At 38.4% G+C, this 72,089-nt stretch overlaps 4 protein-coding genes across 10 annotated transcripts; 2 read left to right on the top strand and 2 right to left on the bottom strand.

Annotated features, from left to right (window-relative positions):
- Positions 1-14,649: 14,649 nt before the first annotated feature.
- LOC103985115 (organelle RRM domain-containing protein 6, chloroplastic) lies at positions 14,650-30,281 on the top strand. 3 transcript variants are annotated; one of them, XM_065183229.1, is made up of 5 exons: positions 14,650-14,945; positions 15,885-15,953; positions 16,132-16,238; positions 29,059-29,117; positions 29,200-30,281. In XM_065183229.1, the coding sequence occupies exons 1-5, from the start codon at positions 14,702-14,704 to the stop codon at positions 29,315-29,317; spliced, it is 597 nt and encodes a 198-aa protein (XP_065039301.1). In that variant the 5' UTR covers positions 14,650-14,701; the 3' UTR covers positions 29,318-30,281. The 3 variants fall into 3 exon arrangements, with proteins under 3 accessions (XP_065039301.1, XP_009401002.2, XP_065039303.1); XM_065183231.1 differs by having other exon boundaries at positions 14,807-14,938; XM_009402727.3 differs by lacking the exons at positions 29,059-29,117; positions 29,200-30,281 and adding an exon at positions 17,879-18,208.
- On the bottom strand, positions 29,342-30,077 carry LOC135673904 (protein VACUOLELESS GAMETOPHYTES-like). Its single transcript, XM_065183304.1, has 2 exons — positions 29,439-30,077; positions 29,342-29,368 (listed from the first exon to the last, which is right to left on the bottom strand). Exons 1-2 carry the CDS (start codon positions 30,075-30,077, stop codon positions 29,342-29,344), a joined length of 666 nt encoding a protein of 221 aa, XP_065039376.1.
- A 24,481-nt stretch (positions 30,282-54,762) lies between the features above and the next one.
- Positions 54,763-61,882, top strand: LOC135673852 (monosaccharide-sensing protein 2-like). 5 transcript variants are annotated; one of them, XR_010513467.1, is made up of 7 exons: positions 54,763-55,698; positions 55,890-56,011; positions 56,389-56,955; positions 57,793-58,739; positions 60,537-60,724; positions 60,815-61,300; positions 61,634-61,882. XR_010513467.1 is itself a non-coding variant. In XM_065183227.1 (6 exons), exons 2-6 carry the CDS (start codon positions 55,933-55,935, stop codon positions 61,248-61,250), a joined length of 2,217 nt encoding a protein of 738 aa, XP_065039299.1. In that variant the 5' UTR covers positions 54,763-55,698; positions 55,890-55,932; the 3' UTR covers positions 61,251-61,882. The 5 variants fall into 5 exon arrangements, 1 of the variants encoding a protein (XP_065039299.1); XR_010513468.1 differs by having other exon boundaries at positions 61,579-61,882; XR_010513466.1 differs by having other exon boundaries at positions 60,815-61,490.
- Positions 61,883-62,226: 344 nt separating this feature from the next.
- On the bottom strand, positions 62,227-63,564 carry LOC135673853 (probable E3 ubiquitin-protein ligase ATL45). The gene is made up of 2 exons (XM_065183228.1): positions 62,908-63,564; positions 62,227-62,699 (listed from the first exon to the last, which is right to left on the bottom strand). Exon 1 carries the CDS (start codon positions 63,497-63,499, stop codon positions 62,984-62,986), a length of 516 nt encoding a protein of 171 aa, XP_065039300.1. The 5' UTR covers positions 63,500-63,564; the 3' UTR covers positions 62,227-62,699; positions 62,908-62,983.
- Between the last annotated feature and the right edge of the window lie 8,525 nt (positions 63,565-72,089).

The raw sequence follows: 72,089 nt of genomic DNA, 5'->3' as shown, positions 1-72,089 counted from the left end.
ATGGGGTTACTAGTAGCAATCTTCTTATTAGAAAAAAGCATGGAGGTGTTTTTTTTTTTTTTAATTTACCCTTTTAAATATAGAAGATAAATAGAGTAAATTCTTGAAAAAACTTATAATACTAAAAAATTTTCGTAGAGAGCTCTAACTTTTAGTGAAAGCATCATATTTTGATAAAATTAGAATAAATAAATAAAAAATAAATGAAATTTCATAGTGTTTATATGCTAAAAATATTAAAAATATGAAATAAATTCTTTAAAATAAAAAACAAATTAAAATTTTGTTCATCTAGGTCCAATGCAAAGATTTCTTGAAAAAAATCTCGGATTGTTTTTATAACACCCTACTCGTATTTCTTTCCAAACCCTATATGCCTCACAAAAGTAGGATGTCAAATTTTTATTTTTATTACAGTTATCAATACGATTATAGTAAAAAGTAGGTACTCTTAAAATTAAAATATACTAATTACTAAATAAAATAATATGATTTTGACGCTTGTACATACTTATACCATGTAACGAAAAGAAAACATAAACATAACAAATCCAAAATTTATACACATAAAATACCTACCGGTCATTATTCATATCTGCATTAGCATGGGCTTGCACATGCTTACTTCCTTACCCAATCACTTGTTAGGATCAATACGGCACTAAGAGTAAGGGGGTGAATTAGTGTATACATACAAATTACGTTGATTCTAAAATCTTCGAACGATTAAAATCGATATTCTAAAACATTTAACTCAAAAGATAAACAACAAAGATAAACAACAAAACATAAACGCAAACCGTTTGCAATAAAGATAAACAGTTTGCAATAAAGATAAACAACAAACATAAACGCAAACCGTTTTATAGTGGTTCGGTCGTCGTGACCTACATCCACTCCTGATTCCTCTTCACTCCAGGCCATTGGCTTCCATTACCTATCTTCCTTCAATGAGCGAAAATCAACTACTCTTTTACACTCTTTTCTTCTTTTCACAAGCTCAAGAGAGAACCTTTATACCTCTCTTTTAGACCTCACTCCTCCCTTCGAATTTTTCTAACTCTAGGAGGAAGAGACTCACTAACCTAGAGATATTACAATTTTTACTCAAGTATTATTTTCCCCTCTTTTGCTCAAATTCGTGTTGCTCCATGCAAGAAAAGCTAGGGTATTTATTTATAGACCCCAAATAGCTTAAAAAATGGAGCCAAAAAAAGTCTCATCCCAAGTTTCTTGGGTCCTAGTGGTCCCACCGCCTAGAGCACTAACAGTAGGCGGTACCACCACCCATTCTGGCGATACCACCGCTTGACACAGTTTGGAAGACTGTGTTTGGGCAGTACCACCGCTTGACAGCATGGAAAAGTGTGCTCTTGACTTTTCCAGTACATGGGTGGTTCCTCCTAAGTTTGGGTGACAGAATGGGCCTTCCACTTGGCCCAAAATAGTACCAACTCAGGCCTAATGGGCCCCTAATTGAGTTAGAATGGTTATACCAGAAATCGACTCAATTAAAACCTAAACTAACTTGATCTAGACAAATTATTACAAAGCACGAATCATTAGTTGTTCGACATGCCATTGGTTCTTCCGGCGCTTTGTTCGATCCTTCGATGCATCATCCTCTCCTTCAGCGTATTGCCTAATCGGCATGTTGACACCCGCAACTTCCGATCTCCTTAGCATAATATCCAATCCTTTGGCCCGATGCCCGAACTCTCGACATCAAGCCTTTTGCTGGTATGTCGACCAATCCTTCGGCCTAACGTCCAATCTCCTAACGTGTTCAACTCTGGACCAACATCTGATTCCTCCTACCTTAATCAATTTGTCTCTCATAGTCAAAGCTAGTCCTGCGTTACTCAAAATGCAGATTAGATCATAACATTATCAATTGGTTTCATCATCAAAATCCGAGATTCAACAATCTCCTCCTTTTTTATGATGATAACCAATTGATGACGGAGTTAACCTTAACTCTCCCTATCAATATGTCATATTGATAGAACTTTTGAATTCAAATTGAATTCAAGTCAAAGCAAATTTAATTATGAATATTTCATCATTGCATGCATCATTATCATAAGTTTGAAGTATTGCATGCATAATACCAAATCATCATGTATATTTTCAAAATATAAAATCATCATTACATGCATGATTACAAATCATCATACAAAATTTTAAATCATCATTTTATGCATGATCATCATCATAATTTCTCCCCTTTTGTCATCAACAAAAAGGAGAAGTGCAACTAGCAAGATTTTGAAATATAATTTCAAATCATTACATTATAAACATAACCTTAAGTCTTTGAGACAATATCATGCAAACTAGTAAGATAGCAAGTTTTGAACATGCAAGCTAGCAAGTTTTTCATATATGAAAGTTAGAAAAATTTTACATCTTTTGGAGATGTGCAAAATAGCCTATTTTTATATCTTCTTGAAATGTGTAAGTTAGTAAACATGGCTTCTCTTGATATTTGCAAGATTACTTCTTGCTTCTCATTTTAGATGAGCAAGCTAGCAAGATTTGCCTCTCTTTGCGATGTGCAAGTTTACAATTTTTGCTTTTCTTTTGAGTTGAGTAAGCTAGCAAGTTTTTTGCTCTCCCTTTGTCATTGTCAAAAAGAATGGACGGTTACAATAGTGCAAAACTTTGGTTCTCTTTTGAGATGTGCACACTAGCAATTCTTTCTCCCCGTTTGTCATCGGCAAAAAGAGGAGAATAACACAAATGTGTAATTCATTTCCCTTTACATCAGTTCTCTAAACATCACATAAGGTATACAACCATAAATACAAAAAATATATATATATTGAAAATCATGTCAAGAAAGATATAATATCAAAGATCATGTGAATACCAAAAGGCATGATTCATTTTGATCTCCCTTAAAAAAAAAAAAAAATCTTAGGAGATCAAATAGTGAGGGAAATCTTAAGTTATGAATTCCAAAAAACCATGTATTTTTTTTTTATAAAGTTCTTCTTTTCTAAATAGAATGAATGATAAGAAACGATCTTGATTTTAAAAAGAAAACTTAAGTCATAAAAATCAAGAAATCAAGTTCATGATAAAAAAATATATATATAAGAAAAATTTATGCATTTGGGAGATTTAAGTTTATCATTCAAGCTAGCACTTTTTGGTTCTCTTTTGCAATGTGCAAGCTAACAATTTCCTTCTTCTTTTACAACAATGATTCAATCATATCATGATATACACAAATCGTAAATACAAGGAAATTGTACATAATAAACTTCAAATTATAAACAACAAGAAGTCTAGTGATATATCGTGATTAATTTGAATGCATCCCTCATTTTTAGTGAATACCAAGAAGAATCGTAGGAATACAATTTTATGAAAAATCTTGATTCATAATAAAACTTTCAAGTTGTAATCAGAAGAATAATCATGATTCGTTTGAATGACTGTTCTCTTAAAAGAGTAAATCATATGAGAATCAAGAAAAATATTTCATATAAAATACATCTCAAGTCGCAAATATCAATAAATGATTTGATTGGATATATCATCTCATTATTAAAGCGAATCATACGAAAAGAAATCCAAAATCATCAACAAAATTACTTTTTAAAATATTTAATGAAAATAATATAGATAGATTCCTATAAGATTAAAAATAGCTCGAGTTCTTTTAGTTCCAAATTTTGTGATTGATTTCATGTGCGATGCATCATCATTTATAATCGAAAAGCAATATGAAAATCATAAAAATCATCAAGCTCAATAAATCATAAATTACCCAAAAGTCATCATTACTTCAAATCATCATATATAATTATAAAATCGTCAAGCACGATACCAAAACCTTTTAATATTTTCATTACATCATTACATTATTACATCATTATGCATCATTAAATCATCAAGCATGATTTCATTAAACATGAAGGAATTTTCAATCAAAATCATTTTGTTTGTTGTAGTAATGTATTTTTCTTTTTAAATAAATCAAACTTTTCATGCTTAGTGTTAGGAGTTAACATGCAATTATCACGCTTCAATTTTCAATTTTTCTTTTTCAAAATTACTAGAAAAAAATGTATACTTTTTTTTATATTTTTTTATTTCTAACAACTTATGAAAAGCATTAAATAATTTCATAGTAAGGTAAAGAGGTTTCGGGTGAGTCATTTACCTCATTGTGAAAGGCCACCTCGCCTTTGTTGGTTTGCTCCTCATTTTCGGATGTCCTCGATTCGTCCTTGAGTGCTTTCTTTTTCTTTAACAACTTCTTCAGTTTTATATACTCATCTTTGCAGTGCCCCGGATTCTTGTGTTCATAGTAAGTAGTTTTATTCTTTTTAAGTTTGTTTTTATTCTTTGATTCTTGTTTCATAAATTTTATAAATTTACTTGTGAGGAGTTCTATGTCATCATCACTTGAGCTTTCGCTCGACTGGTCTTCTTTTGTTCTAAGTGCCAAGTCCTTCCTATTCTTTGGAAGGTTATTCTAAAGTTCATCATGTTCATTATGTGCCTTGTATGTCATTTCATAGGTTATTAATGATCCAATAAGTTCTTCAGTCGAAAAATAGTTCAAATTCTTTGATTCTTGAATAGTCGTTACTTTATGATCCCAATTTTTAGGAAGAGATCGTAAAATTTTGTTCACAAGTTCAAGGTTAGAAAAATATTTACCAAGACTTTTTAAACTGTTAACGACATCCGTAAAACGGGTGTACATGTCAATAATAGTTTCATTTGGCTTCATTCGAAATACTTCAAAATCATATATCAAAAGATTCATCTTCGAATCTTTAACTCTAATAGTATCTTCGTGTGTAATTTCAAGAGTATGCCAAATCTCATAAATCGTTTTGTAAATGGAAACTCAATTGAATTCATTTTTATCTACGGCGCAAAATAAAGTATTCATAGCTTTGGCGTTCAAAGAGAAAGTCTTCTTCTCCAAATCATTCCAATCGTTCATTGGAAGAGAAGGCTTTTGAAATCTATTTTCAATGATATTCTATAAATTTAAATTTAAAGAAAGCAAGAAAACTCTCATTCGAGTTTTCCAATATTTGTAGTTCGTCCCATTAAACATAGGAGGACGAATGATAGAGGGACCCTCTTGAAATCCGAAAAGAGATATTTCTCTTGGGTGTTAAACCAAACGAAAAAGAATGTGACTCTGACACCAACTATTATGATCAATACCACTAAGAGTGGGGGGGTGAATTAGTGCATATGTAAAAATTACGTCGATTCTAAAATCTTTGTACGATTAAAATCAATATCCGAAAACATTTAACTTGAAAGCGTACGAAAGAGTGTGTAGCGAAAGTTATGAGGAAGTAAAGCAATTTGCAATAAAGATAAACAGCAAAACAGAAATGCAAATCATTTTATAGTGGTTCAATTATCGTGACCTATATCCACTCCTGATTCTACTTTACTCGAGACCACCGGCTTCCACTACCGATCTTCCTTCAATGGGCGAAGATCAACTACCCTTTTACACTCTTTTCTCCTTTTCATAAACTTAGGAGAGAACCTTTATACCTCTCTTTTAGACCTCACTCCTCCATCAGAATCCTTCTAACTCTATGAAGAAGAGACTCACTAATCTAGAGATATTACAATTTTTACTCAAGTATTCTTTCCCTCTCTTTTGTTCAAATTTGTGTTGCTCTATGCAGGAAAAGCTAGGGTATTTATAGATCCCAAATGACTTCAAAAATGGAGCCAAAAAAGGTCTCATCCTGGGTTTCCCGGGTCCTGACGGTACCACCACCTATGTTGGTCAGTACCATCGCCTGCAGCACTAACATTGGGTGGTACCATCGCCCAATCTGGTTGTACCACCACTTGACATAATCTGGAAGACTGTGTCTGAGCAGTACCATTACCCAGACTAGCGATACCACCTCCTGACACTAGGCGATACCACCGCCTGACAGCATGGAAAAGTATGCTCTTGACTTTTTCAACTCATATGTGGTTCCTCCTAAGTTTGGGTGACCAAATAAGCCTCCACTTGTCCCAAAATAATCCCAACTCAGGTCCAATGGCCCCTAATTGAGTTGGAACGATTACACCCGAAATCAACTCAATTACGACCTAAACTAACTTGGTCTAGATAAATTATTACAACGAATAAATCATTAGTTGTCCGGCATGCCATTGGTTCTTCCGGCGCTTCATCCGATCCTCCAGTGCTTCGTCCGATCTTTCGGCACATCGTCCTCTCCTTCGATATATTGCCCAATCTGCATGTTGACACTTGCAACTTCCGATCTCCTTGGCATAATGTCTGATCCTTCGGCCCGATGCTCGAACTCTCGGCACAAAGCCTTCTACTCCGACCCGATGTCCAATCTTCTGACATGTTTAACTCCAGCTTAACATTTGATTCTTCCTGCTTTAATCAATTTATCTCTCCTGATCGAAGCTAGTTTTACATCACTCAAAACGCAGGTTAGATCATAATATCATCAATTAGTTTCATCATCAAATCCAAGATTCAACATCACTAAAGTGAGATTATATTATCTTTGCCTATAAAATAGGGTCTAAAATAAGTAATCACTCGGTAAGTATAAGCCTTTATAATTTTATTTTAGGTGAGCATGTATCATGTCACATATACAATATTTCAAAACTATTCATATAAGACATTTAATGACAAACTTATCATCTTATGACTTCTTTAGCAAACATAATCATACAACATAGCATATGCAAAATAAAGAGATAAAATTTTACTTCAAAATTATTATGTGCATAGAAAACATAACAAATTCATGGACTTCTACTCTCCTATCATAATATATATGTGCACTCTCATATTATACGTCATTATAATATATACGTTTACTCCCACACTGCACGTCATAATATATACATGTACTCCTATGAATATGTCATAATATATATGTGTACTCCCACACATATATTATAATATATACGTGTACTCTCACGTCACACATCATAATACATACGTGCACTCTCATACCGCATGTCATAATATATACGTGCACTTTCACACTGCACATCATAATATATATGTATTCTCCCACACTATATGTTATAGTATATATATGCATTGCACGTCATAATATATTCATGCACTCCCACATTGCATATCATAGAAAACACATGCTCTCCTACACCGCATGTCATTATATGCATGCATACATGATATTTTTATCATAATTTATATATTTTTGTACTTACAAAAAATATATATTCACATTTAGCTCATGACTAGCTCATGATGAACATATCATCTAAAACATGTTTTTCAAAATATATTATGGTTATGATAATTTATACGACTACTATTTTGTAGTGAATTATCCTTATACTTATCTAATTAAATATTAAAATAAAGATGTCAAAGAACGATAATGTTCCTATTAGGATTGTGACGACACTAATAGGGGAGGAGGGAATTAGTGCTTACATAAAAATTTGTTAGTTTGGAAATTCTTGATCGATGAAAATGGAAAGATGTTAACTTAAAAATATGTTTGCAAGCATAGTGAAAGAAATTAGTTTGCAATGAAAATAAAAAGCTTAAAGTAAATGTAAACTAGATTTATAGTGGTTTGATCGTCATGACTTACATCTACTCTCGATTCTTCTTCACTCGAGGCTACCGACTTCTACTATCAATCTTCTTTCAACAAGCAAAGATCAACTACCCTTATAACTCTTTCTCCTTTTCATAAGCTTAGGAGAGAACCTTTACACCTCTCTTTTAGACCTCACTCCTCCCTTAAAAAACTTCTAACTTTAGGAGAAAGAGACTCGAAATCCTAAAAGAGTTTTTAATTTTTCTTAAGTATTTTTTCCCTCTTTTAACTTAATTTTATGTTTAGCCAAGCATAAATATATGGGGTATTTATAGATCTCAAATAGCTTCAAAAATGGAGCCAAAAAAGATGTTATCCCAGGTTTCCTAGGTCCTAGTAGTACCATCGCTTGTGTTGGGCGGTACTACTGCCTATAACACTAACACTAGGTGGTACCATCGTTCAGTTTAGCGATACCATCGCCTAACACAATCTGGGATACTGTGTCTGGGTGGTACCACCGCTAGATCCCTGCTATAGGATACTGAATGAGCCAAACAACAAACTCAATTCAACCTTGATTCATACCCAATTGGTCCATAATTAAGTTGACATTGTTTCACCCAAATACCAACACAATTAGACCTAAACTAACTCAATCTAAATAAATTATTACAAAGCATGAATCATATATTGTTCGGCAAGTCATTGGTTCTTCCAACGCTTTGTCCGATCCTTCGACGCATTGTCAGATCCTTCGACGCATTGTTATCTCCTTCGACGCATTGTCAGATCCTTCGACGCATTATCCAATCGGCATGTTGACTCCCATAACTTTTGATCTCCTTGCTGTAATGTTCAATCCTTCGGCCCGATGCTCGAACTCATGGCATGAAGTCCTTAAGCCAGGACGTCAACCAATCCTCTAGCCCAACGTCCAATCTCCTAACATGTTCAACTCCGACCCAATATATGATTCCTCCTACTTCAATCAACTTGTCTCTCCTTAATCAAAGATAGTCTTACATCACTCAAAATGCAGATTACATCACAAATTTATCAATTAATTTCATCATCAAAATTCTAGATTCAATAGTTCCTTAATAATCGAGTATGCTAGAGGGCACTACATCAATCAAATAAGAGCATAAGATACCTTAATTAAGAACCATATCTCTTGAATTATTAATTTATAATAATTAATTATAATAATCCATAGAAAAAAATTAACAAAATCTCTTATAAAATAAACTATATTTAACTGAAAAATTTATTTATAATCAAATTTTCTAATAATTCACTCTATAATCAAATGAACTAGCTAGTATCAATTAAACCATCATACTATTCTATGAATGTTTTATTATTCAAATTGACCAAATGATCTTGACATATTATGAAATTTTGTAGAAAACTAGAAATATATAAAACAGAGTGCACACCAAAATTTAACTTAAAACTAAATCATTTGGAGGCTAAACTACCCTCATAATTCAACTATCGACACCTATTCTATTATATTGAAATTGAGTTAGGACTATTTAAACTTATAAACCTCATACCTTGGTGTATAGAGGTGGCATTTCACTCAATTCTAAATCTCACATAACTCTAAAAAAATCTTTTAAAATATATCAAAAAGTTAGAGTTTAATTATATCTCTAAGGGGGCTAATTGAACTTAAACATAACCCCTTCTCAAAAAATAAAGGATTCCGAGTATTTCAGATTGGGATAGGAATAACTCTATACACCAATCTCATATTAAAGTTATACTAGAGGCCCTAGAACCTTAGAGAATAATATAAAATATATCTAAAAATTATAGATGAATTTAAAGTCTAGACTACTCAAAAATAACTAAAAAAGTCAACTTATAATTTATAAAACTGAAACTCTAGGTATAAGAAAGGAAAAATTGAGTTTTTCTTATCTCAATCTTCTTTAAATAATGGCTAAAGAATATGAAAAATGGTTATCTTGAGGCATAGAGGATGAGATCAAAATTAAAGTAGAAATGCTTAAGAGGTTGTCTTGAGGCATAGAGTTCAATCTCATTAGGACTTATTTTAAGTTTTTCATTCCTTTTCTTTTTTTTCTTTTTTTTATTAATATTATTTTAATATTATAGCAACTTTAATTGAGTTTAATTTAGTTTGATAAAAATGATATTTTTTTATTAAAACTCATCCTTCAATCTCACTTAGGTATCTCAACATTTAGTATAACACTCATCTTTGATTTGCATCCTCATTTAATTTTTCATTACTCCATCCATTTAGTATAACACTCAACTTTCTTACTTTAATCATTATCAAACTCATTCAAGTCTTCATATTCACTTAAGATTGATTAAAATTCAATCGTCATTTTTGTCATTATATGCATTCTTATTACTATAATTTAACTTCATATTCAAGTATGCCAACATACTTTGGTTTGTTGTGTTATGCTTAACAGAAACATTGATACTTATGCATACTCAGCTAATATTTTATAGAACACTGAAAATAATATTTTTAAAAAATATATACTTGACTCTTAAAAGTTAAAAATATGAGCATGTCATTTATCACATTTATGAAACATAGAAATCACAAATCATATTATAAAGTGAATATATATATATAAATATAAAATTTATTGACATGCTAGTTGTAATTCAATATGTATAAGACTTGTTTTATCCAAGATTTGACCCAATTATACTATTTTTTGAATTGACCTCAACAAGAGTATAAGTGGTTCAAGGCCTTGGTTTCTTGGGACTAGTTTTTTTAGAATAGGTTTCATACCTATTTATAAGCTCAAATGTCAAAAAATAATTCATGAAAGCATCATATTTTAATAAAATTATAAGGAATTAAAGAAAAATAGATAAATTTTAAAGTATTTAGATGCTAAACAATAAAAAATATATAATAAATATTCTAAAATAATTGTTTTTATTTTTTGTCCATATGTGCCCAATGTAAATTTTATTTTTACTAGGATTTGATCTAGTTATATTGTTTTTGAATTAGCCTAAAAAATGGTGTTAGTGGTTCAATGCCTTGGTTTATTGAGACCAAATTTCAGACTTGGTTTCTTACCACTTTAGAAGCTTAAATGTTAAAAAATATTTTATAGATGTATTATATTTTTATAAAATTAGAAGAAATTAAATATTTTAAATATTTTTTAAAATACATGAAATAAATTTCAAACAAGGTATAATTTTAAAGGACCATTAATTTCAATCAGATGGATATATATCATACCTTTTCTATTTTAGGGATTTTTCATATTAATTTTAATTTTCAACATCTATCACTTTGAACTTTCTACAAAATTTTTATTTTCTTCTAATTTTATCAAAATATGATACTTTTATAGAATAATTTTTAACATTTAAAATTTCAAATATGTTAAAAAGCTATTATAAAAATTTGATCCAAAAAACCCAATCCTTTGACTCACTTACAATATTTTTGGGGCCACCTTAAAAATGTTAGGATCGAGAGCACTAAGAGGGGGGGTGAATTAGTGCAGCGGAAATCTTTCAGCGATTTAAAAACGAAAGCTGCGTTCGTCCGATAAAAACGATTTCGATGTAAAAGCCGATTCTAAGATTACTTAAGATTAAGCGCAGTTTACGTCTAAGCACAGTTTACGTCTAAATTGAGTTTGCGTCTAAATACAGTTTGCGTCTAAATGCAGTTTTGCGTCTAAACACAGTTTTACGTCTAAACGCAATTTTGCGTCTAAACTCAGTTTACGTCTAAACGCAGTTTTACGTCTAAACGCAGTTTGCGTCTAAAAGTAGTTTTACGTTTAAAAGAAGTTTACGTCTAAAACATAGTTTTATGTTTAAACACAGTTTGCGCAGTTTACGTTTAAACGTAGTTTTATGTCTAAACGCAGTTTGCGTCTAAACGCAGTTTTACGTCCAAACGTAGTTTGCGTCTAAAATAGTTTCAAAGGGATCTAAACTTAGAAGCTAGTTCATAAAAGCGCAGAAGACAGTTTTGCAGAATCAAAACACAGACGTAAGTTGATCGTACGAAAAACACAGATTTACGTCTGAATGCAGATTCAAAAAGATCAGCACTTAGAACATATTCGTAAAGGCGCAGAGAGCAGTAGTTATGTAGGAGGTTTGCAGTAATGATAAGGTACTCGAAATAAAAGCAAACCAGAGATTTAGAGTGGTTCGATCAGTCTTGACCTACTCCACTTTTGGCTTCCTCCTCGACGAGGTCACCAACGTCAACTAGCTGCCTTCCTTCAATGGGCGAAGGCCAACTGCCCTTTTACAGTTTCACTCCTTTTGATGGGCTCAGGAGACAACCCTTACAGAACGTTTCTCTCCTCACTTTTACAATTCAGAAGCTTAAAGAACAGAAGGAGGAGACTTGAAGGCTTTACAACAATTTTGAGCTCAAGAATCACGGAGAAGATCAAGATTTCGGTGTAGGTCTCTTCTCTTTTTGTGCTGAATGGGTGGGGTATTTATAGGCCCCAACCCAGTTCAAATTTGGAGCTCAAAACGATCAAATCCCGGAATTCCGGGATCATGCGGTTGCATCGCCTGGCAGAGCTCGGAGACTGAGCCTAGGTGGTTGCACCTCTCTGTCAGGGGCGGTTGCACCGCCTGAGTCTGGCTCGGAGATTGAGCCCCAAGCGGTGCCACCTCTTGACTGAGGCGGTTGCACCTCTCTGCCAGAGCTCGAAGACCAAGCTCAGGCGGTGCTACCTCTTTGTCAGGGAGGTTGCACCGCCCAGTCTAGCTCGAAGACTGAGCTTAGGCGGTTGCACCTCCTGGCTGGGGCGGTTGCACCGCCTAGTCTCACTGGGAGACTTAGCCCAGGCGGTGCCACCTCCTGGCCTAGGCGGTTGCACCTCTTGGTGCAATCAGGGTCCGAATGGTTAGCTCCATTCGGCCCAATTTCAATCTTTTCAGGGGCCCAATTGCCCCAAGATTAAGCTAATGGGATCACCTCCCATTTTCCAACTTAATCAACGTGCTAACTACGATTAAATCTAAGACAATTTCTACAGCTTTGCTCCGATGCATCAATCGCTTCTTCCGGCGAGTTTCCGGCGAACTTCCGTCGATCATCCGATGAACCCTCGGTGATTCTTCTGTGGACTTTCGGCAAACTCCTGGACTTTGCGACGATCCACTTGGCGAGTTCCGACGAGCTTCGCTTGGCAAGCTTCTGGACTTCTCGGATCTGTTCTCGCAGAACCTCCGACGATCGTCCGAACTTCCGTCGAACTCTCGAACTCCCAACGTGATCATGATCTTGACTCCGGCGCAACTCCTGCTGCTTGTCTAACTTTCATCGTAGTTAATCCTGCACACTTAAAACAAAACTTCGATCGAGACAATTAATCCTAAGCAATTAACCAAGTTGTCCGACATGTTATTAGTCCCTCGACGCTTCGTCCGATTCTTCGGCGCATCGTCCTCTCCTGCAGCCTATTGCCCAATCGGCCAGTTGACTCCGCAACTCCGATATCTTTGGCACAATACCCGCTCTTCTTGGCCCGATGCCCGAGTCCACGGCCCGAAGCCTTTTGTCGATACGTCGACCGATCCACCGGCCCGACGTCCAATCTTCTAACATGTTCCTTCGGCACAACATGATTTTCCTGCTTTAATTGTCCTTCGGCACAACATGTTCCTTCTGACATGTTCCTTCGGCACAACATGTTCCTTCGAAGCATCCTGCGTTACTCAAACCGCAGATTAAATCATAAACATATATCAAGTAGTTTCATCATCAAAATACGAGATTAAACAAAAAATAGTGTAACAAGATCAAAACCTAGGCAAAATCTAATAAAATTATCATGACATCATTGAATTACATCTAGATCGACATATATAATACTTATTCTATTTAAATTTTCTTTTTGATATTTTTCTATTTTTCAAGTATCTAAATAGTTTAGAATTTTTTAATTTCTCTAAGTTTTACCAAAATATGATGTTATCAGTGGGATATTTTTTAATATTTGAGCTTCTAAATATGTAAAAAAATATCTTAAAAATTTAGTCTGAAAAATCCAAGCCCTTGACCCACTTATATTGTCACTTATATTGTTCTTGAGATGTAACTAAAAAACATTGTAACTGGGTCATAGGTAAAACTTTTAGAATATCATTGAATGGCACCCATATGGAGAGAGAGAGAGAGAGAGAGAGAGAGAGAGAGAGAGATATATATATATATATATATATATATATATATATATATATATATATATATATATATATATATATATATATATATTAGAAAAGCTATTTGATATTTCTTATAATTTTTTTAACATCTAAACACTATAAAATTCTATCCATTATGTTTAATTACTTTTTTTAATCAATACTTGATTCTTCTATAAATTTTTTGTTGACATTTGAGTTTCTAAATAGGTAGAAAATCTATTCTAAAAATTTGATCCAAAAAACCAATACCTTGAACCACTTGCACTATTTGAATCAAAAAATTGTGAAAATAAATAGTTATTTAACTTTGTCAAAATAAGTAGAAACTTTCTAAAAATATTTGTATTCGTCCTACATGGACAAAATATAATTTTCTGAAGGATTAAAATAAAATTTTATCGATATTTTTAGATAAATTTAATTTTTTAAGGTCAAAATTAATAAAAAAAATTATTGGAAAACTTAAAAATAAAAAATAATGATCATATAGACCTTTAAAATTTACTTTTTAAATATTTAAAAAAATATAATATTATTTATTTTACTTTATAGTTAGTTAATAAAATTATTTATAAAATTATTATTATTTATTGTATTTTATAATTTGTAATTTTTATATTTGTTTATATTGTTTTTAATAATATAAATTGATACATATAATTAAATTATTTAGTATATTATATTTTAAAAAGGTTCAAGTTATATGGTTCATCAAGAAGGAGATGAGAAAATGTAGTTTTTAAGGAAAAAAAATTATTTGAGGTTATTTTATCATTTTCAAAAATTTAGATGGAAGTTTTGGAAAGTTTTCGGGGCTTTTTTGCGAAAATTTACCTAAATAAATAAGGCTACCACAATAAATCAAGAGCTCGAACTCGAACTCGGATCGGTGGGTTATCCACTCGTCCACTTCCTCGTAGGGTGGAGATATGGCAACGGGCCTTCTCCCCGCTGCTTCGCTACCGCCGTCATCATCATCTCTCCGAGAAAGAAGACATCCCCCCGACATCACCTCCTCCACGTCGTCTTCCTCTTGGTTCCTCTCCCGATTTCCATCTATTCGGTCTTCTCGCTCCCCATGGCCCTCGGCCGCGACCTCGCGGCGGAGGAGCGGCGGCTTCTCGGTGTCCTGCTGCCTCCCTCCGACCCCCTCCACCAAGCTTTATGTTAGTGGTACCTTCTCTTTTTCCCTTCGCCCATGTCGTTTTCGTGATTCTTTCGGTCTAAATTGTATGTATTTCTCTCGTCAATTTGAATGGCGAATAGCTGCCATCGTTTAAGGAAGAAAGGAAAAAAAAATAATCTAAGTTTTTCGGTGGCAAAATGGTCAAGAATCCAGTTATGTTCGATGGAAAATAGGTAAAAATGGAACAAGCATATCCACTGATTGCAACTTATAGTTTGGGTCATCACCTTGACATCGATCCTATTGCTTATGACTTAGGTAGTCTATTTAAACCATCTTCATTCACTTTGAGCTCTGTTTCTCTCTACACCTTAACCCCTTAGTTAGATTTATTGTCTCTATTCCCAACCAGTGCTGTAACTCTAAGCGTGTGATTGATTACTAGAAAAAAAACAACTTGCAACTGGAATATATATAATTGCTTCCAGATGTATAAGCTTCAATCCAGGCGAGTAGCTCTACAACTCTGAACTTGATGTGCTTGAAATTTGCTCATTCGAGGCTTTTGCTGTGGTTTTACATTACTCCATTGGTTGTGTTTGGATCAATATCTGCTTGTTAATCTGTGCTTCCAGGAGCATGGTTTATGGATATCTTAGTTTTGTCAATCCTTTTTGGTTCTAGACGTGTGCAACCGAGTATTTGTCTAGTTGGTATAATTTTCACGTCATAATTGATTACGGTATTATCCAGTGCCTGTAGCGTTGCAGAATTTTATTGAGCCATGTTCTTTGTGGAGCTGTTCGGCCTTCTGTTGGTTGGATCTATATCTGTGTATATCATTACGCTCTCTCTTTTGTTTAATGCTCAGTCCTCTCTTGCTCATTGTTTAACAATATTGTGGCACAAATGCTTGCATGCAGTTAGAAAGTTTATTACTTTATAATTTTCAACAAATTCTTATTTTCCTGGGCTGCTTCTTACAGGTCTTTCATTTCGTACAACTGAGGAAAGTCTTAGAAATGCTTTCCAAAATTTTGGTCAGCTTGTAGAAGGTAACAATGTGCCACCGTTTTGTGTGCATGTAATATTGCTATGCCACCTTTTAGTTCATGAGATGTATTACTTTGAATATTTAGTCATTTTCTTTACGTGGATAGTTATGAAGTCTCTCTGTGATGTAAATCTATACTAGTTGTTGGCTTTGTTCACCTCTTTATGTTTATTCTGCAGTTAACCTGGTCATGGACAGAATAGCAAATAGGCCAAGAGGCTTTGCTTTTCTTCGTTATGCCACCGAAGAGGAATCCAAAAAGGCCATTGAGGGGATGCATGGAAAGGTAACTTTGCCAAGCCATATTAGATTTCTTCTTTTGGATTGTTTAAAGTCTAGGGGTTGACTTTATAGTAGAGGATGATAAATCTAACATGTTAAGTGTCAATAAGTTATATTATTACTATTTTAGTACCTTCATATATCTGTAGCATAATGAGTACAGTAAGATTATGTAATTTAAACAATAAGTTACAACTTTCTGTTGAAAGACAAGTTGTCCTTATCTTTAGCCACATTAGGCACTAGTTAAATATCCTTGTGACATCTAATCAGTGAAATATTATGATGTGTGCTAGCAAATACTGCAAATATGCATAATGCAGTAGCACTAAGATATTGACATGTCTTGCTGTTGCATTCAAACAAACGTTCATGAAATGCTGGAGATTCTGGATCCTGTATTGGGTAAAATTTTCTTTACCTAGCCTTGCAACACTAGTGGTTGCTTTAACATGGTCTTGTTGTTTCTTGAAGCAACAAATCGTGTATTATTAGGAAGTCGTCAATACGTTTTATTTGCTTAGCCTCACAAAAGCAGTTTTACATTAAAATAGATGGCCACTCAGGGTAGGAGCAATTTTTCGGATCAAAATATGAGAGGCTATGTAAAACTTAGGTCTACATATGTTCTAGAAGTGCAGAAGACCTAAATATCGTATAATTCATCTTTAGCACTCTTAACTCCTTTAAGTATCTGTTAAAGAAGTTAACGACATCAGGTACTCCTCATTAGTTTTGGATAAAAGATGGCTAAATTATCTTTTACTATTCTGCCACCTGTTTCATTCTATCCTCAGTATTTCCCATGTTCACTGGGTTTGAGTTCCTCATGCATTTCAGGCATTTTAACCTTGACAGAATTAATTATCTTGATGGATTTTAGTGTTTTATGAACTTATTTAGATATTTTCTTATGCCATTTGTATTTTCTTTTTTATCTTATTTCCTACGTGTCATTTTACAGTTTTATCTTTTGGCAATACCTTCTTCTTCTTCATCTGCACATTCATGACATATCCACAGTCATCTTGTATCTAATTAATCATCATAACATGCCATTTTTTTTGCCTTTCTTCATATCACTTCTTTGCGCCTTCATTTAATAACCTTCGTCTTCAGTGTGGTGAGAAGTTATTCCAGTTTAGCCCCCCGGTTGGAATCCTGAAATAACTAAGTTCCTTGTCATGGCACTACATTTAACTCAACTTTTTCTCTGGTTCTGATGCAAGATGAATCCCAATTGTTGTCTTAGTATATTTCTACTCATATTGTAAGATGTCTTATTCACGATTAGAAGTAACTCAGCTTGGATGTCAATATGGTTCATAGCATGTCAGTCCACATGGAGGGATTTGTCATTTACCACAAACCAAGTTACTTAATGTAATAATTTGTATGGAATGAGCCTGTCCATACCCAGAATTTTTAGCAAAAAAGTTGCTATTACCAAGGCACTCAGGTGTATGGTAGTCCATTAATCCATGAAACTATGGGGGCATAAACAGATTTGGTCATCTCTTTCTTCTCCAAAAATACTTTTTATGCATGGGCAAGTTGAAAATAACTAACAGAGTTGCAATTAAACTGGCCTGAACTTAAGTTAATTCTTACAGTGAGTTGATTTTGTCTTTTTAATTCTATTAGTTCCTGGATGGGAGAGTCATTTTTGTAGAAGTTGCAAAACCAAGGTCAGACGTGCGCCAGGCTTCAAGACAAACTCCGGAGCGGTACCGATCGTGATTTGCTACGTCCTGGCATCATATAGTTTGTACCTGAATCCAGCATGCAACATTTTCTCGGCTCTTTTGTGTGTCTGTTACTGCAAACTTGTTTTCTGGTTTAATTCCTGATTTGTCAAGCAGGACTTGTTTTCTTCCTACTAAATTTTTAATGAAGTTATTTGTGCAATTATGTTGATGTATATGTAGAGACTCTCATGTTTTTTTGTTATTAGTCGGCATTTTGTTATTAGAAGTTCAGGTGTACACTTTTGCTGTTTTTATTGAACATTGTTAATTGGATTGTTTTCTATCCATATCACAATCGTTTTTTTTATCATTATTACTCTTTTATTTATTTTTTATGATATTTTGTTTTTTTTTTCTCAAAAGATGTATTCCAAATAACTTTATTCCTTTTTACTATTCATAAGTATTTTGCTATGAATAATATTTTTATAAATTAATAAAGTATTATTTTATCATTTACAATCATAATAATATATTTTTTTATTTTTTATAACCTCTTATTTCATCTCGCTCCTCACCTCTTCATTGGTCGTCGACATCTCTCGTTGTCATCACCGACATCGTTTGTTTGTTCATGTCATTTTTTTTAAGAGAAAAAAGAAGAAAGAGGGAAGAAAAAAAAAAAAAAAAGAAGAAGAAATGGTTATTTACAATTATTTACAAAATCATAGTCTAAAAATTTCGTAAAACACAAAACTGCGTATAGAGATTGTGTTACCTAGGGAGATCATATATCCTTGTTTCCTTGTAGATCCTTAGGAGAAGGTGAGCGTCCTCCTCTCTAGCGGTGATCCACACAGCAGGGTTGCGACGACGCTCCTCAAAACTCCAGGCCTACTCTGAGGTGGAGAGGGAGAGAAGAATAGGAAAGGGCTCCTCAAAACTCCAGGCCTACTCTGAGGTGGAGAGGGAGAGGAGAATAGGAAAGGGCTCCTCAAAACTCCAGGCCTACTCTGAGGTGGAGAGGGAGAGGAGAATAGGAAATGCAAGCAAAGACTCTAGCCTATGAGGCTGTGAATCCCTCCTATTTATAGAGATCCTGTGTCAAACCCTAATGGGTCCTTCCCTAGTGGGTATTGAATCTGCATCCAATAAGACAAGGGCTCCGTCGGATATCTCATATCCGAACCTCTACTCATCGCAATGCCTACCATATGTACTCATCGCAATGCCTACCATATGTGTGTGACCCTCTAGGCCCAATATCGAGCTGGCCGTGAGTCATACCTGTCAGAACTCCTTCTAACTCAGTGAATTATTATCTCTGTAATAATTCACTCGACTCATCGACTACGGACGTACTAGGCCACTACGCCGTAGTCCCCAGACGATACAGGGGAATTCAATCCATTGGACATGTCTGTCCTCAGTTACCATGTACCTATAGTCCCTCATCCATCTAATATCCCAGAGACCGTATATCGAGCATAGTGCTGTCAGACCCATACGGTTTCTACTCAAGTCTCGCTCTAATCGGATTCTCCCGGAGAACTCTTTCTATCTCAACCCGAATGACCCTGGCTAGGGATTTGTAATATTTTTAAAGTGAGATTATAAATAAAAAAAGAGGAGGTTATGAATAGTAATATCTCATTTATGAAGAGCGTGTAATAATCCTATCCTTTTTCATCATATTTTGTCCATCCTTTCTCATTAATATTTTCATATTATTCATAATCCTTCTTTTTCATATTATTCATAATCCTCAAAACTCCAGGCCTACTTTGAGGTGGAGAGGGAGAGGAGAATAGGAAAGGGCTCCTCAAAACTCCAGGCCTACTCTAAGGTGGAGAGGGAGAGGAGAATAGGAAAGGCAAGCAAAGACTCTAGCCTATGAGGCTGTAAATCCCTCGTATTTATAGAGATCCTGTGTCAAACCCTAATGGGTCCTTCCCTAGTGGGTATTGAATCTGCATCCAATAAGACAAGGGCTCCGTTGGATATCTCATATCTGAACCTCTACTCATCGCAATGCCTACCATATGTGTGTGACCCTCTAGGCCCAATATCGAGCTGGCCGTGAGTCATACCTGTCAGAACTCCTTCTAACTCAGTGAATTATTATCTCTGTAATAATTCACTCGACTCATCGACTACGGACGTACTAGGCCACTACGCCGTAGTCCCCAGACGATACAGGGGAATTCAATCCATTGGACATGTCTGTCCTCAGTTACCATGTACCTATAGTCCCTCATCCATCTAATATCCCAGAGACCGTATATCGAGCATAGTGCTGTCAGACCCATACGGTTTCTACTCAAGTCTCGCTCTAATCGGATTCTCCCGGAGAACTCTTTCTCTCTCAACCCGAATGACCCTGGCCTGGGATTTGTAATATTTTTAAAGTGAGATTATAAATAAAAAAAGAGGAGGTTATGAATAGTAATATCTCATTTCTGAAGAGCGTGTAATAATCCTATCCTTTTTCATCATATTTTGTCCATCCTTTCTCATTAATATTTTCATATTATTCATAATCCTTCTTTTTCATATTATTCATAATCCTCAAAACTCCAGGCCTACTCTGAGGTGGAGAGGGAGAGGAGAATAGGAAAGGGCTCCTTAAAACTCCAGGCCTACTCTGAGGTGGAGAGGGAGAGGAGAATAGGAAAGGCAAGCAAAGACTCTAGCCTATGAGGCTGTGAATCCCTCCTATTTATAGAGATCCTGTGTCAAACCCTAATGGGTCCTTCCCTAGTGGGTATTGAATCTGCATCCAATAAGACAAGGGCTCCGTCGGATATCTCATATCTGAACCTCTACTCATCGCAATGCCTACCATATGTGTGTGACCCTCTAGGCCCAATATCGAGCTGGCCGTGAGTCATACCTGTCAGAACTCCTTCTAACTCAGTGAATTATTATCTCTGTAATAATTCACTCGACTCATCGACTACGGACGTACTAGGCCACTACGCCGTAGTCCCCAGACGATACAGGGGAATTCAATCCATTGGACATGTCTGTCCTCAGTTACCATGTACCTATAGTCCCTCATCCATCTAATATCCCAGAGACCGTATATCGAGCATAGTGCTGTCAGACCCATACGGTTTCTACTCAAGTCTCGCTCTAATCGGATTCTCCCGGAGAACTCTTTCTCTCTCAACCCGAATGACCTTGGCCAGGGATTTGTAATATTTTTAAAGTGAGATTATAAATAAAAAAAGAGGAGGTTATGAATAGTAATATCTCATTTCCGAAGAGCGTGTAATAATCCTATCCTTTTTCATCATATTTTGTCCATCCTTTCTCATTAATATTTTCATATTATTCATAATCCTTCTTTTTCATATTATTCATAATCCTCAAAACTCCAGGCCTACTCTGAGGTGGAGAGGGAGAGGAGAATAGGAAAGGGCTCCTCAAAACTCCAGGCCTACTCTGAGGTGGAGAGGGAGAGGAGAATAGGAAAGGCAAGCAAAGACTCTAGCCTATGAGGCTGTGAATCCCTCCTATTTATAGAGATCCTGTGTCAAACCCTAATGGGTCCTTCCCTAGTGGGTATTGAATCTGCATCCTATAAGACAAGGGCTCCGTCGGATATCTCATATCTGAACCTCTACTCATCGCAATGCCTACCATATGTGTGTGACCCTCTAGGCCCAATATCGAGCTGGCCGTGAGTCATACCTGTCAAAACTCCTTCTAACTCAGTGAATTATTATCTCTGTAATAATTCACTCGACTCATCGACTACGGACGTACTAGGCCACTACGCCGTAGTCCCCAGACGATACAGGGGAATTCAATCCATTGGACATGTCTGTCCTCAGTTACCATGTACCTATAGTCCCTCATCCATCTAATATCCCAGAGACCGTATATCGAGCATAGTGCTGTCAGACCCATACGGTTTCTACTCAAGTCTCGCTCTAATCGGATTCTCCCGGAGAACTCTTTCTCTCTCAACCCGAATGACCTTGGCCAGGGATTTGTAATATTTTTAAAGTGAGATTATAAATAAAAAAAGAGGAGGTTATGAATAGTAATATCTCATTTATGAAGAGCGTGTAATAATCCTATCCTTTTTCATCATATTTTGTCCATCCTTTCTCATTAATATTTTCATATTATTCATAATCCTTCTTTTTCATATTATTCATAATCCTCAAAACTCTAGGCCTACTCTGAGGTGGAGAGGGAGAGGAGAATAGGAAAGGGCTCCTCAAAACTCCAGGCCTACTCTGAGGTGGAGAGGGAGAGGAGAATAGGAAAGGCAAGCAAAGACTCTAGCCTATGAGGCTGTGAATCCCTCATATTTATAGAGATCCTGTGTCAAACCCTAATGGGTCCTTCCCTAGTGGGTATTGAATCTGCATCCAATAAGACAAGGGATCCGTCGGATATCTCATATCTGAACCTCTACTCATCGCAATGCCTACCATATGTGTGTGACCCTCTAGGCCCAATATCGAGCTGGCCGTGAGTCATACCTGTCAGAACTCCTTCTAACTCAGTGAATTATTATCTCTTTAATAATTCACTCGACTCATCGACTACGGACGTACTAGGCCACTACGCCGTAGTCCCCAGACGATACAGGGGAATTCAATCCATTGGACATGTCTGTCCTCAGTTACCATGTACCTATAGTCCCTCATCCATCTAATATCCCAGAGACCGTATATCGAGCATAGTGCTGTCAGACCCATACGGTTTCTACTCAAGTCTCGCTCTAATCGGATTCTCCTGGAGAATTCTTTCTCTCTCAACCCGAATGACCCTGGCCAGGGATTTGTAATATTTTTAAAGTGAGATTATAAATAAAAAAAGAGGAGGTTATGAATAGTAATATCTCTTTTCTGAAGAGCGTGTAATAATCCTATCCTTTTTCATCATATTTTGTCCATCCTTTCTCATTAATATTTTCATATTATTCATAATCCTTCTTTTTCATATTATTGATAATTCTCAAAACTTCATGCATACTCTGAGGTGGAGAGGGAGAGGAGAATAGGAAAGGGCTCCTCAAAACTCCAGGCCTACTCTGAGGTGGAGAGGGAGAGGAGAATAGGAAAGGGCTCCTCAAAACTCCAGGCCTACTCTGAGGTGGAGAGGGAGAGGAGAATAGGAAAGGCAAGCAAAGACTCTAGCCTATGAGGCTGTGAATCCCTCCTATTTATAGAGATCCTGTGTCAAACCCTAATGGGTCCTTCCCTAGTGGGTATTGAATCTGCATCCAATAAGACAAGGGCTCCGTCGGATATCTCATATCCGAACCTCTACTCATCGCAATGCCTACCATATGTGTGTCACCCTCTTGGCCCAATATCGAGCTAGCCGTGAGTCATACCTGTCAGAACTCCTTCTAACTCAGTGAATTATTATCTCTGTAATAATTCACTCGACTCATCGACTACGGACGTACTAGGCCACTACGCCGTAGTCCCCAGACGATACAGGGGAATTCAATCCATTGGACATGTCTGTCCTCAGTTACCATGTACCTATAGTCCCTCATCCATCTAATATCCCAGAGACCGTATATCGAGCATAGTGCTGTCAGACCCATACGGTTTTTACTCAAGTCTCGCTCTAATCGGATTCTCCCGGAGAACTCTTTCTCTCTCAACCCGAATGACCTTGGCCAGGGATTTGTAATATTTTTAAAGTGAGATTATAAATAAAAAAAGAGGAGGTTATGAATAGTAATATCTCATTTCTGAAGAGCGTGTAATAATCCTATCCTTTTTCATCATATTTTGTCCATCCTTTCTCATTAATATTTTCATATTATTCATAATCCTTCTTTTTCATATTATTCATAATCCTCAAAACTCCAGGCCTACTCTGAGGTGGAGAGGGAGAGGAGAATAGGAAAGGGCTCCTCAAAACTCCAGGCCTACTCTGAGGTGGAGAGGGAGAGGAGAATAGGAAAGGCAAGCAAAGACTCTAGCCTATGAGGCTGTGAATCCCTCCTATTTATAGAGATCCTGTGTCAAACCCTAATGGGTCCTTCCCTAGTGGGTATTGAATCTGCATCCAATAAGACAAGGGCTCCGTCGGATATCTCATATCTGAACCTCTACTCATCGCAATGCCTACCATATGTGTGTGACCCTCTAGGCCCAATATCGAGCTGGCCGTGAGTCATACCTGTCAGAACTCCTTCTAACTCAGTGAATTATTATCTCTGTAATAATTCACTCGACTCATCGACTACGGACGTACTAGGCCACTACGCCGTAGTCCCCAGACGATACAGGGGAATTCAATCCATTGGACATGTCTGTCCTCAGTTACCATGTACCTATAGTCCCTCATCCATCTAATATCCCAGAGACCGTATATCGAGCATAGTGCTGTCAGACCCATACGGTTTCTACTCAAGTCTCGCTCTAATCGGATTCTCCCGGAGAACTCTTTCTCTCTCAACCCGAATGACCTTGGCCAGGGATTTGTAATATTTTTAAAGTGAGATTATAAATAAAAAAAGAGGAGGTTATGAATAGTAATATCTCATTTCCGAAGAGCGTGTAATAATCCTATCCTTTTTCATCATATTTTGTCCATCCTTTCTCATTAATATTTTCATATTATTCATAATCCTTCTTTTTCATATTATTCATAATCCTCAAAACTCCAGGCCTACTCTGAGGTGGAGAGGGAGAGGAGAATAGGAAAGGGCTCCTCAAAACTCCAGGCCTACTCTGAGGTGGAGAGGGAGAGGAGAATAGGAAAGGCAAGCAAAGACTCTAGCCTACGAGGCTGTGAATCCCTCATATTTATAGAGATCCTGTGTCAAACCCTAATGGGTCCTTCCCTAGTGGGTATTGAATCTGCATCCAATAAGACAAGGGATCCGTCGGATATCTCATATCTGAACCTCTACTCATCGCAATGCCTACCATATGTGTGTGACCCTCTAGGCCCAATATCGAGCTGGCCGTGAGTCATACCTGTCAGAACTCCTTCTAACTCAGTGAATTATTATCTCTGTAATAATTCACTCGACTCATCGACTACGGACGTACTAGGCCACTACGCCGTAGTCCCCAGACGATACAGGGGAATTCAATCCATTGGACATGTCTGTCCTCAGTTACCATGTACCTATAGTCCCTCATCCATCTAATATCCCAGAGACCGTATATCGAGCATAGTGCTGTCAGACCCATACGGTTTCTACTCAAGTCTCGCTCTAATCGGATTCTCCCGGAGAACTCTTTCTCTCTCAACCCGAATGACCTTGGCCAGGGATTTGTAATATTTTTAAAGTGAGATTATAAATAAAAAAAGAGGAGGTTATGAATAGTAATATCTCATTTCTGAAGAGCGTGTAATAATCCTATCCTTTTTCATCATATTTTGTCCATCCTTTCTCATTAATATTTTCATATTATTCATAATTCTCAAAACTTCAGGCATACTCTGAGGTGGAGAAGGAGAGGAGAATAGGAAAGCGCTCCTCAAAACTCCAGGCCTACTCTGAGGTGGAGAGGGAGAGGAGAATAGGAAAGGGCTCCTCAAAACTCCAGGCCTACTCTGAGGTGGAGAGGGAGAGGAGAATAGGAAAGGCAAGCAAAGACTCTAGCCTATGAGGCTGTGAATCCCTCCTATTTATAGAGATCCTGTGTCAAACCCTAATGGGTCCTTCCCTAGTGGGTATTGAATCTGCATCCTATAAGACAAGGGCTCCGTCGGATATCTCATATCTGAACCTCTACTCATCGCAATGCCTACCATATGTGTGTGACCCTCTAGGCCCAATATCGAGCTGGCAGTGAGTCATACCTGTCAAAACTCCTTCTAACTCAGTGAATTATTATCTCTGTAATAATTCACTCGACTCATCGACTACGGACGTACTAGGCCACTACGCCGTAGTCCCCAGACGATACAGGGGAATTCAATCCATTGGACATGTCTGTCCTCAGTTACCATGTACCTATAGTCCCTCATCCATCTAATATCCCAGAGACCGTATATCGAGCATAGTGCTGTCAGACCCATACGGTTTCTACTCAAGTCTCGCTCTAATCGGATTCTCCCGAAGAACTCTTTCTCTCTCAACCCGAATGACCTTGGCCAGGGATTTGTAATATTTTTAAAGTGAGATTATAAATAAAAAAAGAGGAGGTTATGAATAGTAATATCTCATTTCTGAAGAGCGTGTAATAATCCTATCCTTTTTCATCATATTTTGTCCATCCTTTCTCATTAATATTTTCATATTATTCATAATTCTCAAAACTTCAGGCATACTCTGAGGTGGAGAAAGAGAGGAGAATAGGAAAGGGCTCCTCAAAACTCCAGGCCTACTCTGAGGTGGAGAGGGAGAGGAGAATAGGAAAGGGCTCCTCAAAACTCCAGGCCTACTCCGAGGTGGAGAGGGAGAGGAGAATAGGAAAGGCAAGCAAAGACTCTAGCCTATGAGGCTGTGAATCCCTCCTATTTATAGAGATCCTGTGTCAAACCCTAATGGGTCCTTCCCTAGTGGGTATTGAATCTGCATCCAATAAGACAAGGGCTCCGTCGGATATCTCATATCTGAACCTCTACTCATCGCAATGCCTACCATATGTGTGTGACCCTCTAGGCCCAATATCGAGCTGGCCGTGAGTCATACCTGTCAGAACTCCTTCTAACTCAGTGAATTATTATCTCTGTAATAATTCACTCGACTCATCGACTACGGACGTACTAGGCCACTACGCCGTAGTCCCCAGACGATACAGGGGAATTCAATCCATTGGACATGTCTGTCCTCAGTTACCATGTACCTATAGTCCCTCATCCATCTAATATCCCAGAGACCGTATATCGAGCATAGTGCTGTCAGACCCATACGGTTTCTACTCAAGTCTCGCTCTAATCGGATTCTCCCGGAGAACTCTTTCTCTCTCAACCCGAATGACCTTGGCTAGGGATTTGTAATATTTTTAAAGTGAGATTATAAATAAAAAAAGAGGAGGTTATGAATAGTAATATCTCATTTCTGAAGAGCGTGTAATAATCCTATCCTTTTTCATCATATTTTGTCCATCCTTTCTCATTAATATTTTCATATTATTCATAATCCTTCTTTTTCATATTATTCATAATTCTCAAAACTCCAGGCCTACTCTGAGGTGGAGAGGGAGAGGAGAATAGGAAAGGGCTCCTCAAAACTCCAGGCCTACTCTGAGGTGGAGAGGGAGAGGAGAATAGGAATGGCAAGCAAAGACTCTAGCCTATGAGGCTGTGAATCCCTCATATTTATAGAGATCCTGTGTCAAACCCTAATGGGTCCTTCCCTAGTGGGTATTGAATCTGCATCCAATAAGACAAGGGATCCGTCGGATATCTCATATCTGAACCTCTACTCATCGCAATGCCTACCATATGTGTGTGACCCTCTAGGCCCAATATCGAGCTGGCCGTGAGTCATACCTGTCAGAACTCCTTCTAACTCAGTGAATTATTATCTCTGTAATAATTCACTCGACTCATCGACTACGGACGTACTAGGCCACTACGCCGTAGTCCCCAGACGATACAGGGGAATTCAATCCATTGGACATGTCTGTCCTCAGTTACCATGTACCTATAGTCCCTCATCCATCTAATATCCCAGAGACCGTATATCGAGCATAGTGCTGTCAGACCCATACGGTTTCTACTCAAGTCTCGCTCTAATCGGATTCTCCCGGAGAACTCTTTCTCTCTCAACCCGATTGACCCTGGCCAGGGATTTGTAATATTTTTAAAGTGAGATTATAAATAAAAAAAGAGGAGGTTATGAATAGTAATATCTCTTTTCTGAAGAGCGTGTAATAATCCTATCCTTTTTCATCATATTTTGTCCATCCTTTCTCATTAATATTTTCATATTATTCATAATTCTCAAAACTTCAGGCATACTCTGAGGTGGAGAGGGAGAGGAGAATAGGAAAGGGCTCCTCAAAACTCCAGGCCTACTCTGAGGTGGAGAGGGAGAGGAGAATAGGAAAGGGCTCCTCAAAACTCCAGGCCTACTCTGAGGTGGAGAGGGAGAGGAGAATAGGAAAGGCAAGCAAAGACTCTAGCCTATGAGGCTGTGAATCCCTCCTATTTATAGAGATCCTGTGTCAAACCCTAATGGGTCCTTCCCTAGTGGGTATTGAATCTGCATCCAATAAGACAAGGGCTCCGTCGGATATCTCATATCCTAACCTCTACTCATCGCAATGCCTACCATATGTGTGTCACCCTCTTGGCCCAATATCGAGCTGGCCGTGAGTCATACCTGTCAGAACTCCTTCTAACTCAGTGAATTATTATCTCTGTAATAATTCACTCGACTCATCGACTACGGACGTACTAGGCCACTACGCCGTAGTCCCCAGACGATACAGGGGAATTCAATCCATTGGACATGTCTGTCCTCAGTTACCATGTACCTATAGTCCCTCATCCATCTAATATCCCAGAGACCGTATATCGAGCATAGTGCTGTCAGACCCATACGGTTTCTACTCAAGTCTCGCTCTAATCGGATTCTCCCGGAGAACTCTTTCTCTCTCAACCCGAATGACCCTGGCCAGGGATTTGTAATATTTTTAAAGTGAGATTATAAATAAAAAAAGAGGAGGTTATGAATAGTAATATCTCATTTCTGAAGAGCGTGTAATAATCCTATCCTTTTTCATCATATTTTGTCCATCCTTTCTCATTAATATTTTCATATTATTCATAATCCTTCTTTTTCATGAATATTTTTTATCATCTTACTTGATTTGTTTCTACATCATCAAATTCATCGAGAGGTTTGGAATCTTTATCTTTGGATGATCAATAAATATTCTTGAGTTCATTTTATAGTCAAAAGGGGCATTTGAGAATAATATTTTTGTTGTATAATCCTTTGATATATTGTATTATAAAAATAAAGTTTTACTTTTCAATGTATAATGTCTAAAGTATAGTTTATGTTTTAGATTTTCTTACATCGTCCGGTAGCGAATCAATGAGTCGGGGCTTGGTGTAGTGCATGATATGAACGCTCAAGATCTTGATCTGCAGCACACTATACAACTTTTTCACACTTGCAATGTTGGGATCGTTGACCCAAATCGAGAACAACATTTCATGATAGAACTTTTTTTACAGGTAAATCCAGGATCGAGAGGAGACCACGAAAGAGAGCTCAAAGTGGAGAAGAAAATGAGGTGCGAAAGAAGTCTCACGTTTCTGTAACAATTGGAAAGGATTGATTGATCATAAACAGCTTCTTCGGGTTACTCATCCCAGCCAGAGAACGAGTCATCGACTCCAGATCCTGCGTCCATTGCCGAACCTCCATCGCCGCCTCCGCCCTCGAATATATTTTGCATCAAGCTCTGCCCTATCTGCTGCGCCGCGCTGGTGACGAACCCTCGGACCACCTGGGTTATCAGACCACCGCTACCCCTTCCTCTCCCTGCATGGTTCATTCCCGGCATCCGCGGGTAGCCCACCGGAACACCACCTTGCCAAACTCCGTTGCTCACCCCCATGCCCACTCCCACCGAGTAAGGGGTCTGCTGCTGCGGTGTTCGCGGTCGTGGCACCGTGTGTCGCCGCGGCAGCGTTGGCGGCGGGCTTGGCTGAGCCTGCAACATCTTCGCCGTCGCACACCCAATGTGGGCATCAAACTCGCACAAGGCGCAGCGGTAGAGCCACTGGTTCGAGCCCATCCCCCCGCACAGGTCACACGAGAACCCATTATTCTCGTAAGGAACGGAGAAGACGAGGCTGAGGGGGTGCTCGTGGGCGCCATGGCTGACGGAGAGCGGCATGGAGGCGCACAAGCTGTGCAGGTCGACGCCGCATGGTTCGCAGTGGTACGAGAAGCCGGCGCCGTCGTGGCCGCACGCGTCACAGTTGAAGGAGCCCTCTTTGTAGGCGGGGACGGTGAGGAGGGTGAGGCTGTGTTGGGGGTCCGCCGGGTGGCGGATGCGCTGCGGCATCTCGGCGCAGGAGATGTGGAGGGTGTAGTTGCAGGCCTTGCACGAGTAAGCCCAGCTGGAGGCACGAAAGGTACAGCCGGCGCACGTCGGCGGGGTGAGCGACTGTTGCAGAGATGCGAGCTCCAAGGGGTGGGGGTGGCTGAAATGGTTGATCCGTGGTTCATAGCCCAATCTTCCCATGCTTCCTCCTGGCTTTCTCTGAAACAAGCAAGAGTTCTTTTGGCCTCTAAGAAGGAGAAAGAGAGAGACGGAGAAAGAGAGAGGGAGAGGAAGAGAAGACTTGCTCTGATGGAGGTGGTCAAGTCAACGAGGAGAATGGTGTGGTTGTTACTGTTGGAGATGTTGACTTTTGAGATAATAGATTACGGAGTCCAGTTAGATAGATGGGACCCGCGTTGACTATCAAATTCGTAGACTACTGATGGAGCATTTTTCGATGGAGAAGGCAACTAGAAATTTAAGCAACATGACATACTGAGTTGACTTGGTGAACGATTGCGCTGGTTTAAAAGATTGTTTCGCCATGTGACATAGAATCAAATAGAAAAGATGTGATGACATAAGAGTACAACGTTGAAAAATGAGATATGATTATGCATAAATAGAAATCAAATTATATCAGTTCTATTATTACTATTTGGATTGTTGATGAAGTGGATAGATATCCATCCCGGCCGGCTGATAAGGACTAAAACCGCAGATAGCTTGTCGCTGTGACCGTCTACGAATCTATACTGCATTCTTAGTGCACTGTTTTCCTTACGATAGATATACAGTTGTTCGTTGCTTTCTATTCCCAGTGCTCCAGGAAAAGATCCCTCAATTTTTAGTATCCAGGCAAAATAGTCACTGTGTATCGCTTGTTTGGATGCTAAGAGAATCGAGAATAGAATACTCTAGGTCAGGAGTAATACTAAGAAACATAGATATCAGATCGAATTAAACATTATGAATATTATTATAATATGATAAAAACAGAATAGACAAATTTAGTGGATGATATTATAATTAATTAATGTATTCACTAGATAGAGATTATCTATCCATGGTACTCTAAATAATGTACTTGATCAAATTCATTTGTCCAATTAATCACTCTCAATGCTACTATCGTAGCATGCAATTGAGAGATGCCGAACTGGATCCTATTATAGCAATACTTATCTCTTCACCGATAAGTGATGAAAATAATAAAAAATAAGAATAATTATTGAAGAAACTTTACATTAATATATTCCCTCAAAAGATTTACCTCAAAGAATAAAAAAAAATTTCTCAACAGAATAAAAGATTTTTTTCGACAGAATAAAGATTTTCGAAAAAATCTTATCCTCTGTCAATAAGAAAGCTGCGCTGTTAGCGGCCAGTACTCCATGGACGCAATCTACGGCGACACCTCCAAAGTCCTCGAGCGGCGACACCACCACTTCGGTCGGAACTCCGAAGGCTTCTAACCGACCTCCTCTGTTGCTCCAATGGCCAACACTACTGATCCGCACAAGCGGCTGCACCTCTTCTTCACTGACGAAAAGCCCTTTCTCCAGCAAATCTGCACTTTCTCCTCCGATTGCTACGATCCACTGGTCATAGACCTCTCTCTCTTTTCTTTTACTCATTGTCGTCGATCACTATCACACTACTGCTTTCCAAGAGACCATCCTCGTCAAGCGGTCATAACCCTTGTTTCGCTTTGCTCTTTCTCAACAGAAATCATTCGGTAGAGAACCGTTGCAGCTCTCTGATCTCTACCGCACTGCATATAGCTTTTTCTTAGAAGGAGAATAGATCGTTGCCTATATAACCTCTCTCCATAGCAGTCTCCACTTTATGCAGCTCTCTGATCTCTACCGCACTGCATATAGCTTCTTCATAGAAGGAGAATAGATCATTGCCTATATAACCTCTCTCCATGGCAATCTCCACTTTATGCAACTTTCACTCTCCCACTGATCGCTGGCCCACTTCGTCGGCCACATCGAGGATCACCTATGCAGAACCCCTCTATCAGATGTTGTAACTCCGGTTGCCTCCCTCCGTTACCTGATGTCCTCTAACCAGGCGATTGAGGGTGCAACAACCTACATCACCTCTCCGTCAAGCGTTCACTAGGCCCAGTACTAGCAGCATGGTCTCCAAAATCTTCATCAACTCTATTGTCATTCGATGAGGGATCTATGAAGTGGAACTTAGCCATCCCCACCGATTGACAGTGATAAGAGGTCCACACCATCATCTATCACATCATCCCTCTATCTTCTTTTTTTCCCGATGGTGTTATATCCCTCTTTCTTCTTTCTTCCTCGTTGACGATGCTCCCAAAGGAAGTGTAGGTGTTGTCACCTTTAGCCATCGTTGATCATATCACTGCTTTCCTCCTTGACGAACGATGCTCGTCTTGTCTCGCTGTCGCTCTACGCTAGTGTCCGCTCACTACAGCATGTGCCCTTTGTTAGCACAACACATGATCCCATCTACTATGATCCTCCCCGCTGTGATGCCTCTAGTGTTGCGTTCACTAGCATTGCTCCCCTTTCATTCATATCATCAATATTTCTATCAAAGTGGCAACTTCAATAACCATCAACCCTAGCATCATGACCACACGAGCCAATGAAAAGTCGTTTGTAGTTGTGTGATAAAATCAAACACTCCGTGAAAGGCTATCAGTCTCGACCCAGACTCCCTACTCCGGCACGGTGGCCTCAAACAAATCTCATGACTACTCCGGCTATTAGTCAATCTAGTTAGATTATGGACTCTAGCATCTATCATTACATCATCTCTGATCTTCAGAGCTTGTTCATTCATAATAATTATAGTGAAAATGAAGATATCATTATCGGTGACGGTAAATGAATTCCTATTACTCATATTGGTTCCACAATGCTTAATTTACATACCGTAACTTTTACACTCGATGATGTTCTGTGTGGACCTCACGTTAAACAAAACATCATCTTCGTTTCTCAATTCTGTAAATAAAATAATACTTCAATTAATTTTTTTCCTGACTCTTTTCTTGTCAAGGATTTGAATATAGAAGTATCCTTGGTCCAAGGTCAGAATAGAGATAACATTTACAAATGACCGTTAATTTCATAAATAACTCGGCCCACTCTTCATTATAAATCTAAAGTTTTCATGATCTTTACCAACTTTAGAAAGTTAGTCGAGAACTACTTTCAGTCTACAATCAAAATAGTTTACTTTGATAATGGAGGTGAATATCAAGCTTTAACATATTGTCTCTCAACTTGTAGTATACAACATCTCAATCCTATAACCTTTGGACATTCGATGACAATATGCTTCAAGAGTGACATTTTCAAGCTGTGTCAAGTCCTTAACCTATATGCTATCACAGACTACTCACTTGAGATCAATGAATCGACCATATTCATGTTGGGATCAAAAGCACTAGGGGAGGGGGGGGGGGTTGAATTAGTGGAGAGGAAAACTTTCGTTGGTTTAAAACGACGTTTGTACGATGAAAGCATTTTTGATGAAAACCATTTCAAAAAGTTCAAGTTCTTTAACTTAAGATCAAACAAAAGTATAGTTAAAATAAAGCAACGGAGGCAGTTTGCAGTTAAGATAGAGAGCATAATGTAAATGCAAATCGAGATTTAGAGTGGTTTGATCAATCTTGACCTACATCTATTTTTGGCTTTGAGGTCACCGATGTCCACTAGAGGCCTTCCTTCAATAGGTGAAGGTCAACCACCCTTTTACAACTTTACTCCTTTTGACGGGCTTAGGAGACAACCCTTACAGATTTTCACTCCTCTCTTGAATGATCAAAACTTAGAAGAAAAGAGGGAGAAGAACTTCTACCCTTTTACAACACTTTTAAGCTCTCAAATTCTCAAATAAATGCAAGCTTTCGATGCCCTTTCATATAGGAAAGGGTGGGGTTTATATAGGCCCCAACTGGTTTGAATTTGGAGCTTAAAAGTGTCATCTCCCGGATTTTCAGGGTCTTGGTCGTACCACCACCATAACTGGGTGGTACTACCGCTTGACATTGCTCGGAGACTAAGCTCAGGTGGTACCATCGCCTAATAGGGGCGGTACCACCACCTGACTTCGCTCGGAGACTGAGCTCATGTGGTACCACCGCCTGACTTCGCTTGGAGACCGAGCTCAGGTGGTACCACCGCCTGACTTCGCTCAGAGACTGAGCTTCTAGGCGGTGTCACCCCCGGCCAGGAAATCTAGGTCCGAATGGGCTGGTCCATTCGGCCCAATTGGCCCTAGATTAAATTAATGGGATCACCTCCCATTCCTAACTTAATCTTCATACTAACTATGACATTTAAGACATTAATATTGTAACTCGTGTTCCGATGCATCAATCGCTTCTTCCGACGAACTTTTGGTGAACATCCGATGAACCCTCGACGATGCTCCGTTGGACTTCCGGTAAACTCCTGGACTTGCGACGATCCTCTTGGCGAGTTTCGACGAGCTTCTTTGGCAAGCTCTTGGACTTCTCGGATTTGTTCTCGTAGAACCTCCGATGACCGTCCGGACTTCCGTCGAACTCTCAACGTATCTTGGTCTTGACTCCAGCGCAACACCTACTGCATGTCTTACTGCTATCATAGTTAATCCTATACATGTAAAACAAATTTTGATCTAGACAATTAATACTAAGCATTAATCAAGTTGTCCGGCATATCATTAGTCCCTCGATGCTTCATCTGATTCTTTAGTGCATCGTCCTCTCGTATGGCCTATTGCCCAATCGGCTAATTGACTCCGCAACTCCGATATCCTTGGCGCAATACTCGCTCTTCTTGGTCCGATGCCCAAATACACGGCCCAAAGCCTTCTGTCGATACGTCGACTGATCCACCAGCCCGACGTCCAATCTTCTAACATGTTCCTCCGGCCCAACATGATTTTTCCTGCTTTAATTATCTTATCCTGATCGAAGCATCCTGCATCACTTAAAACACAGATTAAAACATAAACACAATTATCAATTAGTTTTATCATCAAAATATGAGATTCAACAATCTTCCCATTTTTTATGATGACAATCAATTGATGACGGAGTTAAACTTAACTCCCGGAGTTTAAACAAACTCCCCCTATCAATATGCCATATTAATAGAAACTCTTGGATTCAAAAATCTAAGTAACATGTCATGATAAAATCAACATACTTCTTCTCCTTTGTCATCAACAAAAAGGAGAAGTACCACAATCAAGTGTTTGTGATATAAGTTCAACTCATTACATGAAAAACATAATATCCATTCTTACCATCATGCAAGTTTGCTATCATCAAAATACAAGCTAGCAAAAAAAAAAAATTTCAACACGGAAGCTAGCAATTTTGAGATGTTCAAGAAAGCAACTCTTGCTTCTTGAAATATAAGTTTTGCTAGATGTGCAAGTTAACTTTTGGCTTCTTGAGATAGGTAAGATAGCACTCCTTGGTGATGTTCAAGATAGCAAATTCTACATCATGCAAGCTAGTGAATCTTACAATATTTTAGAACATGCATAATCACTAAAGCATCATAAATTTTAATGATGTGCAAAATTATAAATTTTGCATGTTTGCATTTATGCATCTTTGTGATTTGCAAAATAGCACTTTCTTGGTGATGTTCAAGATAGCAATTTCTTCTCTTTTGAGAAGTGCAATTTTTGCTTTCTTCTTGAATTATACGAGCTAGTAAATTAGCTTTCTAGCATGTTTTGCTCCCTCATTGTCAAAAAGAAAGGAAGACCCTTTACGTTAATTTCTAAATTATGACAAAGGTAAATAGCATAGATGAAAATTCAAGTCATGAATATCAAAATAATTATTTTATCATGAATATTTCATCATTGCATACATCATTATCATAAGTTAAAGTATTGCATGCATAATTCCAAATCATCATTTATTTCACATCATGATGGTACCAATTTTGTCAAATTACATCCTACCATGCATGATCGAAACTTCTTATTTGTATACTTCAAAATAAATTAATGAATATTTTATGTATTCATATCATCACATAAGGAATATCAAGAAGAATTATTGGGTGATGAGATAAATATTTCATGAACGCAAGAAATTACATAAAAATCGTATCAGATAAAATCATGTGAATACCAAAAGACATGATTCATTTTGACACATCTTCTCTTTTAAAAAAATGAAAGGAATTCTTAGGAGATCATGATATAGATAAAATTCATTCAATATTGTAGGAGAACAAGATATTAATTCAAGCATATAAAATTTCTCAATTCATTATGAATCATAAAAAATTATGGTTCCGAAAAATCATGATTAATTTAGGAAAATTTTCTCTTTGGTACACGATAAGAAGAAATATAGTAATGATACCAATCATGATTCATTTGGATAGTAGATGGCAAAAAGAAACATTGAGGATAAAAAATCTCGATTTTTATAGAGTAAATCTCAAGTTATAAATCTCAAAAAATCAAGATAAAGCTTATTCAAATTCAAATCATCAAATCAAAATCATTTTCAAGAGATTCATAAAAAGATGATAAAATAGATTAATCAAAGTCAATAAGATAAAGAAAAAGAATTTTCAAGAAAAATAATTTTCTCTATTTAGTTGTTTCATACAAGCATGTCTTTGTCCTTTTTGTGCCAAAAAAAATATATAACATCAATCATTTAGGATCGAAAAATAAATTTCATCATAAAAACCATCGAGATCAATAAACTACAAAAATCATCATGTATAACTTTAAAATCTCATGCATAAAATTATCAAATCACGGTATCAAAATTTTAATATTTTCATTACAACTTTATGCATCATTAAGTATACAATCGTCATGACACTTACACTATTTCATATAAGTATGCCTATTTCATTTATGTCAAATCAAAACATGTATCATTTTTTCTAATCGAAAAAGTCACTTTTATTATCGTGAAAATCGATAATCCATAAATCATAAAAATTATTATGCATCATTTCGAAAGAAAACTCATTAAGTATGATCATTATGTATTACTTCAAATCAAACATGATTTCATTTATTTTCAAAATATTCATCATGATAGGACATACAAGGCAAAGAAATCATTAAACATAAAGCATATTCATCAATCATGGTTTCATTGAGCATAAGATATTTTCAACCAAAATCATTTTGTTATTTGTTATAGTCATGCATTTTTTTAGGTGAATCTATCTTTTCATGCTTAGTTTTCCATACAAAAGCCATGAATCATTATTAAGCATGATATTAAACTTCTTAATATTTTCATTAAAATATCAAGCATGGTTTCAATCAAAATCGAAAATCATCAATATACACATTTTTTCTTCTTAAGAAAACATATATATGATCATTAGATTTAAATCTAATATTTTATTTCATTAATATAAAACATGTAATTTTTATTATTATTTTCAAAATTATGAGCATGATCATATTCTTACATTTTTAATTTTTTAAACATGCAATTTTCAAGAAAAATAATTATTCAAAAAAAAAATATATTATGAAAAACATCAAGTAATTTTAAAATAAATTAAGGGGGTTTCGATTACCTATTGTTGAATGTCGTTAAGGCGTAGTTTGTCACCTCAGCTTTCTTGATTTTCTCCTCATCTTCGGAGGAGCTTGATTCATTATAATTTTTGTTCTTCTTCTTGCGTTCAAAGAAAGTTTCATTTTTTTTGTTCTTTAATTTTTGTTTCATTAACTTTTTAAATTTCTTAGTGTGTAGTTCTTGTTCACCATCACTTGAGCTTATGCTCGAGTAGTCTTCAAATGTTCTGTCCCAAATCCTTTCTGTTCTTTGGAAAGTGGTTTTGTTCATCATGTTCATAAAGTGCATTGTGCACCATTTCATATGTCATCAATGTACCAATAAGTTTTTTAAATAAAAAATATTTAAATCTTTTGTTTCTTGTGAAGCTGTTACTTTTGAATCCCACTTCTTAGAAAGAGAACGCAAAATCTTGTTCATGAGTTCAAAGTTCGAAAAACTTTTACCAAGTGCTTTTAGACTATTGACGACATTCATAAAACGAGTGTATATGTCTCTAATAGTCTCTCTTGGTTCTATATAAAACATCTCAAAATCGTATATTAAAAGATTTACTTTAGAATTTTTTATATTACTTGTGCCTTCTTGTGTGATTTCAAGAATGCGCCAAATATCGAAAGTCGTTTCACATAAAGAAACCCGATTAAATTCATTTTTGTCTAAGACACAAAATAAGGTTTTCATAGCCAGAAAACATCTTCTTCTCCAAATCATTCCAATGGTTCATTGGAAGAGAAGATGTTTCAAATCCGTTTTCAACTATGTGCCATAAATTCAAATCCAAAGAAAGTAAGAAAACTCTCATTCGAGTTTTCCAATAAGTATAGTCTGTCCCATTAAAAATGAGAGGACGAATGAGAGAGTAACTCTCTTAAAAATCGAAATGAGCCATTTCTTTTGGGTGTTAAACCAACTGAGAAATAACGAGGCTCTGATACCAATTGTTGAGATCAAAAGCACTAAGAAGGAGAGGGTGAATTAGTGAAGCAAAAAACTTTCGTTGATTTAAAACGACGTTTGTACGATGAAAACCGTTTCGGAAAGTTCTTTAACTTAAGATCAAACAAAAGTATAGTTGGAGTAAAGCAACGGAGGCAGTTTGTAGTTAAGATAGAGAGTAGAATGTAAATGCAAACCGAGATTTAGAGTGGTTCGGTCAATCTTGACCTACATCCACTTTTGGCTTCCTCCTCCGATGAGGTCACTGACGTCCACTAGAGGTCTTCCTTTAATAGGCGAAGGCCAACCACCCTTTTACAGTTTTACTCCTTTTAACAGGCTTAGGAGACAACCCTTGCAGATTTTCACTCCTCTTTTAAATGATCAAAACTTAGAAGAAAAGAGGGAGAAGAACTTCTAGCCTTTTATAACACTTTTAAGCTCTCAAATTCTCAGAATAAATGTAAGCTTTCGATGACCTTTCATGCAAGAAAGGGTGGGGTTTATATAGGCCCCAACTGGTTTGAATTTGGAGCTCAAAAGTATCATCTCCCAAATTTTCGAGGTCCTGGTGGTACCACTGCCAGAACTGGGCGGTCCTATCGCCTGACACTGCTAGGAGACCAAGCTCATGCGGTACCACCGCCTGATAGGGGGGGTACCACCGCTTGACTTCGCTCGGAGACCGAGCTCAGGCGGTACCACCGCCTGACTTCCCTCAGAGACTGAGGTTCTGGGCGATGCCATTGCCGGCCCTAGCGGTGCCACCGTCGGCCAAGAAATCTAGGTCCGAATGGGCTGATCCATTCGGCCCAATTTGGGTTTGTCAAGGGCCCAATTGGCCCTAGATTAAGTTAATGAGATCACCTCCCGTTCCTAACTTAGTCTTCATGCTAACTACGACATTTAAGACATTAATACTGCAACTCGTGTTCCGATGCATCAATCGCTTCTTCCGGTGAGCTTCCGGCAAACTTTCGGCGAACATCCAATGAACCCTCAGCGATGCTCCGACGGACTTCCGGCAAACTCCTAAACTTGCGACGTTCCTCTTGGCGAGTTCCGACGAGCTTCTTTGGCAAGCTCTTGGACTTCTCAGATTTATTCCCGTAGAACCTCTAATAACCGTACGAACTTTCGTCGAACTCTCAAACTCCCAACGTGATCTTGGTCTTGACTCTGGCGCAACACCTATTATATGTCTTACTGCCATTGTAGTTAATCCTGCACATGTAAAACAAACTTCGATCTAGACAAATAATACTAAGCATTAATCAAGTTGTCTGGCATGTCATTAGTCCCTCGACGCTTCGTCCGATTCTTCGACGCATCGTCCTCTCCTACGGCCTATTGCTTAATCGGTCAGTTGACTCCGCAACTCTAATATCCTTAGTGCAATACCCGCTCTTCTTGGCCCGATGCCCGAATCCATGGCCCGAAGCCTTCTATCTATACGTCGACCGATCCACCGGCCCGACGTCCAATATTCTGACATGTTCCTCCGGCCTAACATGATTTTTCCTGCTTTAATTGTTTCATCCTGATCGAAGCATCCTACATCACTCAAAACGTAGATTAAAACATAAACACATATCAATTGGTTTCATCTTCAAAATATGAGATTCAACACTCATTTGCGATCAATAAATTATCGTAATTCATGCATCGCCCATCTACTATGCATTGGTCTACAGTGAAATGAATCCTGCGATATCTTAACGGGACCCTCAATCATGACCTCTTTCTTTGCAAACACTCTCCACTTCATCTCAATACTTTTGCCAATGCTGATTGCATAGGAAGCTTTGATAAGAGAATATCCATGTCAAGATATATTTTCTTTCTTAGAGTTAATCCAATCAATTAGAGTTCTAAGAAGCAAAAGACAATCACACGGTCTATAATTGAAACTGAATATCATGTCATCGCTACTACTGTTGTAGAACTTAATTGAGTCACGAATCTGCTCAAAGAACTTAATATCGATTCCAATCTTACTTCTATAATATATTATGATAATGCCGGAGCTATCTACTTATACACCAATCTAGTGTTCCACTCCCGTATGAAACATATTACCATCGATTTTTACTTTTTGTAAGATCAAGTTGTCCGACATTAACTATATATTTCTCATGTATATACAGCTGATCAACTAGCAGACTCACTCATGAAGCCTTTAGCCTGTAAACTATTTTTATTACATCGATCCAAAATCGGCATCCTTGACAAAAGTACCATCTTGGCGGGGCATGATAGCATATAAGATTTTCCTAATTATATGAGAAAATCTTCCTGCTTTTTGTTAAGAAAAATTCTTCCTCCTCATCCGTATAAATAAGAAACATATTAATAAATGTTTCATCATCTTTTATATCATACGCTAATTTATCAATACCTAGATTTCTTCTAAGCTTGAGTCAGAAGATTTTCTACTAAAAGAGAAGAGCTTCGTGAGCGAGCTTGACGAGAAGAAAGATAGATCAAATAAAACAAAGGGTTCTCTCATGTTTGCTTTATATGACATCGGTTCCTATAGTGTTTTGAGAATAATTGTGTTGTTTTGATTTAGATATGATATTTGAAATGATAAATTAATATAGAAGAGTTAACGTAAGAATATAATGTCATATGCGGTCATGTGTCAATGTTTGATTGATGAACGAAATCTTCTCTTATCATGAATATAATAAATTTTTTTATCATCCTTATAACAAAATTATAATTTTTTTTAAAAAAATAAATATTTTTATTGATGGTATTTAAGATATTTTTAATATTGAGATGGTCTAATTAGCCAATTGAACTGATTGAGGGGTTCCAATTTTTTCGGTCAGACCCATCCCGTCCGAATTTTATAATTATACTATAAAATTATTCGATGCTCTGAAATAATAAAATCTCAGAGCCTCTATTATTCCTGACAGACTGCAACCTCACGAAACTACGACATGGCTTTATATTATCAGGCTTGATTGATTGTACTGTGCAAGATCCTTTCAGAAATCTCCATTGCTCTCTTTCCTTTCACAGGTTGTGCATAGTCATCAGCAGAACCCCAGTAGACCACATAGCTTGTCCAACCTACTTCATCAATCCTTGGATATATTAATTACATTGTGGTCTAGTGTTACTCTCATATCATGACAGAACAGAAGGACGTCATCCAATCTGAAACGAAATAGTATGTAACTGTGTTCACATACATTGCTTCTCGTTTGCAGTTGGATCTACATTATTAGTTCAGGAGCTGCAAGTGATAGAATAAATCTAATCCTACCACCTAACATGTCTTCTACTTGGCCTTGGCCTAGATCAGTATGTCATAAATAAATAATGAATACCAGCACCTCAAACAAGTCATTAACTTGATCTAGATGGATTTACCATCATTAACTTAGGCTTAAATATTTTTGAGTAACATAATCCTATATTATGTTGTACTATTAGATATATTGTGGAATCACTATCGAATTCCACCTCATGTACATCATATTAAAGTTTAATTTATAGATAAAATATAAAAAAAATTTGATTTGGGTCTTTATAATTGATTTAAGGTTGAGCACGATAGATAGAAGATAAGATTTTCTCAGCTATATAAGAAAATCTTTCTATTCTGTTAAGGAAATCATCTATTCTATTGAGAAAAATCCTCTCTCCTAATATGTATAAATAGGAGAGGAACATGTTAATGTATTCTTATTTTCTATCAACAATAAAGCTTCTTCACTTCTTCTTCAATAAAGCTTCTACAATAATTATTCTTATTTTCTATTATTTTTTTTAAAACATTTTAAAATTTAGAATAAAAATAGTTTCATCAACTTAAAATATCAGTTGACCCGTGATAGAAGATTATATATATATATATATATAGTCTCTTTAATGAGCTCCACTAGATATATTTTTCCTTTAATTTTTTCTTTTATTACACCCATATCGTAGGATACTCAACAAGGTATATTATCTTCGCCGGTGACAAACTAGAAGCATACAAAAGGGTTTAGTCTGCATGCTTTAATAATGGAAAAAGGTCGCCCAAGTGATCAGTCCCATTACCTTCATCGTTACTTCTCTTCCGTTAACAGTGATAGTTTTGGTGTTTCCACCTATCAGATGCATTATTGGCACTCACACCTGTCTCACTGTCTCCGTCGAGATCTTGAAATGGATTTTGATGGCCACCGTGCGACGATGAGAAGTCTCCAATGTCATGTACGTCCAACGAGATACTGCAGCTCCTGCTGTCTTCTGTTCAGTGAAATGATTCAGCTTCAACTAAACAACACCTCAAAAAAAGACACTCCAACCAGCTAAGGAGGACCAAAATAATTAACAGTGAGATAGCTTTTGCTATTTCCTCCTCTTTTTTCTTTTTTAATATTAGTACTGTGTTCATATTAGTTGATAAAAAATGATTTTTGAGTTAGAGAATCAAAATAGATGTGCATGTCATTTGTTGTAGATCATGAGAAACACTTACATAGCCCTCTTGTTGTAGACACAAGACTCTCATTCTGTGTTTCTTTTTATGGTTGTTAATCATACAAATCCTATGTTCATTGTTTAATTCTCTTTGCATTTAGTCTTAGTAGTTTATATGTTATTTTCTTTAAATAAATAGATTCTACAATCATATGCATGAATTTTTTTCCTTTGAGAATTTTGCACTAAGAGTATACCCAAATAGATCTCATCCCATCAGCCTTCTTAAGTTTTCATATAGTTTAAAAATCAAACATGGTATTATTATGTATATTCTTAATAATCTTAGTAAAGTATTCTTTATTTTTATTTTTATATTTAAATAGATGATACAAAACTAGGAAATTTTCTTTTAATTTTAGGTATAGGTCTATTTATATTGATCATCTTGGGGCATCGTATTGCTAGATAGAAGCATTATGCACTATGCCATCTTTTGTTTATTTTCTCATTTTATGAGTGACATGAGGTCATGCTTATGACCTTTGATGATACAAATCTTTTATTTATTATTTAATTATCTTTCCATTTAGTCAATAGATAAATCTCATCTCCTATTTTAAAAATCTAACATGGTATCATTTTATATTCTTACTATCATCCGAAATGAATTTATATTTATATTTATATTTATATTTAAAATTTTGGTGGACACAAATAGATTCGAAAATCTCAATCAAGAGGATGTCAGATCCAACCAATTATTGTGTTGTTTTCCATGTATATGCTTCCCGCCAATTATCGTAATGTGTACAAAATTCGTGACGATCAAATGTCTTAATTGGATCGACATTGTTCGAATCCAACTTCCAAATCAAGGGTGAACACATGATGTGACATCGAGTTGGAGGTGGGCCGATCTCCGGTAAGGATCGCATAATTGAGCCTAATTATATATGACTTAAAGGTCAAGAAGAATCGACAAACCCTCCATTGTCTTTCATTTTATTCCGTTTTGTCTTATATGAGCACCCAATGCAGTCAAAATAATTCCATTAGACCGCAAAACTCTTGCAATTAATGAGATGAGCTTCTCATGCTTTTGCCCATCGGCATCATTCATAATGGCAGATATTATTAGTCCCTTCGCATCAGTTCATATCTTTGAAACCGATTGATGGTCACATTGAAATGAAAGGGATACGACACACGACACGTCTCTACTTGCCCTGCATCGCATTGTCTTCTCAAATGCTACGAAGAATCTTATGTGTCAAGTGATGTGTGTCGTAAGCAATCGAAGTCTTTTTGGTGTGGGGACTTCTTGTTTCAAATATTTCCACGAATCATCTAAGAAAATGTGCAAAATTGATTTAAGTAACTTAGGCAATAACAATGTTTTATTTTTTTAATGTAATGTGAGATGAGTTCGATCGGCTAATTAGATTTTTTTTAAACCTTCTACTAAACTACTTTTAGGGTAAATTTTTGAAAAAAATTTTGACTTTTAAAAATTTTTCATGGAGCACCCGCATTTTTAAAAAAAATTTCTGCATGAAAATATTATTTACTTTTGTCTTTGTCCCAATACTTTAAAAAGTAACATCGGATTTTCATACTTACCAAAATGAAATATTTAATCTCAATTTTCCTTACGTCATTAAATATCTCGACGAAAAAAAAGCATGTATTGTCAAATGTAAAAAGGACGTAAATGAAAAGAATAAAAATATATTTTAATTATTTTTAAATTATTAATTTTATATAAACTTCCCTAATTGATTTTCTTTTTCTTTCCAACCTACTTGCTTGTCACTCGTTGTACTTGCTCGCTTATCAGACCCGCTCGCCCATCGCTTGCCCACCACATCTGCTCACTCATCGCTCGCCTACTACACCTACTTGATTGCCACACTTCCTCGACCACTATTCACCCATCACTCGCCCGTCGCTTACCTATTGCACCCATTTTTTTTTTTTAATAAAATGATGAGAAATTATTTTATTTTTTCTCTCATTTTCTTGTATGAAATGGAAGTGTTTGTGTTGGATGTAAAATCTTATTTCATTTGCCTGATTAGGAAGATAGCATGACAAAAAAAAAATGGCAATATCAACACAATGCTGAAAGAAAAAATAGATCTATCATTTTGTGCCATTTGTCGTGGAGCTCATCGAATACTTTTATACATTTGCTTTATAACTTTGTTTGCATGAGACTCATCAGATCGAGAAATCACACTCAAGTTTGTTCATTTACTTGTATGAGCTCATACCAACGTCAAAGCGACAACGATGATAAAAACTTATATGCTTATTGGTTAATTTAACTTTGCAATGCTATTACAGACTTAGCTGGTTTTGCCAAAGTCATACGGCACCCTTGCGTATCCGTCCGCAAAAGTCAACCTCCTCGAAGTCTCCCATGGTCTCTTAGGATCTACAAAAGAGAAAACGGATTAGAGAAAGCCCATCACTTAGGATCCACAAACAAATATTTCAAGAAACACTTCATAGACAATGCAAATTACAAACAGACCTTATAAGCTCTGAACAGTTATACAACAAAGGTCAAAATGGTCCACTGTAGATCGAAAATCTCTCACAAGTGTCCACATGACACAATTTTTATTTACAAGCCTAAAGCGGCCACTAAGCCAAACTAAAATGAGACTATTAAGCCTTCGGTCGTTCCTCTACATGCTGTGCAAAATATGAATATACCAAAAGACACGGACATACATAAACCTTATATCAAGCATCCTGTTTAGAACTTTGTCCATGACATTCTCCCCCACTTATTCCTTCGATGTCCTCGTCGAAGCCTTTGCCGACACTACAACTCCTCGCCTTTGTTGAGTCTTCAATCTTCTGCTCCAGCTGCAATGCGTCTCTTGGCTCCCAACTGCTCTCCGCTGCTATTTTTGAGTAGTCAAACCTTTGATTCGCCATGCTGCTTCAACTCGCCAATTACTATGGGGTTGGCTGAGTTGTGTTGATCACTGTTGGTTCCTACGGATCCTCTAGATAAAGAAAAAGACCATCCTTACTATGCGTCAATCTTTCAAATACCACATGCTACTTGAACTAGATGAATGTTTGTTGGATCTTTAACGAGCATCGCCTCGCAAACTTTCAAAGTTTTAGGTCCTTTCTCTACAAAATGTTCATCGACTCTTCTTTCATTTAGTTGTCACTTCCAAGTAGATTCGCATCACTTTTGCTTTCAATTGATATTCTATTGGGAAATGAAGTGGATAATCTACTCTCAATAGCACCGATCACCATTGGTGAGGATTTGACAACTATTATCTTTCATTATCTTCGAAGGGTCTTTGAACCTGTGCAGCGCTCCTCTGCTGGATAGATAAGAGAATTGGGCTACTCGGTTTTACCTATTCTTTTAAGAGTTGAGAAGGCAATGGTTACTTGACTTCGCTCGCCTCCACAAGGGTTGTACTCCATGCATTGAGCTAGTTACTGACCTTTGCCTGCTCTTTGCTCACACTTATGAAGCACTCGAAGTATTTGCACTCCTTGTGTTGAGTTAGTTACTGTGATTCACCTTCTCAATGCCATCGAACTTCTGAAATGTAGGAAGTTTTCACCCCAACTTAGAGTAAGTCTCTAATAGTTTTGGTTGCCTCTAGGATTGTACCGTCTTCTTTATCAACCTGGTCGCCTACTCCACTAAGTAGCAAAGGTACAACACTGCGTACTGCTTGCTTCGTTCCTTAGTTGTGCACTCTTGCATGACCCGAAGTTCTTTACTTTCGACTATCTTGATAAGAAGCTCGTTGATATTGGTTTTACGAAGTTCCTTGGCCTTTGCCCTTCAGCCTTGTCTTAGTACTTGGAGTTTGCCTCTGCATACTCCACCTCCTCGGCCCCTTTCATGACCAAACGCTCTCCCTTCATGAGAGCAAGGGATCAATGACTTTCATGGAAGTCCCACCTCTACGGTACTATAGCGCTGCCATGCCCATGGCCCTACTATCCGTCGCCTCGTATTTGCATCCCTTTTCTTCACGATCAGTAGATATGTCTCTATGACAATGACACTCCTTCAAGTCTACCTCTATTCTAACTGATGCTTGATTTTTGGGTAGCTAAGTCCCTCTGGACTCATCGTCGCATCCTCTCCCCTTTTGATCCCTTGCTTCAACACCTCTGTGTTCTCTAAGCAGCTCCCTTTAGTCGATGGAAAGACAAACTGCAACTCCCATACATGGCCTCTACCATCATGTTGTAGGATTTGCATCGATTCTGTTCTCTTTAGCTTTCTTGGTAGCAACGTTCGCTTACTTGACCTTGTCCTCTGACTTGTCGGGCTCCCTTAAGCGAATATGGGCTCTAGAACAGTCCAGCTCTCCAATTGCTTCGATCATACCTCTGCATGATCAAGTTCCTCTCATGGGATTCACTAGTACTTGCATTCGAACTTTTCCCTTGGTGGAACACAGCCCTCATATGTTGATGACCAAGGCTTTCATCTGATACAAAATTTGATGCACGCATGGAAGACCTGCCTCTACGGTACCATGACTTTCACTCCTTGAATCCATAGCCCTTGTTGCCATCGTGTTGTTCACTGAAGTGGAGCTTCCAGTAGCTCTCGATCATACCTCCGTATGATCTAGTCTCTCACGGGACTATGTCGTGTGTATCGCATTGCCATGAACTTTCGAAGTTTTGGGTCCTTCCTCCATAAAATATTCATCGACTCTTCTTTCATTTAGTTGTCACTTCCAAGTAGATTTGCATCACTTCCGCTTTTGACTAGCATTCTATTGGGAAATAAAGCAGATAATCTACTCTCAATAGCACCAATCACCATTGGTGAGGATTTGACAACTATTGTCTTTCATTATCTTCGAAGGGTCTTTGAACCTATGCAACGCTCCTCTATTGGATAGAAAAGAGAATTAGGGTATTCGGTTTCGCCTATTCTCTCAAGAGTTGAGAAGGCAATAGTTACTTGACTTCGCTTGCCTCCTCAAGGGTTGTACTCCATGCATCGAGCTAGTTACTAACCTTCGCTTGCTCTTTGCTCACACTTTTGAAGCATTCGAAGTGTTTGCACTCCTTGCGTTGAGTTAGCTACTGTAATTTACCTTCTCGATGCCATCGAACTTCTGGAATGCAGGAAGTTTTCACCCCAACTTGGAGTAAGTCTATAATAGTTTTGGTCACCTCTGGGATTGTACTGTCTTCTCCATCAACCCGGTCACCTACTCCACTGAGTAGCAAAGGTATAACACCGCGTATTGCTTGCTTCATTCCTTGGTCATGCACTCTTACATGATCCGAAGTCGTTTACTTTCAACTATCTTGATGAGAAGCTCGTTGATACCGGTCTTACAAAGTTCCTTGGCCTTTGCCCTTCAGCCTTGTCTTGGTACTTGGAGTTTGCCTCTGCATGCTCCACCTTCTCGGCCCCTTTCACAACCAAGCGCTCTCCCTCTATGAGAGCAAGGGATCAATGACTTTCACGGAAGTCCCGCCTCTACGGTACTATGGCGCTGCCATGCCTATGGCCCTACTATCCGTCGCCTCACATCTGCATCCCTTTTCTTCACGATCAATAGATATGTCTTTGTGGCACTCCTCCGAGTCCACCTCCATTCTAATTGATGCTTGACTTTTGGGTAGCTAAGTCCCTTTGGACTCATCGTCGCTTCCTCGCCCCTTTCGACCCCTTGCTTCAACACCTTTGTGTTATCTAAGTAGCTCCCTTTGGTCGATGGAAAGACAGACTGCAACTCCTATGCATGGCCTCTGCCATCATGTTATAGGATTTGCACCAATTATGTTCTTCTTAGCTTCCTTGTAGCAACGTTCGCTTACTCGAACTTGTCCTTTGACTTATCGGGCTTCCTTAAGCGAATATGGGCTCTAGAGTAGTCCAACTCTCTAGTTGCTTCGATCATACCTATGCATGATCAAGTCCCTCCCATAGGACTCACTAGTACTTGCATTCGAACTTTTCCCTTAGTGGAACACAGCCCCCATATACTGATGACCAAAGCTTTCATTCGATGGAAAATTCGATGCACGCACGGAAGACCCACCTCTACGGTACTATGGCCTTCACTCCTTGAATCCATAGCCCTTCTTGCCATCGTGTTGTTCACCGAAGTGGAGCTTCCAGTAGCTCTCGATCATACCTTCGTATGATCTAGTCCCTCACGGGACTATGTTGTGTGTATCGCATTGCCACGAACTGTCGAAGTTTTGGGTCCTTCCTCCACAAAATGTTCATCGACTCTTCTTTTATTTAGTTATCACTTCCAAGTAAATTCACATCACTTCCACTTTCGATTGACATTCTATTGGAAATGAAGTGGATAATCTACTCTTAGTAGCACCGATCACCATTGGTGAGGATTTGACAACTATTGTCTTCCATTATCTTCGAAGGGTCTTTAAACCTATGCAATGCTCCTCTGTTGGATAGATAAGAGAATTGGGGTACACGGTTTCATCCATTCTCTTAAGAGTTGAGAAGGCAATGGTTACTTGACTTCGCCCACCTCCTCAAGGGTTGCACTCCATGCATCGAGCTGGTTACTAACCTTCGCCTACTCTTTGCTTATACTTCTGAAGCACTCGAAGTGTTTGCACTCATTGCGTCGAGTTAGCTACTTTGATTCACCTTCTCAATACCATCGAACTTTTGGAATGCAGAAAGTTTTCACTACAACTTGGAGTAAGTCTTTAATAGTTTTGGTCGCCTTTGGGATTATGCTGTCTTCTCCATCAACCCGGTTGCCTACTCCACTGAGTAGCAAAGGTACAGCACCGCGTACTACCTGCTTCTTTCCTTAGTCGTGCACTCTTGCATGACCCGAAGTCTTTCACTTTCAGCTATCTTAATGAGAAGCTCGTTAACACCAGTCTTACGAAGTTCCTTGGCCTCTGCCCTTCAACCTTGTCTTGGTACTTGGAGTTTGCCTCTACATGCTCCACCTCCTCAGCCCCTTTCACGACCAAGCGCTCTCCCTCCATGAGAGCAAGGGATCAATGACTTTCATGGAAGTCCCGCCTCTGCGGTTCTATGGCGCTGCCATGCCCATGGCCCTACTATCCATCGCCTCGCATCTATATCCCTTTTCTTCACGATCAGTAGATATGTCTATATGGCACTCCTCCGAGTCCACCTCCATTCTTACTAATGCTTGATTTTTAGGTAGCTAAGTCCCTCTAGACTCATCGTCGCTTCTTCGCCCCTTTCGACCCCCTGCTTCAACACCTCTGTATTATCCAAATAGCTCCCTTTGGTCGATAGAAAGATAGATTGTAATTCACATGCATGACCTCTGCCATCATGTTATAGGATTTGCACCGATTCTGTTCTCCTTAGCTTCTTTGGTAGCAACGTTTGCTTACTCGACCTTGTCCTCTGATTTGCCGGGCTCCCTTAAGTGAATATGGGTTCTAGAGCAGTCCAGTTCTCCAACTGTTTCGATCTTACCATTGCATGATCAAGTCTCTCCCATTGGACTCACTGGTACTTGCATTCGAACTTTTCCTTTGGTGGAACACAACCCCCATATGCTAATGGCCAAGGCTTTCATTCGATGCAAAATTCAATGCATGCACGGAAGACCCGCCTCTACGGTACCATAGCCTTTACTCTTTGAATCCATAGCCCTTCTTATCATCGTGTTGTTCACTGAAGTGGAGCTTCCAGTAGCTCTCGATCATACCTCCGTATGATCTAGTCCCTCACGGGACTATGTCATATGGATCACATTGCCACGAACTGTTCTACCACGATCTGCTGCACCATGTCACCTCCTTGTGACATCTCCATTGCATTCTGATCCTTTTGGGATGAACTCAAATTGTAATCCCTCCATGTGTGGCCTTTGCCAACACATCGCAGGGTCTCTTCCACCTTCGATTTTATTCGCTCCTTCGGCAATCGACCTTCATCCACCTGCTCTTGTGTCACACCTATATAAAGCACCGCTCTAGGATAGTCTGTCGCATAGTAGCTCTCGAAGTCCACCGACTTCGTTGAAATTAGTACATTATTTGTCTGGATCTTGGGCCTCTACCCCTACCGGCACAATCTCCGCTGTACACCGCTTCCTGCCTAGCAATTTGACTGGCAACACTGTGATATATTCTTCAAGAGTACCTGCCTCCGCACCCTCTTGTCCCGTGCCAAGGCCTTCTAAACCCAACTTCGCCTCCGCGAGTTGAGTCGCCTTAGTTCCTCCATCAAATGCTTCTCCGAGATAAGGTGCATATGCCCAGAAGCTCCATTCGTCTTTGGCACCATACAAGATAAGTCTGCTCTGTCAGAATGAAGGACCCATAGAACAATATGATCCTGCTCTTGCCTCTACAAGAGTTCATGTCCTTGACCTCTATCCAAGGAAAGCACTGTGCCTCCGCTCCATGTTCCATCTTCTATACTAGCTCCCTTCATGCAGTTTGGGTACTTCACCAAGTTACACCCAAGTTACTTTGCTCCTCGTTTTTGCATTGAGTTTATGGTGGCCCTCGCGCCCACCATTCCATGGGTTAGCCCTCTCTTGAGTCCGATCTCCATATCGACTCCAAATGTGTCTTCGTTTATGTTGCTTTGGGTTGTTCCCCTACTTGATCTCGTAATGCATCCACCAATGCATTCTCTCAAGCGAGATCATGTGACGACTTCTCACCGCTCGCTCGGTCCATTGAGCTTCGTGGAGTTATTATTTTTAAGGTACTCCTCCTCAACATGTGCGATCTGTTGCACGTGATCCTCTCTCTAGAGAACCAGGACCTATCCCTCCTAGATATTTGTCCCGTTGGAGCAACAACTCTCTTTGCTTCTTTCTCTTTGAAAGTTTCGGAGACCACCATCCCCTTCGGACTATTCCGATTTGCTGAACAAATTATGCATTGTTCTGCCTCCTACAAATGCACTTGCTAGATTGCGACTCCACATCAATACAACCCCCGCTGCACCACTCAAGGCCTAGCAACATGTTGAACTTGCTGCACACTTCGGCCTCCTACGGACGTATCCTTCACATGCCAAAGAGAAAGTTTCAATGCTCCATGGCGCCGAGTTTCGGTCGTCTTAGGATGGCCACGAATATTCCATCGTCCATATACAAGCTCATGCATAGTATCGAATTCTTTGAGTTAGCAATTCCCCTCACCTTTATGAGCTTTGCATAACTTTTTCGATCGCTGAGCAACTCATTCCACCTTGCATGGTCTCATCCTTTACCAAGTGCCTCGCTTGCCTTGAGTCAAGTATGGTTGTCAACGTTGAGCCATAGCTCAAATTCAGCCATCCCAACCTTTGTGCGCTCCGCATTCTTCCAAGCTTGCTTGTTCTCATAGTGCCTCTTGCGCGAAGGGTTGGCAAGTCCTCTGAATGCCAATCTCAGATGTCCGCTCCTCCGAGCGACTCTTTTTTTCTACATCTTCATGCCTATTTTCCCCCAAACGGTCGCGCGTGTGCTAACTACCCTCAACACAGCCCTACTAGGTCCTCACGTTTGCATGCCAAGTGTTTCTATGAGTGCTTATCCCACTTTGATACAATTTGTCACAGATTTAGCTGGTATTGCCTAAGTCATGCGGCACCCTTGCGTGTCAGTCCGCAAAAGTCAACTTCCTCGAAGCCTCCCATAGTTCCTTAGGACCTACAAAAGAGAAAATGGGTTAGAGAAAGCGCTTTACTTGGGATCCACAAGCAAACATTCCAGGAAACACTTCATAGACAATGCAAATTACAAACAGACTTTACAAGCTCTGAACAGTTGCACAACAAAGGGTCAAAATGGTCTATTACAGATCGAAAGTCTCTCACAAGTGTCCACATAATATAATCTTTATTTATAAGCCTAAAGCGGCTACCAAGCCCAACTAAAATAGAACTATTAAGCCTTCGACCATCCCTCTATATACTATATAAAATATGAACATACCAAAAGACACGAACATACATAAACATTATATCAAGCATCAACCTTATCCATGCCAATGCCTCATCCAAATTTGACTCACAATGGCAATTTCCTATCATTATCTTATTTATGTTAGAAGTTATCTACTTTTAAAGATGACAACTTCTACTACATATATAGTAAAAATTGTAACTAAATACACATATAAAACATAATAATCACGGTGGCAATTTTTACATAGTAAAAATTATCGACGAGCAAGTTAGAAAGAAAGGCGGCATGCAAGCGACGGGTGAATAGGTGTGGTTGGCGAGTGACAGTCGAGCGAGTGCGACGGACGAGCGAGTGCGATGGGTGAGCAAAGGTCAAGCAGATGCGGTACGCGAGTGAGTACGATGGGCGAGTAGGTGCGATGAGCGACATTCGAGTAGGTTGGAACGAGGAGAAGAAGAGAAAACGATTTGAAAAATTTATATAAAAATAATAATTTAAAATAATAAAAATATATTTGTATCTTTTCCATTGGTGGACGTATTGTCACGTGCGTTTTTTTTTTCATCGAGAAAGTTAATGATCGAAAAGAATTATGATTAAATATTTTACTTTAGTAAATATAAAAAATTAATATTATTTTTTAAAGTATAAAAATTAAAATATTAATCATAATTAACTATAAAGGATAATATATAATTATCCTAAATATTTAAGATGATGACATAAGTACCCATCACACTATAATACTACATCCACATCTGTCGTACTTACCATATAACTAACTACTTGTGCTTCATCTTCTTATTTTTCTATAAGAATAATAAGATACATGCTGACAAACCAATATGTTGTCATCTATCATTTTATTGCTACAAGAGCATCAAGCACGAATATTCAGCACCGAACCTCAATTTCCACACAAGAGGTCAACCTCTACGAGTGACTCTTGTTAATTAAGCTCACATGCATCATCATATGGATGGATGCATGCGATGATCTTGACGGATGCTGTCGAGGTGACCGAGATGTTTTTTTGGATGTTTAAAAGAGATATTTTGAGCTCGAGATGGCGACATTTCTATCCTAATATAGGACATAATTATGAGAACGGGATCGAACGTCGTCAGGGATCCAAGTCTTGGATCAAATCACAAATTTAATATTGTTTTTAAAAATAAATATAAAACATACAAGAATTATAATGTGAGTGAAAAAGATAATTTGTTACGAGCATATTATAAAAAGAGTAAATATGTTGTGGGGGAGGAGACTAATGAAAATAATAACATTTTCTTCTCCTTCGTCCTTACATCTATTTTTACCTAAAAACTGAAATATATTTTTACTAATAAATAACAACTAAGGATCATTTAGTCTTTTTAGACTCGATGACTGCACTTTTCGTAACTACGAAATGGAGTAAGATAGAACTCCAACCTTCTTATCTTTTTATTTTTTTATTTTTTTATCTTAACAACATGATTCGATTAATTTTTTGCCATCGAGGTGTTTCCTATGGAAGCCTATTTTGAAACATATAAAAAAAAAGCAAAATACCAAATTACATGTGATTTGATTTTATCATATTTCTTTCTGACGATTTAAGAAAAGATTTAGTATTACCACTTTTTTCTAAAGATCCATGCACCAGTTTGCCTCAGTACCCGCGCAATGATTGGTTGAACGTAAGTGGGGTAGTGGGTGGCTATCCCCATCGCTGTCAAGGTAGAGTTGGGGATAATTGTTTAATGCGTATTTTACTTTTTTTTGGCACTCAATATTACATGCAGTCCTAGATATTCAAAATCTGCATAATAACATGCAGAAGAAACAAAAACATGAACTAAATTTTATTTGATATTTGAAAATTCAGAATTACTTTTTTTTTTTGTGGTGTTGGATTGATTTACAAAATAATTATGATATATATATATATATTTATTATGTATGCAGAGAGAAATAAAAGAAAAATAAGAGAAAAAAAGGTTTTATTTTTTCTTTGGTTTATATAAAAGGAAGAAGGGATCAAGCGCCTCTTCCGTAGCCTTCGGCATCCAAATCTCTATTGCGTTCCTCTCCTCCTCTTCTTCCCTTCTACGCCAGGTGGGTTTGAAGGAACCCGGCCTTTTCCCATGTTTAGGCTTCAAAAAGCAACCGAAAGCGGGGCATATTAGGCCTTCCGCCCATTCATTCGCTCGGGTTGTCGGGGGAGCGGAAGGATTTAGGGATGACAGATCGGTATCGGCTGTCATTGGAGCCAATGGTACTTCCTTTCTAGCGTTTGCTTTCCTTTCTTGCTCTTCCCATTGCTAGAAATCTCTCAAGTTTTGGAGCATAAAAGAGCAGACAAATCGACGAGCGCGATCTACCCTGCGTCATCAGGAGTTTCTGGAATCTGGAAATTTGGTAGTCGTCAGAGATGAAAGCTTCTGGCTCTTCCAGCTCAAAGATCTGTTCTTGGGGTGATTTCTTGCCTTTCTAGGGTGAGCCTCAGTGTTTTCCGGCGGAAAGTTACGATCTTGGCGGGTTTCTCTGCGGAAAATTCTGCAAATTTTAGTTATATACCGGTTTTCTGACGCACTCAGGAGATCACTGCACTGGTGTTCTTCGATTTTTTCCTTTTTTCTGAATGCTTTATTAAAGCTCAGTCCGCAATAGAGAAGAGGAGACTATGTGTTCGGTGAAATTTCTGAGGGGTACCGGAGGCACTTTTCTTGCTGTTGTTTAGCTCTGTTGCTTTTGGCTTTTTTCTATTCCGCCAAAGAAGGATACCTCTCCGTTCTGTGAACTTGGTCCCTAGGTGAAGATTCCCCTCCTAAGGAGTGAGCCTGGAGGCATCTAGTCTGGTGTCGTCCGTCTGATCTGGTGCCACTCCTCGGGGTTAACTCATGGAAGTGGCTTGTTGTGGCCATCATGTTTGCCATTTTTGAATCCTTGGCCCATCCACCAACAGATCTTGGTTTTCCTTGAAAGGGTATGAAGATTCACTAAATTTTGATTCAGTGCTTCAAATTCTATTTGATTTGGTCGGTCTCAGTTCAAGAACTTGCAACATCTGTCTTTTGATGAATATCTAAATCTTTTAGTAACTGCATAAGCTTACTTAGGATTTAACTTTTGTTTGGTTTTTGTCAAGAAATCTGATATGAGATTCTCCTATTTTAGGTTCCTTCATTTGTTTAGCTGCATTCTTGTCGCATAGGAGAAGATGCGGGGTGCTGTCCTTGTTGCGATTGCTGCCTCAATTGGTAACCTTTTGCAGGGGTGGGACAATGCTACCATTGCAGGTAAACTTGTACTTGTGACCATTGTCTTTGGCTTGTTTGATAGTAATTCTCAGCTAGTATTTAAAAAAAAATTAGACGTGATTCAGCCATTCATGGCTGGGATACGATCTTGTTCTTCATTTAAGCACTTCAAAATTCTAAAGGTGGGTTACCCAGCTGAACCGTTCCCAGTTGATAATTTTTCTTGCAGCTGCTGTTCCTGTATTCTTGAAGAATTGTATATCTCTCGTAGATAATAATGTCAAAGTCAGCCATTATTGGGCATAACACACTGCACGATGCACATTACTCTCAACATGACATGATTCTTGCTAATGTTGGTCAACTGTTTCTATTACTATAACTTTTTATTTAAATTTTTATTGATGCTTATTCAGGTTCTATACTGTACATCAAAAAGGAATTTAAATTGGATTCTAAGCCTACCATAGAGGGACTAATAGTTGCTATGTCGCTTATCGGGGCTACTATCATCACAACATTTTCTGGTCCAGTATCAGACTGGGTTGGCAGACGGCCAATGCTAATCATCTCATCAATTCTCTATTTTCTTAGTGGTCTAGTGATGTTGTGGTCGCCCAATGTCTATGTCCTACTATTGGCGAGGCTAATTGATGGATTCGGGATTGGTCTAGCAGTCACACTCGTTCCCGTATATATTTCTGAGACGGCTCCACCAGAGATAAGGGGATCATTGAATACCCTCCCACAGTTCAGTGGCTCTGGAGGAATGTTTATATCATATTGTATGGTTTTTGCAATGTCACTAATGGTGAACTCGGACTGGAGAGTGATGCTGGGAGTTCTCTCTATCCCTTCCCTCCTTTATTTTGCACTAACCATTTTCTTTTTGCCGGAATCTCCAAGATGGCTTGTAAGCAAAGGAAGAATGGTTGAGGCCAAACAGGTTTTGCAGAGATTGCGGGGAAGGGAAGATGTCTCTGGTAAATGTTGCCTCAAAATGCTACTAAATTCATTTTAGTTAAAACTAGTTATATCCTTTATTAAGTTGTAGCAGTTGTAATAGTTAAATTTTTGTACATGAAATGTTTATATGCTGGTTGTTTGGCCAAGTGGATATGCAAGATAAATTTGTTGTGTATCTTATTGAGTGTTTTGAACAGCGATGGAAATTTTGATAGTCAGTTAGTTAAATAAAGGTGTGTAATTGGCATTACCAAAGAGTTCAGTACTAGTAATATATTACAACAATCATGTGTTGATTTTTCTCATGCATAGTCTCATAAACTCTGTATTTGTTATGAGTTCCACTTTTGAGCATCCGTGTGTCATTGATGTTATATGATAGTGTAGCTATATCATTCTTCTTTTTCATGTCAGAACACTGTGTATATATTTATGGATGTTCACATTTACGTGCTTCTTTGACAAGAATGATCGTTCAAAACAAAATAATATTTCTTAGGTTGCATGTTCTCTTTGTGCTTATTCTTGTATCATTAGGCAAATCTACTTGAGACCTCTAATGTCAGAGAGAATTACTATGGCCAAATTTTTTGGGTTTCTTTCCATCTTGTATATCTTTTTATTGTTATTAGTTGAATTGTTCTAATTTTCTTTATGTTACTTTAGAAAAATCTACTGATTCTTTTACCATAATGTAACTAAATCTGCTTATTCTAGCACTATCGATCTCACATTAACTTATTGTTTAATAATTTATTCCTGGTAGTTTGTGATCTTGGTTTTTGGGACAAACAAAATGGATGTGTGAAAAAGTCTAAGATATGATTTTTCCATTTTTCTTTTTAAATATACAGGAGAAATGGCTCTTCTTGTTGAGGGTTTGGGAGTAGGTGGTGAGACTTCCATTGAAGAGTACGTAATTGGACCGGCTAATGAGCTCACTGATGACCAGGGGGCAACTGCTGATAAGGACCGTATCACATTGTATGGGCCTGAGGAAGGCCTTTCATGGGTTGCCCGGCCTGTCAAAGGCCAAAGTTCCCTTGCTCTTGTATCTCGCCGTGGTAGCATGGAAAATCAGCGTGGTGTGCCGTTAATGGATCCTCTGGTTACCCTATTTGGAAGTGTCCATGAAAAATTACCTGAGATGGGTAGCATGCGAAGCACATTGTTTCCTAATTTCGGAAGCATGTTTAGTGTGGCAGATCAGCAACACAAAACCGAGCAGTGGGATGAGGAGAGTCTTCAACAGGAGGGTGAAGGTTATGCATCTGATGCTGGAGGAGGTGATTCTGATGACAATTTACAAAGTCCATTGCTTTCTCGCCAAACAACAAACGTGGAAGTGAAGGATATTGGCCAACAGCATGGAAGTATTATGAGCATGAGGAGAAATAGCAGTCTTATGCAGAATGGAGGAGAGGCAGTTAGTAGTATGGGTATTGGTGGGGGTTGGCAATTGGCATGGAAATGGTCTGAGAGAGAAGGTGCAGATGGGAAAAAGGAAGGTGGGTTTAAAAGAATATATTTACACCAAGAGGGTATTCCTGGGTCGAGGAGGGGTTCCCTTGTTTCCCTTCCAGGAGTTGATATTCCTGAAGAAGGTGAATTTGTTCAGGCTGCTGCTTTGGTTAGCCAACCTGCTCTGTTCTATAAGGAGCTTATGGATCAGCACCCTGTGGGGCCCGCCATGCTTCATCCATCAGAAGCAGCTGCTAAAGGGCCAAATTGGCAAGATCTTTTTGAACCTGGTGTGAGACATGCTTTACTTGTTGGAGTTGGGATCCAGATACTTCAGCAGGTTAATTTTACTAAATGCAATGAAAGATCATGATGCTGCTTAAATGTCTTCTCATGTTATTTATTTCTTATAGAAATGGACTTTGGTAAACTATGTTTGTGATCTACATTTACACTAGTAACATTCTGGTGTAGTGTCCAAAACGTGTTCATATACGAGGTACTCTGCATAGGCCTGTATTGCTACAGTATGCTGTAATTGTATATGTACATTCTAGCATACATATGCAGTTTGTGTGAGCATGAAAATATGATCGCATGTGTTTTAGTTTTTCCTTATTAGCAATTTTCTATTATTGAGGAAAGAAATTATTTCAGTACTACCATATGTAGTTTATTGTGACATCCACTCAATTATACTTTTACTTTTATAAACTTATCATTTAAAAAAACCCATAAATAAAAATAAATATCATCCTATAAAATTTTATTTGGTCTCAACATCTATTTACCTATTAATGGTTCAAACTTTTTTGTATGACATTTTAATTGAATTGTCTGTGTGGAAGCTTCTGTATCAGTATATGTGTTATGCAGTAGCTTGATCATTTGCCCAACCATGGATGCTTTCTAAAACATTATTCTGATGTTTGATGTTTGCATATTGAAAGAGTGACTGTTGATAGTGTAAAAGGTTACCTGCTACCAGAAAAAAGCCATATCTGAGGCTCGTTAACTTTATTTTAAGGAGGCTTAAATCTGGTTAAGTTAAATTGGATGAGAGTAATAGCTGAATTTTGTTGTCAGATGTACATAAGTGTTCTTGAGTTTTCTTCTCGCTTTTTTCCCCTAGCTACTCTATTGTTGTTCTGCTCAAGGTGCCATCTTCTGCATCCAAGTGTTATGCCACTCCCTTATGTTCAGTTTGTTGCTCCTATAAAGTCCGAACTTCAAATCTACCAGCTTAAAATTGAGTTTTGAAATTAAATAGTTATCTTCTACTTTTACTTAGGAATTCTGTAGCTGTATCTGCTCTGGCTTCCTTAGTCTCATGTTGTTAGGTCAATCTACAAAATTTTCAAGGATATACTTCCTTTTGATTGCTTCTGGTTTTCCTGGCTTAATTTTCTTTGCCTGTCTCCTGGAGCATCTTTATACTCCTTTGAAGAATGTCTTTATATTCTCCTTTGATTGCTTCACTTTCTTTACCTAATGCAGTATCGATCATGATCTTATGTTACATGCAGTTTATAAAGTCTGACATCCTTCAGGCTTTTATGCAATCTTGAATTCACAATTAATCTTTCTGATGCACTATCCAGAAACTTGCATAGATTGCTCTGAGCTCATTGTAATTTGCAAAAAGGAAGACAATATATTCCGTAGTTATGTTATAGGTTTCCTTGCCAGAACCTGGAAGCCCTGCACTACCGTTTATGCTCTTATTCCATTCTCTAATTTTATAGCATAATCTGATCCAAACTTTGGTCTCAGTGAACTTTTTGAGACTAAGTATATAGTTCCTCATACAAAACTCATAGAAAATCTTCTAGGGCTTTAATGATTATTATTGTTGTACCTGAGGTTCATGGATTTTTCTCGTACCTAAAGTTGCTTTGAGCTGGCAACTTCTGCTTCTGTTTTAAATTTTAATTAATCGATTATGGTAGATAATATGTTTTGATACTTGTTAACTGTCTCTCACTATTAGATGACAATCAAGATCTATTGCTTCTTGTGCCTATAATTAGACTTCTATGTTTATCTATCCATTAGTTCTCTTCTGAGAAGTAGCATCATATTCACCTCTATATTGTTCTAGATGATGTCATTCTAACCTATTTCATTACTCCTGCAGTTTGCTGGCATAAATGGGGTTCTCTACTACACTCCTCAGATACTTGAGCAAGCTGGTGTTGAAGTTTTACTAGCAAATATTGGGATTGGCTCGGCTTCAGCATCTATCCTCATTAGTGCTCTCACAACTTTGTTGATGCTTCCAAGTATTGGTCTTGCCATGAGGCTCATGGATATCTCAGGAAGAAGGTAAGTCACTTTCTTCCTTAGGGCAAAATTCACTCCCCTTTATACAATAGGTTAAGCAAGAACCCCTTTGCTCAATCTCCAAACTTGCAGGTTCCTTCTGCTGTCCACAATCCCTGTCTTGATATCTTCACTGGTTGTCTTGGTTGTGGCTAACCTTGTGGACATGGGAACTGTGGTTCATGCCGTGCTCTCGACTGTCAGTGTTGTCATCTATTTCTGCTGCTTTGTCATGGGATTCGGCCCAATTCCCAATATTCTTTGTGCCGAGATCTTCCCAACTCGGGTCCGTGGTGTGTGCATAGCCATCTGTGCCCTCACGTTCTGGATTGGTGACATCATTGTCACATACACACTTCCTGTTATGCTCAATTCTATTGGCCTTGCCGGTGTCTTTGGAATATATGCAGTTGTGTGCACCATAGCTTTGGTATTTGTGTTCTTGAAAGTTCCTGAAACAAAGGGCATGCCACTTGAGGTCATCACGGAGATCTTTGCCGTTGGGGCAAAACAAGCTGCAATAGATTGATTTCTTTTACTTATTTGGATGAGGGACTACAATTATCATTTGATCTCTAGGTAATGTTCTTCTCTGGTCAAAGATCAAAATTGAAGTTTAAGATGGTTAGAGAGAATAGGATTGGGATGAGATGAAAATGGAATGGGAACTGAGCATGAATAAGGGACTAGAGCATATTAACAAGCTATTAAAGGTCACTACTATCAATTGCTTATATTCAGCAAATGTATGTCTTCGATTCAATGATCTGTGAGCATCAATCTTTCTTTTCTTGAATTTCATTCTATATGGTGTTTGATGGAGTTAGTATAACTACTGCATGAAATGCATTTGGCAGCTCTGAAGTTCTTAGTCTTGGAGGTCACAATTCAAGCATGTTTTCCTTGTTCTAGGCACTGGAGTCATCAACACTTGGATATGTCAGCACTGAGGGGATCATTGAAGGACACAGGAAAACTTGTCAGTGAGTTTGGAACTCTTAAGGCTAAGGCATCAGGCAGAAAAAAAGAAATTTTATGCATTTGATCCATGTTAAGATTTATTTACAATGACTTTGGCTTTCTTTCTTCATGTTGTCTCTTCCTAAAACTCTGAAAATTATAGCTTCTTATTTGGTATGGGTTGCAAAATTTTTAACTGAAGTTGGTCATATCTTCTGCTTGTGATGATATGCATCAATGTTTGATGGCTGCTAAAGAAGTTTTGGATCCAATTGTATCACATTACATTTTATCTGTAGAATTCGGCATTTGTGCCATCCTTTCTTTTAGGCACTTTTTTTTTTCAAGATAAATGGATTGCATTCGATATTTTACTTAGATTTATTCAGTTTTATTAATCTGACCTGTTTTAGCTGCCAGCAACTAATTCATGTAAATTTTTGTCGACAGTTCACTTACCACTCATTTTTTGTTTTTTGGGTTTTTCGAACTTTTCAGAGTTTAAGCTTTTGATGATCAAACAATCACTTATGTATGCCATACAATCACTAATGTGTTACGAACTATATTAGTAGGGTAAAACCTTCAACTGTCATATACTTCCCCAGCACTACTGCTACGGTAACTAGTCATCTTGACAGCATAGATCAGCAGCACTTTCCAACGCCTTTGGACAGAAAGAGGTATGTGATCTGATAAAAGATGGAAAGATCCTAAGCAGTGGATGTAACAGAATCAAGTTTCAAAGATGGAGTTGTTAGCCATTCTCCAGTGAAGGCAGAGAGTCGCAGCTGAACCAACTGTTGCTGATGGCTCACAGTGTGTTGGGTGGGGGAGACGACAACATCTTTTAACACTTTGTGCTGCCCTTTAACTAATCCCACCAAACTACCGTAATCTTTGGGTAAATCCAACAAGAAATATATCCCGTAGAAGTGTCTGTTTGGGTTAGGGGGATGACCAGTGTCCATCAGCTGTCTTGCAGTTGTCGAGGACAACTATTATAAGAGAGTAGAATCTGAACAAGATAACAAATATTATCCATAAATCTGACTTTTAACTTTTAGATTATCTAATTTGACTATATCTTGTCATGTGATCATCTTCATCAAATAGGAGCAAAAGAAAAAAAAAAATTCTGGTGTTTTATACGATATTTATTGTACTTTTGAGAATCACAAATCCACAGCTCAACAAGATCTAAGAATGGAAAATAAGGGTCTCACTTTGGTTTGGTCTCATGAAGATGCGTAGAAAAGAGGGAGCTAAAGATGCCACTTTTGAGGGAGGAACCTGTGGGCGTCACCGTCCTCCCTCGCCTCCGCGCCCCGCCGCGGAGACCGACACGGGCGCCGCAGCTTCGACGGATCCCTCGCGGCACCCCTGGAACAGGGAGGGCGGCGCGGCGACGACAAGCACCCGTCGGCACGACGGACAACTGGAGTGGGAACCGAGCCATGCGTCGACACAACCGGCGTGGAACCCGTGCCCGCACTGCGGCAGCACCCGGAGCTGCTCGCCCTCCTCGAACTCCGCCAGGCAGATCGGGCACTCCGCCGGCTCCTCTCCGCCAGCGGCGCCGCCGTACGAGACCTTGGGCAGCTGCCGCAGGGCCGTCCTCTTGAGGCCCTTGTCAGGCGGCGCCCGTGGGCCTCCACCGCCGAGGGAGCGCCAGGGACAGGCACAGCAGCGCGCAACGAGGGCGAGACCCACGGCGCTGACCGCGGCGCAGAGCAGCGCGGCAAGGATCACCACCACGTTGGTGTGCGTCTCCGGCGGCGGGGCTGACGTCGTGAGAAATCTGGCGGCCGGAGGCATTGGCTCGTCGAAGAACGGAGATGGGAGGGCAGGAGTTGTGCTCGGGAGGTGGGCTCAATAAAATGGGAAAAGATGTCCATGTGAACGTACAACGGGACCCGCAAGGCATTTGGTGACATGTAGGCGGCTGTGTTAGAACTAAATATAATAATTTTATTACTCCATAAAACGCAAACAAAAAAACACATACTCTATAATAATCATCATTCGGTAAAGAAATTAAAAATATGACCAGTTAAGCCGTGTAAGACAGCTTATCGTAAGGATGATGCTGTGGTTACAGTTATATCCACTGCTTCAATCAGGGAAGCTGATGGATTCTCTGCTCGACTTACCCATTCAACGAATGTGTTCTTGGGAGTAATTGACATGCCTTGGAAAACAGGGATGCATGCACCTTCGAGCACTGTGACGACGAACCAAGTAAAGGACGAGTGAGTGCAGAAGTTTTAGCACCTTCGTTTGTCAGCTTCCACGGGAAAGTAACGGAACACATGGTTTCTAACAACGCGACAGGGCCGTGAGAACCAAGTGTCACATAGAAGGCCACATCTCAGAGCACGAGAACCAATTGCATTCTCCTTCAAGACCTCTCGATGATACAAATTTGTGTCTTGCATTCTGTGAAGTAGAAAGACGAGGGAGAAGCTTGTTGATCTCAAAACAACAATGTCATTACTGTGTGCTCTGTAATCATCCGATATATATATATGATTGAAAATTTATCAACGATTGATAATGTTATTGTCACACAAGACCCATATCATCCTCCCTTTGTATAGTGTATGAGAGTCATAATAAAAAAAATATAAATTTTCTCTTCGTTCATTATGATTATGATAAGGAAGAAACATAAACTTCCTTCTGGCTCCTCCTTTATGATAAAAGAAGATAACAAGTACAACTTCTTGAAGAGATTACTCTAACCCACATTTGAGATATCAAATTACTAATTTGAATGTCGGAGGGATCTCGGGAAACTCCACCCGACCTTGGTCTTCATGTAGGAGGCATCTCGTGAGATCAATACTTTCATTTCAGAGTTGCCTTAGATCCACCTTGGATCTACCTTAGAGCCATCTCAGAGCCTCCTCGAGAGCACGATATTTTTACTTTAGAGGCACATTGGACATTCTTGTGTACACGGGTTTAGACCATGTTGGACTGATTAAGACGTTAATGATATTTTTCTCTAACAATTTGACACTAGAGGGAGGAGGGCCTGATGCCACAAAAACGTCTATCTACCTATTCCCTTAACAAACACTCTAGTGATGAGGCCTTGCATCTAACCCACAATATTTTTATTCAGGGAGGGCAATTGCTATCTTTCCCACACGTAAAGGCGTCGACCTTAGTGTAGGCATCAATGGGCACTACCATCTGTTTAACAACCTAGGCCCCTCACCCTCGGGGATGAACTCGAGCCACCTGCTCGTTCCCATCGAGGTGTTCCTAAATCTTACCAATCAGATGCAAATGCTCATTGGTATATTACAAGTTATTACCTAGCTCCTATCTCAGCTAGCCTAATATGTGGCACCACTATCTTAGCCATGGTCGATGCCTCAACCATTGTTGGCACCGACACCCTTTAGAGTCTCCCTAACTGATGTAATGCTAATATCTCATGATTGCCTAAGGTCCACGGAGCTACCATTCAAGAGAGCCCCTTGCTCCCCTAATGACAAAATTTAGTGCTCCCCTCAGAGTCCAAAACTTAATTAGTGAATTTAATGGATACTTCCTTAAAGGTTCGATTAAGGCAAATGGACCTCTAGTTGATCTTACCTTGGATCTATTAGGACTGAAATCGACATTAAGAGGTGGGGTGGGGGGGGGGTGAATTAATGCTTATATAAAAATATCGAGTATTTAGAAAAACCGTTTCGATAAAATCATATCAAAAATACGTTTGAACTCAGAGAACGTGTGAAGTGGAGTAAGCAGCCAAATCAGTAAGTAATATAAAGGAAAAATGGCAAAGAAGAGAAAGCACACCAATTTTATAGAGGTTCGATTATCATGATCTACGTTCACTCCTGATTCCTCCTCCGTTGGGGTCATCAGCTTTTACTATTGATCTTCTTCGAACGGGTGAATATCAACTACCCTCTTATAGCTATATTATCTTTTTTACAAGTTTAGGAGATAACCTTTACAGTTCTCTCAACCCTCCTTTGAATAGTATTTACACTTAGGGAAAAAGAGGGAAACTCTCAAGGAATGACAATAGTGTTTTCTCGCTTAAATCATAAGTTTTTTGTTCATATTTTTGTGCTCTTTCATGCAGGAAAGAGTTATTGAATCTCAAATTTTGATGATGAAACCAATTGATAAAATTATGATCTAATGTACAAGACTAGCTTCAATCAGGGAAAGATAAATCAATTAAAACAGTGGAATCAAAGGTTGGGCCGGAATGGAACATGTTAGAAGATTGGATGTCGGGTCGAAGGATTGGTCGACCTATTGGTAGAAGGCTTCATGCCATGAGTTCGGTCATTGGACCAGAAGGATAAAAAATTACGCCAAGGAGATAGGATATTACGGAGGTCAACATGTTGATTGGGCAATGCGCCGAAGGAGAGGATGATGCACTGAAAGGTTGGATGTGTTAGGATCAAAATCGATACTAAGAGGGGGGGTGAATTAGTACTTTCGTAAAAACAATGGCTTGAAAAATTTTATTTGATGAAATCGTATCGGAAAGCGTTTAAACTTAGAGAGCACGTTTATAAGCATAGTGATAATAGTAAGCAAGTAAATTAGTTTATAATATGAGAATGAAAAGCAGAATAGAAATGCAAACCAAGTACATTGGATTTATAGTGGTTCAGTCGTTGTGACCTATGTCCACTCCCGATTTCTCTTCTGTTGAGACCATCGGCGTATACTAATGGTCTTCTTTCAATAGGTGAAGACCAACTACCCTCTTACAACTTTTTCTCTTTTTCACAGGTTTAGGAGATAACCTTTACAAGCCTCATACTTCTCTTAGAATGATCACAAAGCTAAAGGAGGAGGAGGATACTTAGCACTTTTTCAATACTTTTATAATTCAAAATCTCAAGACTTTTGTTCACATTTTCATGCTCTTTCATGCAAGAAAGAGTGAGGTATTTATAGGCCCCAATGGCTTCAAAAGTGGAGCTAAAAAATGTCTCATCTCGTGTTTTCGGGGTACCACCAGTACTCCTTGAAACTGGGTGGTACCATAGCCTAGTCTGGCGGTACTACCACCTAACAAAGCCTTGGAGACTGGGCTCTGACGGTACCACCACTTGCCAGGCAGTACCACCACTTGCCAAGCAATACCACCACTTGCCAGGCGGTACCACCGCTTACAGGCATTAATGGCCGGTAGTACCATCACTCAGTTTGAGCAGTACCACTACCCAAACCACTTGGGAGGCAGAACCTCAAGCGATTCCACTGCCCAATTTGGGCGGTGCCATCACTTGACGTGGCTCCAAGTAGTTGAATGGGCCATCCAACTGGCCCAATTCAACCCTGTTTAAGGCCTAGTTAGTTCCTAATTGAGTTAGTAAGATTACTCCTAAGACTAACTTAAATTAAAACCCTAATTATAATAATTAAGGCTAATATAATTATGATACAAGCAATCTAAGTTGTTTGACACGTCAATTGTTCAACCGAACTCTCGGTGAACTTCCGACGGACTCCTAGCGATCTTCCGATGAGCTTTCGGCAAACTCCCGATGAACCTCCAGCGAGCTTTCGGTGAGCTCCCGGTGAACTTCTAGTGAGCTTCTGATGAACTTTCGGCAAGCTTTCGACGAACTCCCAGCGAACTTCCGACTAGCTTTTGGTGAACTCCCAACGAACTTTCGATGAGTTTTCACTACATCGTCCGATCCTTCGGTGTATCTCTTGATTTATTTGGTCTAATATTCAATTCTTCTTTAATCGTTTTACCTTTTTCACGATCGTAGTTAGTCCTGCATCACTTATATCAACACATATTAGATTATTAATTCATCAATTGATTTCATTATCAAAATTTGAGATTCAACAATCTTCCCCTTTTTTATGCTGACAACCAATTGATGATGGAGTTAACCTTAACTTCCCTTATCTATATGCCATATTGAGATAAGATAAACTTGAATTCAAAAGGAATCATAACATTTGAATTCAAGTAAAATAATTTCAATCATAGTGATCAAATGTAATATATCAAAATTTCATATATTATGCATCATTATAGTTTAAGTCATCAAAGTATAATATGCACAATTTTATCACTTCATGCATGATATCAAAATTAATATCATTTTGGGTATAATATTCATGATATCAATTTCAATTTCATCACTCGTTCCTAACAAAGTAAACTTATGAGTATTATTTCCATCATCCCGAGGATCAAAAGATCTTTATAGCCAAGAGAGTGGTGTTCCTTAAGAAAGAACACATTGTTGGTAGAAATAGTGGGAGCATGATAGAGTTGAGCGAGGTTGAAGAATCTAGCTTAAGCACCACTCTATAGCTTGAGTCTGTTCAGGTACCTAACACATAAGTTTCAACTTTACGTAGGTCCGACAAAATATTCCATTCTCCTTAGAGATATATGAGACATATTAAAGGAGAGGATATTGATCCTTAGACCTATGAGAAGGCTATTACAAGTATAGACTCCGAGAAGTGGCAAGAAGCCATGGATTCTAAGATAGATTCCATATACTCTAGGAAGATTTGGAACCTAGTTGATGCACCCGAGGATATTGTACCCATTGGTTGTAAATGAATATTCAAGAAGAAGATCAGAGTAGATAGAAAGGCAGAGACCTATAAAGCAAGGCTAGTGGCTAAGGGGTATAATCAAAGGTAAAGTATTAACTATGATGAAACCTTCTCACCCGTAGCCATGCTAAAATCTATCTGAATTCTATTGGTTATTGCAGTACACTATGATTATGAGATCGCGCAGATGGACATGAAAGTTACATTTCTCAATGGTAACCTCGAGGAAGAGATATATATGATACAGCCTGAGCAATTCATGTCCAAGGATAGTCCAGATAAGGTGTGTAGGCTGCTTAGATCCCTTTATGGACTAAAGCAAGCTTCTTAAAGTTAGAACATAAAGCAAGCTTTCTAGAACATAAGATTTGATGAGGCGATCAAATCTTATGACTTCATTAAGAACAAAGATAAGCCTTGTGTATATAGGAAGGTAAGTGGAAGCGCTATCACCTTCTTGATATTATATGTGGTAACATCCTAATCATTAGGAATGATGTAGGAATGCTATCCATAGTAAAAGCTTGATTATCTAGATACTTCTCTATGAAGGACTTAGGGGAAGCTTCCTATATCTTGAGGTTTCAGATCTATAGAGATAGATCCAAAAGGATGCTTAGCTTGTCCCAATCTAAGTACATAGACACCATTGTCAAAAAGTTTGACATGATAAATTCTAAGAGATGTCTCATACCAATGAGATATGAGATATCGTTTTCTAGGAGTATATCCCCAAAGACTCTTGAAGAAAGGGCAAACATGGATAGAATATCCTATGTCTCAGCGATAGGGTCTATCATGTATGTCATACTATGTACTAAGCCTGATATAACGCATACTCTGAGTGTCATGAGCAGGTATCAAGCGGATCCAGGCTTAGAGCATTGGAAAGCAGTAAAGTATATCCTTAATTACTTGAGAAGGACTAAGGATCTTTTACTAGTATATAGAGGTAGTAGTCTCACGGTTGAAGGCTACATGAACTCAAGTTTTTAGTTTGATATCGATGATAGCAAGTCTAATTCAGGGTATGCGTGCACCCTGAATGGAGGAGTAGTATGCTAGAAGAGTTCCACGCAAGATACTACTATTGACTCGACCACAAAGGCGGAGTACATTGTTGTAGCAAAGGCATCAAAGGAGGGAGTCTAGATGAAGAAGTTCATCACAAATTTGGGAGTCATGCTGGGCAGCTCGATTTCCTTATATTGCGATAATAACAGGGCAATTGCTCAAATGAGAGAACCCAAGTCTCATCAAAAGTCTAAGTATGTTCTGAGGAGGTTCCACTTGATCAAAGAGATCATGACTCGAGGAGATGTAGTAGTGGAAAGTGTTCCATCCGAAAATAACATCACAGATCCACTAACAAAGCCATTATCTCAGATTGTCTTTGAGCGTCATAGAGGTCTGATGGAGATCAGACATATAGGTGATTGATTTTAGGTCAAGTGGGAGATTGCGAGTCATAGGTATCTTGTAAGCTAATCATGTGAGTGATGGCACGTGTGACATGATACACATTCTTTTTGTTTATTGTATTATTTGATATTTTATCACTTTATATTGCTTGTTACATATATGCATATATATTGTAATGTCTATGGATCTGTGCACTAGGAATATGATTGTGATGAGATCAGGATAATGAGACTGATTCACCGTTAAACATAGACCATAAATAATCCTAGTCATAGGTTACTCGAAAGGGATATCAAGATAACTGGACAAACTAGTGTGCTATATGTTGAGAAATCTTGGGAGCGACATCACATGCACAGTGAAAGAACAAAAAATAAAATCTCTAATTTCCCAAAGATTTGTTCGTCGTCGTACAAAGATTGGTGCACAAAATCCACAAAACAAAAAACTGCATATAGTAAAGATTGTGTTACCTCGGGAGATCGTATATCCTTATGTCCCTGCAGATATCTAGGAGAGGGTGAAGGAGGTCAAGCGCCCTCCTCTCTAGCGGTGATCCATACAACAGGGCTGCGACGACACTCCTCAAAACTCCAGACCTGCTCTAAGGTGGAGAGGGGGAGGAGAATAGGAGAGACAAGCAAAGGCTCTAGCCTATGAACTACTGAATCCCTCCTATTTATAGAGGTCCCTTGTCAACTTAACCCTAATAGATCATCCTCTATTGGGTATTGGATCTTCATCCAACTACCCAAGCCTCTTAGATTAGTGGATCTCTATCCAATAATCTCTCATGGGTTTTTATTGGATCTCGTCCATGGGATCTAATTATTCAAGGGCTATTGGATATCCAATAAGATAGGAGCTCTGGCGGATATCTCATATTTGAACCTCTACTCATCGTAATGCCTACCATATGTGTGTAACCCTCTAGGCCCAATATCGAGCTGGTCGTGAGTCATACTTGTCAGAACTCCTTCTGGCTCAGTGAATTATTATCTCCATAATAATTCACTCGACTCATCGACTACGGACGTACTAGGCCACTACGCCATAGTCCCCAAACGATATAGAGGAATCCAATCCATTGGACCTCTTTGTCCTCAGTTACCATGTACTTATAGTCCCTCATCCATCTAATATCCTAGAGACCATATACCGGGCATGGTGCTGTCAAACCCATATGGTTTTTTCTCGAGTCTTGCTCTAATCGGATTCTCTTGGAGAACACTTTCTCTCTCAATCCGAATGACCTTGGCCAGGGATTTGTTTGAGCAAGAACACATGAGATATTCCTCTCATGACAACTGAGAGTGGATGATCCTCTATCGATACTTAATAGCCCTCGTAAGGTTGACTGCCACTCCCCGATAATCGGTTGTACTAGATCCAGGACATCCAAACCTATAAGTCTAATATCAAAGAACAGAGCACTCATACAGGACATCCTTGGTGTCTCAAGTCTATGGACCAGATACACCACTAGGACTATGGAATCGTTGTCTGACAATAAGGTATCATCAACTATCCAGTATTCCATAAGCGAATTAATTAGTGAACTCATTCTCTAATAAGCACTTGTATTGTATCCCTAGTGTCCCTACACGAGTAGCTATGAGACCAGTTATATCCATTATATAGATGGGTATGTAGCACACCAGTATGGCTGGTTATCTCGATGTCCCTCTCGAGTAACATATGACTGAGATTATTAATGATCTGTGTTTAAAGGCAAATCAGTATCATTATCGTGATCTCATCACGATCCGATTTCCATTGCACAGATCCAAGGACATCACAATATATATATGCATATATGTAATAGTTAATATAAAGTGATAAATGTCAAAATATAATAAGCAAAACGATTGCATGTCAAGTCACACATGGCATCACTCATGTGATTGGCTTGTTGGGCACCTATGACTAGCACTGTATACCCATCCATATGATGAAGGCAGTTGGTGTGCTATATACCCATCCATATGATGGAGGCAGTTAGAGAATGAGTTCACTAATTGATCCACTCACAGAATGCTGGATAGTTAATGATACCTCATTGTTAGACAATGATTCTATTATCCTAGTAATGTACCTAGTCCTTAGACTTAAAATATTAAAGATGTCTTGTATAGTACTCTACTCTTTGATACCGGACTTATAGATTTGGAAGTTCCAAATCTAGCACAATTGATCATTAAGAGTGATAGTCAACCTTTTGAGGACTATTGAGTGTCGATAGAGGATTATCGACACTCGGTATCATGAGAGGAATATCCTATGTATTCTTACTCAAACAAATCCCTAGCCATGGTCATTCAGATTGAGAGAGAAAGAGTTCTCCAAGAGAATCCGATTAGAGCAAGACTCGAGAAAAAACCATATGAGTTTGACAGCACCA

This window comes from Musa acuminata, chromosome BXJ1-5 (assembly GCF_036884655.1).
Source record: "Musa acuminata AAA Group cultivar baxijiao chromosome BXJ1-5, Cavendish_Baxijiao_AAA, whole genome shotgun sequence".
NCBI lineage: Eukaryota > Viridiplantae > Streptophyta > Magnoliopsida > Zingiberales > Musaceae > Musa > Musa acuminata.
This window is presented reverse-complemented; position numbering and strand designations above follow the sequence as displayed.

Bases quoted from the DNA above. Each gene is read 5' to 3' on its own strand.
- LOC103985115 (XM_065183229.1), top strand. From the start codon at position 14,702: ATGGCAACGGGCCTTCTCCCCGCTGCTTCGCTACCGCCGTCATCATCA. The intron at 14,946-15,884 runs GTACCTTCTCTT...TGCTTCTTACAG, and splicing joins CACCAAGCTTTATGTTAGTG to GTCTTTCATTTCGTACAACT. The intron at 16,239-29,058 runs GTAACTTTGCCA...CTTTTTTTACAG, and splicing joins TTGAGGGGATGCATGGAAAG to GTAAATCCAGGATCGAGAGG.
- LOC135673904 (XM_065183304.1), bottom strand. From the start codon at position 30,077: ATGGGAAGATTGGGCTATGAACCACGGATCAACCATTTCAGCCACCCC. The intron at 29,369-29,438 runs GTGAGCAACGGA...TGAACCATGCAG, and splicing joins CGGTGGGAGTGGGCATGGGG to GGAGAGGAAGGGGTAGCGGT.
- LOC135673852 (XM_065183227.1), top strand. From the start codon at position 55,933: ATGCGGGGTGCTGTCCTTGTTGCGATTGCTGCCTCAATTGGTAACCTT. The intron at 58,740-60,536 runs GTTAATTTTACT...TTACTCCTGCAG, and splicing joins GGATCCAGATACTTCAGCAG to TTTGCTGGCATAAATGGGGT. The intron at 60,725-60,814 runs GTAAGTCACTTT...CCAAACTTGCAG, and splicing joins ATGGATATCTCAGGAAGAAG to GTTCCTTCTGCTGTCCACAA.
- LOC135673853 (XM_065183228.1), bottom strand. From the start codon at position 63,499: ATGCCTCCGGCCGCCAGATTTCTCACGACGTCAGCCCCGCCGCCGGAG.